At 31.9% G+C, this 62,116-nt stretch overlaps 2 protein-coding genes across 2 annotated transcripts in view; one reads left to right on the top strand and one right to left on the bottom strand.

The window, feature by feature from the left end:
• The first annotated feature begins 1,408 nt into the window (after positions 1 to 1,408).
• LOC140435729 (sin3 histone deacetylase corepressor complex component SDS3-like) lies at positions 1,409 to 34,236 on the top strand. Its single transcript, XM_072524449.1, has 6 exons — positions 1,409 to 1,898; positions 8,326 to 8,675; positions 11,996 to 12,214; positions 12,517 to 12,631; positions 15,346 to 15,518; positions 34,092 to 34,236. The coding sequence occupies exons 1-5, from the start codon at positions 1,742 to 1,744 to the stop codon at positions 15,489 to 15,491; spliced, it is 987 nt and encodes a 328-aa protein (XP_072380550.1). The 5' UTR covers positions 1,409 to 1,741; the 3' UTR covers positions 15,492 to 15,518; positions 34,092 to 34,236.
• Positions 34,237 to 61,001: 26,765 nt separating this feature from the next.
• LOC140435943 (uncharacterized) overlaps positions 61,002 to 62,116 on the bottom strand; it is a 5,921-nt gene continuing 4,806 nt past the window's right edge. Inside the window, exon 2 of the mRNA XM_072524654.1 lies at positions 61,002 to 61,758. Within this exon, the coding sequence (XP_072380755.1) occupies positions 61,002 to 61,758 (757 nt within the window). The remainder of the gene's footprint in view (positions 61,759 to 62,116) is intronic.

Genomic DNA, 62,116 nt, shown 5'->3' with positions numbered 1-62,116 from the left:
TTTGCCAAAAAACCTAAGCCTTAAAAACAACCCTGTCATTCAATCAATCGTTGAATTAGCATTTTGTAATATGGATAATAAATACTGGAGAAATAAGGAAAAACCCATATTGATAGCAACTATTAGAAAAACCCAACCTTATTTACAGAACCTATATTCCAGTAAACTTCTTCCTTGCCATAAATATGAACTGGAGCTACAACTTCAACCATTAGGAATTCTGAATGAAAACATTACAAAAAATGAATTCAATCTTATGAATTTTGTGAACTTAGTTAAAAAATTCCATTCATACAAAAAATTCTGTACAGATGGCTCAACGGACACAATGGGAAATGCGGGATTTGGTGTTTTTTCCCCAGATATAAACTATTCATTTTCATCTAAACTACCCAAATATGTAGGTACAGCAGAGGTAACCGCGATCAATCATGCAGTCCAAATTATACGGGAACAAAATATCACAGAAGCCATTATCTTTTCTGACTCCAAAAGTGCACTACAAAAAATAAAAAAACAGGGTTTTCTAAAGACACAGAATAGAATATATCGTATTTACCAAAAAGAGGAATTATCCTAGCAAGGAACAATAATATCAAAATCTTACTAGCATGGATCCCAGGACACATTGGTATTACTCGAAACTACAAGGCCGACCAACTTGCCAATATAGGTCGTTCCCTGAATATCAAGCTAGAGTTTTCAAATTTTACACCCTACTTGAAAAGACAGATTTGGTCTAACTGGGCAGCTGAATGGTACGAAGGATATGGCACAAAAGATGATCCTTATTGCGAATGTGGGAGGCTTAAACCATATTTTATTAGAATGTCGCTTAAATCAAAACCCACAATTCGACTTGTATACTGAATTAGCTAAAATTAAACTTTCCACCCTATAAATATTTGTACAATCCTCACAAATATTAATGAAAATACAATAAACATCTTATGCAACTTTATTTCTACCTTTAATATTAAATTATAAACTATGATATTCCTTCTTTCAGTCCTGGGTGCTTCTACTTTATCCGTCGGTAGCATTTCTGGTGTGTACAAAGCTTGGAGGCTACCCCCGAACGAGAAATGTTGTGTTATCTTAATCTTACTAATATTTTAGCCTGTGAAGAAAAAAACCAGCACAAGTATACATCACAGTATAGACAAAGAATATAGACGCTTAAGCTTAAGCTTAAGCGTCTATATTCTTTGGTATAGATAACTATACATGTAGAATAACCTAAAACAAACAAAGGTAAGTTCCCCTAATAACCCTGCGCGGTTGATGTGGTTTTGTGTTTAAATAAAAAAAAAGAATATAAGTGTAGGTAGACAGTAGACACTGATTGCTGAAGCAAGATAAAAAGTGTCTACCCTCGAAGTAAACTGGGTAAATTGTCTAGGACTTGTGCAAGTCTTGTCTAAGGTCTAGGACATAGCCCAAAAAAAGAATAATAAGAAGAAGAACATCATAACATAACCTCTGATTCTGATTTAACCAGAGATTTAACAAAATTTGTTTTGGTATGAAGTTGAATATGAATACGAATACGTTTATATATGGAGTTGTGCTGTGGTTTATTTTAAAGTTTTGATGATAATTACATACATTTAATGTTTCCACGGTGTATGTATGATACAAAACAAAGTTCAAATAGTAGTAGACACTCCATCTAAAACAATTTAAAATTTATATTGTGAATACTAAAGTTTTTTTTAGCTTAAAAATAAGAAACAGGATAATGTCTATGAAAGGTTCTTCTCCCTATTCAAATTCATATAATAATCAAGACTACGAATTTGATGATGATAAATATGAACATGAAGATGAAAAAGAACAACAGGAACACCATGATGAGAGTAATGAAGATACAGAAGATGCAAGTGAAACAGATACAGGTAGAATTATGATTACAATAACTAATATCTTTAAATTAAAATATATTTGTGAAACCTCTAAGATTCTTACAAGTTGACTAATACAATGAGTAGGATTTTTGGTCACAATCAGTTTTTTCATGGCTTGTATTTTGCTCTGAATAGCTTAGCCTTAGCCTGTATAATAGGAAATGAAACCATCCTGAATTTTTTTTAGTATGTTTTAATACATGTGGAAGCTATTTGTCTATATAATATTCTGTATTGCTAGTGTACTTTTTTCTGAAATTGTATCTTTTGTTTGATTTAATTTACTTTAGTGCTATTTTGGTCCCCAGTATGAAGTATAATATTTTAAACTAAAGTGACAAAAGTTCACTAATTCTGCTATAACCTTTTTCTGGCTTATCATGTTTAAATTTATTCAGAATATCTAAAGGACACTTTCAACTGAAATATTCATCCTGAATGTTATTTGATATTTGCTTATAAATAGTCTGTATATGGTTAAATCACTACTATCTCTTATAGTTTTTTAGATGTAGGTATCTTGTTAATGTGTTGATAGTCTTCACCTTTAATGGTATTAAAATATTTTTCTACTGAGACTATTGTTAATTTCTTCTAATTGTGTAGCAAATGTTATATACCTACTTCCAATTATTGCTATTAATCAATTGTAGAGATCTGTCACCAATAACTTCAAATGTTTTTTTTTAATATGTAGTAAGTATATGAAGTATTGCACCAACCTAATTTTCTTTTCCTTATAGTCTTGTACTACTTCTTAGATCTGTAAATGAAGATTACAGAAATTCACTCATACTGCCAATTCTCTTTTGCGTTGCCTTTGTCATCTAGTCCAGTTACATATTGTTCATGATCTTTTCAATATTCTAGATGAAATAATCATTGAAATTTTATGAGTATATAACACTAATATCAAATTTAATTTACTTATGTATATTTATCATCCTTTTTCCACTCATCATTGTTTTTAGTTTTCCACATTCCATTTTGCTCTTATAGTTTCCCTATGTTATATTCAGGTATATGAAGTTATATTATACAAGTGGCACATTTAATTTTCTATTTATTTTTTCTATTTTTTATTATTATCAGTAGTTAAGTTTTACAAGTGTTTTATCAAGTGATTGTAATCACTTTTTTCCTTGTACCAATTATATATTAATTAACACTGGGGCACATCCAAGAACAGGATGAATAGGTGAAATTATTCATTAGGAAAATTAATCCACAAAACAGAATAATAAGCATTCATTTAAGAATAAGAAGCTTAATTTTCAACAAAAGTTATTGGTAAATTAACAACTTAGTACTGTGGTTGTTACTTTTCTATGAATTTGAAATAAAATCCTACTTCCCAAAGCTTAAAAAGGTTAGAAACTCACTCATTTAATATATATGTAACCAACTCCATAGTTAACAACAATCCAGTAACAAAGTTATAAAACTTTTTAGATCTGCTAACAATCTGGTGGTGCCAGTGTTAAGTGTAATAATTAATGTTTCATGTAATATATTATATAATAATTTATTTATGTACGAAGTATGAGTTTCAAATCTCTTAATCCATTTTCTTCCCATAAGAATATGAAATAAAAAACAGGACCTACTGATCCAAAATTTAAAAGGTTCTTTCTTATATCAATCTATTTGCCAACATTTGAGATTAAAATGTTCTTGCAAAAAAAAGTCATACAAATATTCGCACATCACACTATGTGGAAACTATGTATTAAATTTCAAGAATTTCAAAGAAAAAGAAAATAAATGGTTTAAAATTATATAGATAATCTTTTAAATATAAGAATTTATTGGATTATTATATTTAGCATTTTGACTTTAATTATATTAAAAGCATAAGAATATCCAAAGAAGAAAATGACCTTTATACTCCAAATTGAATAGAATTTTAATTTACACCAAGAGGAATTTATGTACGAAGTATGAGTTTCAAATCTCTTAATCCATTTTCTTCCCATAAGAATATGAAATAAAAAACAGGACCTACTGATCCCAAATTTAAAAGGTTCTTTCTTATATCAATCTGTTTGCCAACATTTGAGATTAAAATGTTCTTGCAAAAAAAAGTCATACAAATATTCGCACATCACACTATGTGGAAACTATGTATTAAATTTCAAGAATTTCAAAGAAAAAGAAAATGCATAAGAATATTACAAGAAGAAGCAAAGGGCCTGTTGACCTCAAATTCAATAGGATTCTTCCTTACACCAACGAGAACCTATTTACTCAATTTCAAGAAACCAGGACTTTCCTTTCAATAAAAACAGGCAACAACAAAAAGAAGGCACCAGTTTATTAACCCTAGAACCACAAGGTGAAATTGGTGGAACGATTTGCACAATTTGGGGTCAGCAGCGACTTGAAAATAATTTTCAAAATAAAAGACATTTAAATGTTTTTTAATGTTATTTGTCAAAAAATTTACTATACTAAATAATTTGATTTCCAATCAGAAAATGTATTAAAAAATAACAATAAGCAAAACTAATATACAGGGTGAGTCAAAATATAAAAGCACTTAAGTATATTTGACAAATACTTTTTAAGATGTCAAAAGTAAATTAAAAAACAACTTATGAATTGAATAGTTTATTCTTATATTATTTACAATATCCACAAATACTAAATTGGTGTTCTGCACACATATTTTTTTCACAATAAACACAAATATGGCAGTCTTTTCTATTGTTACTTCTTGGACAATAATAACATTGGCGATTTCGTTTCTGAGGTTTTACAGTGGGTATTTTGGTTGGATATCCCAAATAATCACAAATAGATTCCCTTAACTTTTTCGGAAGCTGCATATTGTTCATTCCTTATTGCATATGATCTAGCACTAATGCATCAGCTGAGGACTTCAAGAATTTCGAACGGGAATTTTTTTCGTCAGAATGTTTCATTCTTTACAAAACCATTGTGTTTACTCCACCTCCGTCTAACATTCCATAAAAAATTCCCAGTGGCCATCTTCTTGTTTTCCTGGCAATGGTTTTTGCATGACACAGTTGATTGAAGGTATCGACACCCCCCTTATTGCTGTTGTAGAATAAAATTATTTCTGGTTTTTTGGTAACTACATCAACTTTGTCTAACGAGTGCATAGAACTGATTAATAGAAAGCATTTGTTTCGTTTTGGAATATGTAATACTAGTGTCAACTTTTGCGTAAATGCAAATACTGAAGACAGAATTTCTGATCGCTTCGTTTCCAAATATTGTGTAGGTATTTCTTTTATTTTTTCTAAGCGTTCCAACCATTGTTAAACCCTTTTCTAATAATTTTTCGGCTAATTCCCACGACGAAAACCAGTTATCCATGGTTATATTGCGATTGTTACCCTGAATACTGGGTAGGGATTGAACATTTTCTGCGGATCTCACTGCTCTTTGCCAATATATGGCACAGCAGAACACATATAGCTTATTTTTGCATCGCACATCATTACTGTTTTATTTTATTACATAAGTTTTAAGCCATACTTATCAGGCTTGCTGGGAATGTACATTTTAAAAGAGCACATGCCACTAAAGCGCAACAGTTGCTCGTGTATTGTTAGGTACTCTGACGGAATCATACGGATCATTTATCGTCGAAGCGTAAACACATTAAAAGAAATTCAAAACGGTTCTGGTTCTCTTACTAATTATAGGTTGTGTAAACCAAATATAATTATTTCGACCTAATAATTTGGGGCAGTTGTCTAATTCTAAATCTTGGTCTATGGCGTTTTGATACAAATCAACATCACCCTCGTGTTGTAATTCTGTCAAATCAAATATATCTTTAAAATGGTCGTCCGGTAATACATAATCTTCATCTTCACTTTCACCAAAAGAACATTAAAATTTTTTATTTCAAATCCTTTAATAAAAAGGTATATAATAAAATACCCAAACGGGCTATATCACAAATACATTACAGAACGTTTTCGGAATGTAAATTCCATCTTCAGCGTAACGAAGTATACATGCTATAAGCCACTAAAATATATGGGTGAAACCCTTTTAAATGTTATTAATTTATAGATATGTTACATTATATATTATTATAAATTAGGATGTTTAAGTTACCGTTGGAATTCTTAACATGGCAACGTATGGCTCTACATAGGTTATATGGTCCTGAGACAAAGACTTTGTTTTCACCCATATATTTTAATGGCTCATAGCATGTATACTTCGTTACACTGATGATGGAATTTACATTCCGAAAACGTTCTGTAATGTATTTGTGATATAGCCCGTTTGGGTATTTTATAATATACCTTTTATAAAGGATTTGAAATAAAATTTTTTGTGATACATGGTATACAGCCAGCTACAGGAACTTAGTTTCCTAGTGAATAACAAAAGAACATTCTTTACCACTGCAATCATCCTCATCAAGGGCTTTCCACAATTATTCTTCCGTAAGAGGACATTTATTCGGATCCTGTAATTAAAAAAAAACTTGTAAGACGCTATAAATATTAATACTTGAAAATAACTTACCGATAAAAACTTGTTACGTTAATCACAAGGTGGGGTCAAAAATCGGAAATGCGCTGCAAACAAGACTAAATGTGAATGTACATAAAGACACACATCATCAGTTACAATTATATTACAGTTATATTATTTTGTATGTATGTAAAAACAGTTTGTAAAGGTAATTGTCAATTATTATTAGTAGCATCGAGATTTAAACCCTGATAGAATATGTAATTGTATATACTAATTGTATATACAACCTATTCAGAAAGGCTTGTTTTGACAATTTCATTGTTTCATTGATCTATGCTTAATATTTGGAACACACATTATCTAACTCTTACTAACTAAGTAAGAGTAAGTGGTCAAATGCAGCAGAAATCACGTGCTCATCATGAATTCTAGGAAATTTTGAATTCAATCATTGGCGACGCGTAAGAAAATACGTTTCCTTTCTGGTCACTGGTTGATGGCACTGAACAGAACGAAACGCATATATATATATATATATATATATATATATATATATATATATATATATATATATATATATATGTAATTACGTGGCTAAAGGTTTAAAGCCAAAGCCATTAAAAAAAAAAAAAGAACGAAACGCAATTATCAAGATTCGAAGTTTATTTCTGAGAAGAATTTAATTCTCTTGAGTGTCAAATAACTGAGTTAGTCTATTTAATAGCGGAATTAATCAATATCCTGACATTATGTCAAAATGTATTTACACAGCTAACAGCTGAATTAGCAGATTGCTGCAATGGAGCAAATACTTTCATTTTACAAGCGCCAATAAAAAACTGAAAATTCCCCCAAATGAAGAATTACATTACAGTTCACGCTGTAAACGCTTAACTTGCATGGTATAAAGTAGGAATAATAGCACAGCCCAACAAAATGAAAAACATTTGAGCTTGAGAAATAACGAATTTTAAATATTTTTGATGCTTTGATTTCAAAAATGTCTTATATTTTTCATAGTTTTTTTAATCGATTGTATAATTTTAACTTCGCTCGGAAAGATATACACAAGGGCTCCTGGAAATTACCCAGACGGACTTGCAGTAAAAATTATAGATGATGTTATTGTACACCCTATTCACTAATGGTAGAATATTCGCTTGCAATTAAATTCATCAGAACTGTAATAATATTTTGTGCTTATATTAGTACTTACATTTAATAATTTTCACAGCTTAAAATGTCTATTTAAGGGTGATTAACATTACTCTCACTATCACTGCTGTTGTCGCCTGTTAACGTTATCACTATGGATTTGATTATAGTGTCAACATGAACATCTAACTCCCACATTCGTATTTCTAGCTTCCGTACATGGGAAATAGCATTCGAATCTAATAACCTCATCAATAGTAGTATTGAGAAGATGCTTCACATCTTAAATTATAAAAATTACATTATAAAATGCTTCATAACCCTTTATTTGTGCCCAGACTAACTCCTTTCTTTCGAGATTTTCTCATTAAAATAAAAATAATGAACTGTACATTTTATTTCTGAATTGTTACGTTTATTAAATTCCATTGGATTTCGACCTCGTAGATGTGTCTGTGGGGCGTGAACTTCACCCGAGCGCTGTTTTTGACGAACAATCTTGTAAACAGTGGATGACGATACTCCTGTCATACATTCACAACTACTAATTGACCCCGCCTGAGACAATGTTTGTCTCAAATTCTCATACACATTAGACACAATTTTTTTAGCTTCAAGTTCTAACTGTTTGCGAGAGAACTTTTCACATTTATACTCTTCCTGCTAGTACCAGTTTCTTCCATTTTTATATAATTAAACAATATTTAAATCTGCTTTAAACAAAAACAATAAATCATTGGAATTTTTATTTATTAATTTTAGAAATATCAAAAATTATATTCATATGAAATTTTAGGAAGACAAGAAGAACCACTGGAAATTAAAGAACAAATGTATCAAGATAAATTATCAAATTTAAAGAAAAAGCTTCAACAATTAAAAGATGGTACACACCATGATTATAATAGGAAAGTACGGAAATTAGAATATCAGTATAAAGAACGTCTAAGACTAAATGTTCTCTACAGGGATTATCTGATTGATAGAGTAGAAAAAGAATATCTTCAAGAGAAAAAGGCAGCTGTAAGAGAATTTGAAGAGAAGAAAATTGATTTAAAAGAGAACTTAATATCAGATCTTGAAGATAAGAAAAAAACAATAGATGCTGAAAGATTTTCTCTAGAATTGACTGGAGATTCCATGGAGGTAAGTTGTACTTGCGTAACAGGGAAGATCCTTTATATATATATATATATATATATATATATATATATATATATATATCCTACTATCAATAAAGCGTATGGACATTGTTTTTTTACCATCATAAGAGCGCCCGGGTACATTAGGGCGTCCGTATAATGTAGTATTTAACAAATTTTGTTAACTTACCAAGATGAAGTGAAGGTTTTAAAAAGTACTGGCTTGTCACCTCTGATTTTCGCAGTGTGCTTTAGCCAAGTCGAGAATTTTCTCTTCTTCGCCGAATATTCCACTCACCGTTTCTATCGACGAATAGATGTTCTCGGCGCGCGGTAAACGACGCGAAAGGTTTTCCAGAACATGTAGTTCCCCTTATTTAAGCCCGCTGGGGCGGCCTTTGATTATTAGTATTGGCGAATTGTTTTGTAAGCAATATCAGTGCAAATTGTAAGCGATAATTATGAATGTAATTCGAATTTGTGATATTTGTAATTGAGTTTTTGAATTTAAATAAAGTTCGTTAAACCACGTTGTGCCTCACTTAATCTCTGAAGCTACAGAAAAACAACAGTACAGAAATATATTGGGCTACCTGGATTTTTTTATCGAGATACTAGTTTGAATTAAGAAATGAAGAGTCTTAAAATTATATCGTTTACCTTAAGTAGACATTATATACAAGTATACTTAATTTTGTGTCATAAAATCATTGTTATAATGCAAAGAAACAAAAAATGTGTTCTGTTGAAAATTAACATAAAGTGCTGTAAACATTACAGGTATGTAATTGATATTTACCAAAAGTTACATATACGAGTGAAATGCTTAGACATATTATTTTTAACAAACATTTATAGTTTTCTTTTATTTCAGAATCAACTATAAACTCAGTAATAGTTCAACTTCTGGCAATCGAAATGAAATAACTGTCAAACTACATATAGACGTTGAATTGACAACATATTTACTGACAGGTCGAGTGATACTGAATCAGAACCATTTGTAGTCAAAAGTGATGATAATTACATTGCATGTGAAGATGAAAGTAGCGAGGATAAAATATTAGTAAAAAACGAAGATGGAAATAAGCTAATCTGAAAAATAGAAGAATATTATCAAACAGAACAGATCGTTATGTAACCATAACCATAATGTACCATAGACAAAATGACTTAATTTTATCTTGTGTTCCGTGGACTAAGTCAAGATATCTAAGGGTCAAAGGGAAGAAGAATGAGAAAAGAATTACAAAAGTTTGCATAGTATTCTTTCTCAAAACTCTTTGCTTTAGCCACGGGCCTGTGAATACAGCTTTGAAGGGACCAAAGGGATGGAAATAAGCTAATCTGGAAAAATAGAAGAAGAATATTATCAAACAGAACAGATCGTTATGTAAGCTCTACATAAGTAAAAATTGGCATTAAAACTCCAAAAAAAAAACAAAAGGTCAACAGTCAAAAAGGTAAGTTACAATGTACAACGAGTTTTTGAAAAGAAGAATGTGACAAATTATGCACAAGTTTCTGGAAGTTACAGTACCATAGACAAAATGACTTAATTTTATCTTGTGTTCCGTGGACTAAGTCAAGATATCTAAGGGTCAAAGGGAAGAAGAATGAGAAAAGAATTACAAAAGTTTGCATAGTATTCTTTCTCAAAACTCTGCTTTAGCCACGGACCTGTGAATACAATTTTGAAGGGACCAAGTGAACAGGGATTGTTTGCTACTGCAATAGTCATTATGTTTTGTCAAGCAAAACACCTGGAGACGTGATTGTCATAATAAGAGAACATATTGCCAGCTTTCCTGCAATGGACTCACATTATTGAAGGAAATCTTCAAAGCGAGAATATCTAGATACAAGCTTATCGATTTCCAAGATGTATGACTTATATGTCAATGAATGCAAAGAAACTAATAAACAATATGTTTCCAAAATTATTTGCCATTTGCGCGACGTGATGAAACAAATCAACTCAAGGATAATGACAAGGTTAGAGAAAATGCAGATACCACTTATAAAGTGCATCATTTGATCTATAAAGCGTTTTGAAGATTCCATTGTCTGACGTTTCTCAAATGGATTAGACAAGGAAATTATGTGTCTATAATTTGACTATTTATGAAGCTGCGAAACCCAATAAACCTTATTGCTTTTCTTCTTGCAGAGTTAAATGGTCAAAGGGGAAGTTGTGAAATAGCGAGTGCATATTGGTTTTTTTTTTTATTTCCTTTTTTAAAATCCTTTATAAAAGGTATATAATTAAAAATGGCTATATAATAATTATGGACTAAAACTGTTGTCCGATTTTGCTGATTTTTTAAATTTGATATAGCCTTATTATTTAATAATATCGCTGTAATAATATTGTTGCTAAACAGGTAAATTGTTAATGTATAACGGGTGTACCAATCAGACTGTCTTTTCTTGTCAACTGACTTCTTTTTGATTCATTCGCTTATGTTAAATAATAAAAAAATTAGGTACTTTAACAACTAGTCATGTTTTTCATTAATAAATCCTCATTTTCTGCTTAGTTTAATAAACAAGCTTAAAGTAGGCTATGAGAAATGATAGATGTCAAATTGTTAAAAATCAAAAAGTGTTTGGTTGTAGTTCTTGTTCAGCTGTTGTCTGGTCTTCCTTTCTTTCTTTTCTCCTCTGGTTGGTATTCAATTGTTTGTAGCGCTATGTTGTTTTGACCTTTCCTCAAAGTATGGCCAATACGTTTACATTTTTTTTTCTTGACTGTAGTAGATATGTTAGTTTGTTTTCTTCTTTCCCATAGTTTTGTATTAGTTAGTCTGTTGGTCCAGTATATTTTCAGGATTTTTCTGAAAGATTTGTGTACAAAAGTTTGTAGTTGTTTAGTTTTAGTTTCGTCCTGTTTCCATGTTTCTGCTCCGTAGAGTAGTATACTTTTGATGCAGCTATTAAAGATATTAATTGTTATTGTTTCCGATATTTCTGAAATTTTCGGTTTTTCAAACTTTATTTAAAACGTTGAATTATTGGGAAACACGTTGTATATAACAGCTTTTTTTTCATCTTGCTCACAACACTGTAGAGATCGATTTGAATTATATTACACAGTTCACTGAAGCATATGGTTCTTACGCGTGTTTTTCTCAGTCTGTCATTCTTCACATTTTTCCTTAGTCACCTATAAATTGTGAAGTGATACGGCATTAAACAATGTTTTTAATTTACCTGTATGTACTGAATTTTGTTGATATTCAGTTTGCAATACAAATAGCTTTACTTTACACTCTTATGCATTATTACTTGCATCCTTTTATTAAATTAACTTTGACTTTTTAGGTCAAGCCTGTAATGACAAGAAAATTGAGAAGAAGGCCCAATGATCCACTACCTATGCCAGAAAAAAGGAGAAAACCAGTAACTGCCCAGATAACGTATCTTTTGGAAGAAAAAGATATTGAAAATGATTTAAGAGTAATACATAAGGGAAAAGTGCCAACTCCGGTTAGGAAACCAAGTGAAACATCTTGTTCTTCTTCTAGTCCAGGCCATATCCAGGTACATAACAGTATAGTTTTTCTCTGGTTTTATGCACCTGGTTTTAATTTGAATTAAATCTAGAAATCTTCGAAATGCAGACAAACTCAAGAGTTTGTTATTATGATACAATTGTATGGTCATTTCCTACAAATAACCCGAGAAACTCCCAACATTCGCCTACAATTTTTGTGTCTTTTGTGAGTTTTCTCAATTTTCCAAAATTTGGATGCATAAAATAAAACATAGGCACTAAATCATTTGATAAGTCTTATTTTTGATTGCCTATGTCTTCTTATTAATGTTGCATTATTTTTTTCAAGAATGTTCCTGTGACTCCTACGTCTGAAGCAGCTTTGATAGAAACAAGAATAGAAGATGGAAAGTTATTGTATGAGAAAAGATGGTATCATAGGGGACAGTCGGTATTTGTAGAAGGTTTGTTTAAATTTTTTTATTATACAATTCTAGACAAAAAACGCGTAAATTATCATAATTTTGTTTTACACAGAACATTTCGGGATACTATTTTAGGTGTGAAGACGATGGAAGAGTACCGTGTTCAAATCACTTACACATGAACTTATATGTACATTATTTACCAATAATTATATTATATATATATATATATATATATATATATATATATATATATATATATATATATATATATTGAAAGGAGTACGACCGTCTAAATTTTAATGTATATATTGTAATTTGTATATATATATATATATATATATATATATATATATATATATATATATATATATATATATATATATATGTTATTGACTCCAACCCATCCAAAACATTTATATATATATACAGTAGACTCCCTCTATACCGAGAACTGAAATGACAGACAAATTACCTCGTTATAAGCCGATCTCGTTATATCAGACAATAATAATACTGTGCATACATATGAATCTGTAGTTTTCTAAACCATTAACTTCCTATAGTGAAGCCATTCGGAGCAATATAAGATGCTAATAAATATTGTTTGAATGGCGTTTTTGAAAAAAAGTTATTTACTATTATTGTCAATGAAATTATATTAAAACATAAAAGAGTTGTTTACTTTTATTATCAATGATATATGTTAAAACAAAAAATCTGTACTTATATTTTTTTCCAACTACATAATGTATAAAGCGTATTTTCAAGGATAACATAAACTATTGCTTCTGCAATTTTAAGAACTCTGTCATTTTTAACTGCTTTAAATGGTCCAGTATCATTCTATCATATTTTGTAAAGATGTGAAACAGTTGTATTTATTCATTGTAAAGAAGTTTATTGCGGGCTGCAGTTAAGTTTATTGAGGGGCTGTTTGAAAAGATATTTATTTATAGCCACGACCGGACCAAAAACGTAAAAAACACGTTTTTGGATCTTATTTTCTCTCATTATGACCAAATTTGCCTCGCTATAGACGGTTATAGTTCAATAGAAACTTTACGGGACATCTAATGTATCTCGTTATAAGCGAAACCTCGTAATAACCGTGTTCGTTATAGAGGGAGTATACTGTATATATATATATATATATATATATATATATATATATATATATATATATATAAAGTAGTTAGGTATTATTGACTGACACGTTATGTAAAATAAAGTTTTATTTTGAGGTTGCAGTCATTAATAGGGCAGGAAAGTAAAACTCTTTGTTCTTTAATCAAGCTTTCGCAAAATTTATTTGCTTCTTCAGGATATGCTAAAATATGGTATCAGTAAATATAACGAAATTAGAACTAAATAGCATTGTATAAAACTAGTAAAAAAACTTACAACATGAGGTTAATCCATTAAATTTTCAAATTTGCAAAACATTAAAACTTAACTTATTTTAAAAATTATACAGTTATGTAAGTACAATATTCCAATTTAATTTAATTTTGTATTTTATTTAATTTAATCAATGTCAAAATGAATTTTTACAAAATTAAATTAAATTGGAATATTGTACTTACATAACTGTATAATTTTTAAAATAAGTTAAGTTTTAATGTTTTGCAAATTTGAAAATTTAATGGATTAACCTCATGTTGTAAGTTTTTTTACTAGTTTTATACAATGCTATTTAGTTCTAATTTCGTTATATTTACTGATACCATATTTTAGCATATCCTGAAGAAGCAAATAAATTTTGCGAAAGCTTGATTAAAGAACAAAGAGTTTTACTTTCCTGCCCTATTAATGACTGCAACCTCAAAATAAAACTTTATTTTATATATATATATATATATATATATATATATATATATATATATATATATATATATATATATATATATATTACGGTGTGTCGAAAAAACATATTTAGAAGTTGTAATAGTGAGGAAAGTTGCGAATTATACAGACAAACAAAAAAAAAAAAAATAAATAAAAATCATTAAAATCGGTTAACATCTTCCGTTCGCGCATAGGCCCCAAATTGTGACAAAATATGAAAAAACGTCATTTTTTTTAAATTGTTGAATTATATGTTTTCCTTAAAAACTCACGTGCATTCCTAGGATCACACCGACTCGCGCGCCACTCATAGTAATACTTCCACAGGGCCAATAGGTGAAAAATTAGTTTGCTGCCAAAAACTGGCGGTGGTTAACTTCCAGAGAATTCTTTAGCTGATTGGGACATCGCGAAAGAATTACTTAAGTGACGAACATTCTGTTGGTATGAAGGACGGTGGAATGACAGTTTTGTTTGTCTATATAATTCGCAACTTTTTCGCGCTATTACAACTTCGAAATAAAAACAAGTGTTCTTTCGGCTCACCCTAATATATACAAACCGTGTTTTGGAATGATGTTTTTAAAAAAAATTTGTCTTTATGGCAGTGTTGCATTTTATTTTTAAAATTTCATAAGTCGTATTGACTGCTTTCCTGGAATCAGAAAACTCACAAAACATATTGTCATATCCTTTTCATTTTTTGGAGGCGGAAAACTTTTGTGCCTGTATATTGTGAAACACTCATAACGATTCAGTTTTTGTTTCCGTGTGAGCATCAAACGTGCCAACCCAATTCTTTAGTTAGGATTTTCTCCATACTGGTATTTGTGATATAAACTATATCTTCTGATCATCTAGTACGATACAGCTGCCTTTTAAAACTTATGTTAATTTTGTTATAGGTCGTGATATGCACAAGTTTCCAGCCAACATTTCTGCCATTGGCAACGATGCCATTTGGGTTAAGAAATCAGATGGAGCAAAAGTAAGGATCTATACTTCATACTTAGCCAGGGGTAAAGTTTCCATAAAGAGACGAGCTTCATAGAATTCCGAAGAACGAGACCTACTTAAGGTAACTTTTGTCAGGTGTAATATAGGAAATACTTTGTGTTTCTCCGACAGGCTTATTAAATTCACAAATAAAAATAAATAAATAATATATATATATATATATATATATATATATATATATATATATATATATATATATATATATATATATATTGCTGTTGAGACAATCAAAAGTATCATTTATAATTTTCAAAAATTCGGCATATTAGGAGCCGTTTTGGTTTGTAACTGACCTACAGCTATTGCTGTTGATACTGCTGAGGCAACTGAGTTATTAGAGAAAATTGGTGCTGTTAATTTCACATCGTGCTCTCACATTGGTTTTGTCGATATTGTATGTGTGTTCAATATCTTGACATGCTATCTGGTTAGAATCGGTATAAAACGTCTTTTTGTGAAGAAAATTATTTCTTAGACTTTTTAATATATGAGTTGTATCAAATACAGTGAACATCCTCTGGTTTCCTGTTTCTATTGCAGGCTGGACCTTACATGCGCCTAACAGACCTGTGTTGGCAAGTTTGTTTGTTCTTATGAAAGCATTTAACTCTTGAAACCCTTCTATAATATCATCTAATTTATTGTAATCCAATTGTTTTTTCAAAGAAATTGCATCAAAGATTAACACGAATTTTTTCCCACTCATCCATTGTCTCTGCTTTTTTTCAATTTGTCCATTAAGGAAGTGTTTAAACCAGTTCTTAATTTTATGACTTACTTTGTATTCTTTTTACTGAAGGTAATATAAAGTTAAGAAAACTAATTAATGTATAAAGAATGGTCAGAGCTAAATCATTTTCATCGTGACTCCATTGTGAACGAGTTTTGTGTAAAAATTGCATATTAACAAAAGTGTACACGTTTTCTTTTCTAATAGTGTCTGTAACATGAATTTGGGTACAAAGCTTGTAACGAAATTATTTTGCCTTCCATAGGGTAAGAATATAGGGTAGAAAATTGGGGACAGAAACTATGGGGGCGAAGATAGGGCAAGCAAAATAAACGCTACTATGCGAACGGCACTCAGGGGGTTGCTGGAGAGCTGGGGTCGTGGATAAGTGAATGGCAAGGGGGTTGAGATTGGGGCATCTACACAAAAAAATTAAACAAAGGGGTTACTCAAGTAATTCTCCTAGGCAACTGGATTAAGATAACAAGAAAGGGCTTCTAGCTATTTTAAGGGAAGGACGCCGCTTCGAAGAATCCTAAACTTGCTGGATTTAGGAAAAATATCCTAAAATAAAAAGATACATAAAGGGTTAGGAGATTTTCTGAAATAAATACAACAGAATGGTTGGAGCAATAAATTAAACATTTATTTGTGTCTCTAACAAACAGTTATCAATCATATAAATGGCACAAAAAATATACTATATAAATAGTTGCCAAATACAGAATAAAAAAAAAACTTACCGGTTCACAAATCTTATGATGGTTACTCTGTTTTAAACTGCCATATTGCAAAGAGTATTATCACCGTAACCGGTCTTATAACACAAAGAAATTGAATCGACTCGCGATTCCTAATTACTCAAAACATCTTTTCTGTCTCAGATCTATCGTTTGACTCCTGGATGCCTTACATTTTACAAATTTCAACGCAAAATAAATTCCCCTCGCGCCTCACAGCTAGTTTTTGCCTACAGACTTTAAACAAACAATCTACCCTTTTTTGACCTCGTTCTTAGCAACGAACCGACAAAAAAAACTTCTTGATTGTTTACTTTTAAATTGGTTAACTGGAAATTTTTTACCTCACAATACATACAGAGAATAGGGGAATATTAATGTAAACAAAGACAAAAAAAATATTCTCAGTTAATACGTCTTAGAAAAACCGTATACCTGACTTGCAATATTATATTAGGGGACTCGAATGTAAACAAATCGTTGTTCAGCGACAAAAACAACTTAATACCAAAACTTGATATTTAGAATCTCAACTTAAAATGCCATAATATATTGATCGTTTTAAAATTCATTTGCAAACAGAAAAACGAAAATATTCCACCAGATTTAAAACGCTACAATGCCCCTTCTTAAAAGAAAAAACTCGGATAATCTTATCCAGTTTTTGATAAAGGCAAAACAACAAAAACCAAATCAGAAGATGACCTCTTAACTGAGTCGAAACTTCTTAATATCTTTTAGATGATGGCTAGCATGGGATTAAACAACAAAAACAAAGTTAGTTACAAAGAATGGGCTAGCGTGCCATCGATTGCCAGACTCTTTAAAGTCGAGTAGACTAAAACCTACTTGAACTGTAGGTGACATGAGTTTCTACGCCTTAGGGGAAGCTAACCTTATGCCCTGCAGTGAACCTCGCTGACATTCACAGCAGTAACACAAGTGATTTGTCGGGCAGGCATAGCCATGACACCTCGTTGCCTAAACCAAGTGCTATGCACAAACCCAAAAAAAAATTGCTCTACACTTAATAGGTAGGCGTCTACTATCTCCACTATACGCCTAGCGAGAGAGGGAATTCGGCAACGGTTCCCCAAAAAAATTAGGATATAGCCCCTAAATCTATATACCTACATATGACAAAATGTGATTCTCACATGTGTCTCCAATCAAAATAGGTTACCTGTACTAAAATTATCAAAAGTGAAGCAATGTTCCAAAGGGATGAAATCAAATCAACATACAAACTTGAAAACGAAGACAGGGGAAAGGATGAACTAAGTACTTAAGGATGACATATTGTCCTCATCTGACACAAAAGGCTTTAAATCTTTAATGTGCCACTTACCAAGATCTGAACCATTTAAATCTGACAAACGATAAACCACTGGTGACAATTTTTCCTTGATAGTTGCTTCAATATACTTTGGCGCTAGTTTGGACATAAACTTGTTGACAGCACAAGACAAAACCTTATTTCTTTCCCAAACTCTATCACCCACTTGAAATTGGACTTCTTTTCTACGTAAGTTGTAACTTCTAGCGTTACGTTCATATCCTTTTCGAAGATTAGCCTTAACCTTTTCAAAAACTTTATCTAGACCTTTAACTTCTGAAGCATACATGTTACGGTCACCTGGAATTATCTCAATATCTTGGTTCTGTTGATCCTTGTGATCAACACCATAATAGTTTCCACTTAAAGGAACATGACGGCCATAATTCAAGAAAGCTGGAGTATATCCAGTCACTTCATGCTTTGCAGTGTTAATAGCTTGTCTGATCTTTGCTAAGTTCTTGTCCCAATCTACGTAGTCTTTCACATATGTACGTATTGCTGTACCAATGGTTCTATTGTTCCTCTCCACAAAATTACACTGAGGTGCATACACTGGGCTAAACCATACTTTCTGAACGTTATACCTATTACAGAGCTCAATTAAGAGAGGATTGTTCAGATTTGAGGCATTATCACAAATCACATATTGAGGAACACCAAACATTAGGAAAACATCATTTTCCAAAAACTCAACAATATTCTTAGCCGTGGCCTTTCTTAAAGGTTGGACTAACGTATATTTACTAAACCAATCAGCAACTACTAATAACCACGTATAACCTTTCTTTGAACGAACAAAGGGACCTTTCAGATCTATTGCAACTATCTGCCAAGGGAACTTGGCCTCTCTCTGCTTACCCATTTTACCTAATGGAGCGTAATTTGGTGTCTTCTGAGCACCACAAACTTTACATGACCTGACAAATTTAAGCACATCAACACGCATCTGGGGCCAATAATATCTTTCTTGAATACGGGACAAAGTTTTGGAAAATCCAAAGTGAGCACACGTAGGTGGCTCATGACAAGACTGCATAACTTCAAACCTTTGTGGTTTGGGCACAAGAATTTTCCACTCTACATCATTAGTCTTAAAAGAATTTTTGGTAGGGGCAAACTTATAAACAAAATCATTCTCCACCTTCCACTGTGGAAAATCAAAGGGGGATCGGAGTATCTTTGATCTTAAATTATCGAACCAAGGATCTATTCTATCTACATCAATCTCTAAATAATTAATCTCTTGGGTAGTTTCTATTTTATTTTTTCTTCGGGAAGAATGCCATGTCCTATCCTCAAAGTTTAATAACAATGAGAATTGACGCATAACATCATGTCCCAAAATGAAACTGTAAGGGACAGAAGGTACAACAAAAAATTTTACCATATGACACACACTATCAGCCTCTACTGGAAGATCAATGGTACCAACAACTGATTTATTTGAACCATCTGCTAAGCGGACATGCTTAGTAGATGTGGGATTATATTTAATTTCTTGGGAATTTAGAAATTCAACTCCAGCTGCACCTACAACCGAACCACTGTCTAAAAGAACTACAAAGTTTCTAGAGAAAATGGAAATACTAACATGGGACGACTATCAAAATCTTTCTTTTCAAAAATTGGGTTCAATGATGGCCTGTAACGTCTATTGGTCGTATATCTATTTGAAATACAACACTTAGGACAAGAAGATATGGTCACACCTTTATAACCACAACGATAACAAGATACTGACTTGCTTCTACAGTCACGGGAAATATGACCTGGCCTATTACAATTAAAACAAACAATCTTTTTCGGATTTCTGGGGGCTTGATAAGGAGCAGACTGCATTACTGGAGGTGGAAATGAAAAAGATTGCATCATTGGAGGTGGGGATGAAAAGGACTGATTTCTTACTTCAGCATTTTCTGGTGGACTGGGTCTATCATTTTCATACATTCATTTGGGATTGGGTCTTCTTGAAGAATTATTTTCTCTGTCCTGTCTGTTACCTACTTCACTTCTGTCTTGCTTGTTTTGATTATTCACCACATGAACTTGTTCTTTGGGCTTTTCTGAATCATCAATTGAAATACCAGCAAGACCTTTAGTAGTCTGCAACAAGGGCAGGACATTCTGCTCCAAACGTTTTATAGTTGCTACAAACATTTCTACTGTAGCAAAATCTTGTAGGTCTATTAGTGGAATGTAGTCCACTAAAATATTTTTCCTCATTATTTTCACTTTTTGGGCTTCACTAGGATATGTTTCCAAACGTTTAAAAAGGTTTTCCATCACTGCTGAATAAATGGTTATGGATTCATTCCTTTTTTGCTTTCTACTTTTAATTTCATCTAAGAGATTATCATTATAATCTGGGTGCAAAAAAGCAGATTTGAGTAGGGCTACCAACTCATCCCAACTACTAATTTTATCTCTAACACTTCTATACCAAATAGCAGCATTACCTTCAAATAGTTCAATGGCTGAACGAAACAGGATGTCTTCGGAAATATTCCGAGACCTAGCAGAATCTCTAAATTTCTCTAAAAATGTGGGGAGAGCTTTACTTTCACCATTAAACTTAATATATAAATCAGAAGTAATGACAGGAGTTGAAACCCGTATTATTGGGGCTGGGACTGTACAACTGGGAACTACAAGGACTGAAACTGGGCTACTAGTGGATGGTTTTACTAAATCATCAGACATTTCTAGTTTTTCTAACACATCACCCTGTAACAACAACAAATCATCTTTACACTCATTGACAAACTTTTTTACATCTTCCTTAACATCATCCATAGGGAAATTCTCTAATCTGGTATCTAAATGTGTAGACCTTGTCTCAAATCTAGCAAAATCAGCTTTATTTGATTCTACATTTATTGATTGAGCACTAATACATAAATCTTCCATAATCAACTTAATCTCACACAACTCTTTCTCAGGATCTACTACATTACTAACCAAATCGACTAAACTTGAAGACGAAGTGGCCTCCATGGCCAACAAAGCTCTCAACATCTTTCTCTTATCATCAACTGTCTTATTTGGGACATTTTTACCTCTTATGAAAAGCTCATAAGATAACTCTCCTGATCTCAAATGATTAACCTGAGTAGACTTCATTTTTCAAAATTGGATGAAAAGCAAACACACTAAATAACTAAGATCTAACTCAACAACTAGTAGAAAATATGACAATTTTAAGAAACAATCATTTCCATTTATCACCTGATAGTAAGTCTCACTTGCACACCCGCTTACTGGAATCCAAAACTCATCCAATTCGCTGCAACTTCTGCTCTTGACTTAGTAATCAGTTGCTAAACAAAAATGAGGTCTCTAACCTGTCTCTTAAAAGTTCACACCTCCACTAACAAGGACTAAAAAAATGGTTTCAAACAACATGGGACAACATGGACACTAACAAACAACATAAACCGTACATACAGGGAAAGACAAAATACTAATAATATTGAAAACTTGACCTTTGAGTGAGCTACATTAAATAACACCAAAAAACCAACTCTTGTTCTGAAAACTAAATGAGACTGCTCCTAGTCAAAACTAAAACAACATCTCCTGATCACGAGTATATTACACCTGTGGTCACTCAGACACAAGAAAGGATACACAATAAACAAACAGTCTACTACTAAGACTAACTTGTCGAATCTTCTCTACGACTCACAATGACTACTCCTCGTACAACAACTTTAACTAACCTGTGGCATTTAATACACCGTCAAAGATGGTTAATTAGAAGACAAATTGCATCACATTACTACACAACTACACAGCTCAAACAAAAAAAAACTCACTCACAACAATACAGACATTTACTCAAAATGACTGAACAAACAAAATTACAAAAACCGATTTTTCTGTAAAATCTGTCTAATCAACTAAGAATAAATGCAACCAATAACTGATATTTGTTACTGTTATTAACTTTTAAAAATTCTTTTCAATATTAAAACATCATCCAAAACAATATTTAAATAGTCAACTCAAATATTTGCTTTCATTTACCAAATACACAAAATACATATATAGATATACAGTACATTACATAAAAAACAACAATACATATGTTATACAAAAAATACATATGTTGATATACAATAATACATATGTTAATATATAATACAATAAACAATTAATGTTTGTGAGACACTGGGACACTATTCGAAAAAGGGGGTTTCATATAAGTGGCAGAAACTAGGGAAAAATTGAAAAATATATTGGTTTGGGGGAAAAGAATCTGTCTTACTTTGTTAAGACAACTGGTGTAGGGATATTCAGGAGCCTCACACGTTGGGGGGCGCCAATTTGTATCCTTAGTACAAATGGAGCAAATCTAATATATGCCAGCCACGTTGGGCGCTATTTTGTAACGAAGTACAAATAGCGCAAATCTAAAACATGCCAGCCACGTTGGGCGCTATTTTGTAACGAAATTATTTTGCCTACCATAGGGTAAGAATATAGGGTAGAAAATTGGGGACAGAAACTATGGGGGCGAAGATAGGGCAAGCAAAATAAACGCTACTATGCGAACGGCACTCAGGGGGTTGCTGGAGAGCTGGGGTCGTGGATAAGTGAATGGCAAGGGGGTTGAGATTGGGGCATCTACACAAAAAAATTAAACAAAGGGGTTACTTAAGTAAATCTCCTGGGCAACTGGATTAAGATAACAAGAAAGGGCTTCTAGCTATTTTAAGGGAAGGACGCCCCTTCGAAGAATCCTAAAGTTGCTGGATTTAGGAAAAATATCCTAAAATAAAAAAATACATAAAGGGTTAGGAGATTTTCTGAAATAAATACAACAGAATGGTTGGAGCAATAAATTAAACATTTATTTGTGTCTCTAACAAACAGTTATCAAACATATAAATGGCACAAAAAATATACTATATAAATAGTTGCCAAATACAGAATAAAAAAAAACTTACATGTGTCCGTTTACAAAGGGGTTGGAGATACTACAAAAACTTACAAATGTTACCGCACAGAGATTAACCTTTTTTTAAAACAAACAAAACAAATAAATATCGAAACAAATAAAGCTATCATATGTTAACATTAAATTTAAAAAAAAAACAATTAAAATGACAGCTAAGTTAAACCATAAAATTTACAATTTATTAAATATTACAAATTCTTTTTAAATTTTAACGAAAGCAATTATTAATAATTATCAAAAATAATGTCTGTCTTTACTTTAAAATTAATATGTTAAATGTTACCTTGATTTCACTGTTTAGCACTTAACTTTCAAAAAAACTTGTTAACATCTATGGGACTCTATCTGGACATATTCTCCAACAGGGACAAAGCAAACCATTTCCATGCTCAGGGACGAACAATCAATAGATGTAAAATTAGGTTCTGTGGAGGAAGCAAGCTGACGACGGGGAGGACGGCTATATAAACATTTTACAAAATTTCTTCAGTGCCGGTTCACAAATCTTATGATGATTACTCTGTTTTAAACTGCCATATTGCAAAGAGTATTATCACCTTAACCGGTCTTATAACACAAAGAAATTGAATCGACTCGCAATTCCTAATTACTCAAAACATCTTTTCTGTCTCAGATCTATCGTTTGACTCCTGGATGCCTTACATTTTACAAATTTAAACGCAAAATAAATTCCCCTCGCGCCTCAAAGCTAGTTTTTGCCTACAAACAATCTACCCTTTTTTGACCTCGTTCTTAGCAACAAACCGACAAAAAAAACTTCTTGATTGTTTACTTTTAAATTGGTTAACTGGAAATTTTTTACCTTACAATACATACAGAGAATAGGGGAATATTAATACAAAGACAAAAAAAAATATTCTCAGTTAATACGTCTTAGAAAAACCGTATACCTGACTTGCAATATTATATTAGGGGACTCGAATGTAAACAAATCGTTGTTCAGCGACAAAAACAACTTAATACCAAAACTTGATATTTAGAATCTCAACTTAAAATGCCATAATATATTGATCGTTTTAAAATTCATTTGCAAACAGAAAAACGAAAATATTCCACCAAATTTAAAACGCTACAAGCTGACAGTTTTTCTGGCGGCACTTTTTCTTTAAAACATTTACTTAATACTCAAATTTTTTTACTTTCTCCGTCAATTCAGTTTCAAGTTTTGTTTCAAATTACTCACACAACTGGAAATATCACTGACAGTACTACTTGATCTCTTAGTCGATGGAGTTTACCTAACTGTGCATTCGCCACTTTTTTAGATCTTTTACGTTTCGTACCGCAGTAAATGTTTGTAGAGTCTACCGGAGTGGTATCACCTAAAATAGGTAATTGAAATTTATGTACAATTTTAATTAAAAAGAAACAAGCATCTCCATTATTTCTGGAGAGATACTACCAACGGATTCACATTAAAAAAAAATCTCTCTTGATTTATACTCAAGTCACGAAAATGCTACGGAACCTCTAAAAATCATACGAACAAGCTAAATTTTGCTGAAAATATTAATTTTGGGACCCTAAAAAAGTTGCAAAAATGTTTACTACTTTTACTCCCGGACTTCCCCCTAAAACCCCTTCGTAGGGGGGTAAAAACGCAAAAAACTCGATCTACCAAGAATCTGTACGCCATAAAAAAATGTTTTAAATAAAAAATGAAGCAGAGAAAATTTTAAATAAAGATGTTTATTAGCACTTTTTGTGTAGAATGAACCGTTCTCTCACAAACAACGCTTGAAGCGGCCGTCGATTTTGAATATTAGTTACACGCCCGACATCAATGTTCAATAAAATTTGTATCCGAGTATAAAATTCACAATGGAAGTAGAAAATAATCGGTCCCTTCCCTTTCTCGATGTGTTAGTCACCTCCAAGCCCAATGGCCGATTGGGTCACTCTGTTTATAGAAAAAAGACTCACACGAATCGTTACCTACATGCTTCATCACACCACCATCCTGCCCAAAAGAATTCTGTGATCAACTCTCTCATCCATCGGGCCATTTCGATTTCTGAACCTGACAACCTTAGAGAAGAACTTGGCCATCTGCAAAAAACCCTTGTCGCCAACGGTTACTCCAAGTCCACAATTCAAAATATTACACACCGACATCTACATCCCCCTTTACACCCTAGGACGACAAATTCAGAATCTTCGGGTAATACTCCTGTGGCTTTTCTTCCGTATATTCGAAGTGTCACTGATAGGATTGGCAAAATTCTTCGCAAAGAAGGTATCAGGACTACTTTTCGACCACTCAAGAAAATCTCACAATATCTACCCTCTCCTAAGGATCCATTACCGCCCCTATCTTCCTGTGGTGTCTATTCTATTCCTTGTTCATGTGGACAAGTGTATATTGGCGAAACTGGTCGCTCCGTCAAAACTCGGATTCAAGAGCATCAAAGATGCATTCGATCAGGTCTTTTCTCCCATTCTGCAGTTGCAGAACACTGCCAAGAAACCGGTCATTCCATATTGTTCGAAAAAACCCATATTATTTCTAAGAGCCCCTTCTTTTATTCTAGGAAATTCCGCGAATCTCTAGAGATCCGAAAAAATCCACATATCAATCGAGAGGAAGGATACTACTTGTCTCCCATCTGGAATCTCAGTCTAGAGCCGCCGTCCGGTCCCGCTACCACGATGCAGCCACATGATTGGCCAGCGCGCGCTTCTTGACGTTCGCGCCACGGAGTGTGCCGATACGTCCCGACACGACAGGTCACCGCGACTATAAATAGAGCGGTAGCGGAGTAATCGTCGGATTCACTCCCTGCCTCTCGACGCGTTAGTGTTCTGAGCTGTTGGACGTGAATCCCTGTCCTGGCATTTGGTTTTCACCTCTGGCTGCGTTGAGTAGTTGAGTTACTGTGACCAAATGCCCATCTTGGTAGTTAGTATTCGCCTCTGGTTGCGTTGAGTAACTGAGTTACCGTTGCTAACTACCCATCTTCCTGTCTTTTGTTTCTTTTTCTTTTTTTGTTCTCCTGAAGAAGCTACATACAATTGTAGCGAAACGTCGAGATGAACCCACTTTTGGGTCACACAAATGACACGGTCCAAACCCGGAGACGAATAAACTATAATTCTGACTCTGGCCGTGGAAGCCTATGATTTCATTTGGCCACTATGAAGTTTTGATAACTAAAACCTACCCTTTAAAACCATAGCATGAAATTTTAGTTTTGAGTTTTGGCAACAAATGTGAGGCATTTGAAATATGCTTTAAAAACGCTGGATTTCAACTTTCACATAACACAGGATCTAAAACATTTAAAACTTTTTTTTTCAATTACACAAGTACGTTTTTCAAAAGAACCAAACTTCTGCTATAAACTACACCCAAAACCGTCTTCTTGGTTATTGGATGTATTTCACGTGACGTGCGATCGTTTGTAATGTAAAACGAGCCGTCGTATTTTTACCGACGTATTTTTACCGCCGAGCTGATACAAAGTTTAATGAACATTGATTTTGCGCGCGTTACTGACATTCAAAATCGACGGTCGCTTCAAGCGTTGTTTCTAAGAGAACGGTTCATGCTAAACAAAAAGTGCTAATAAACATTTTTGTTTAGAATTATCTCAGCTACATTTTTTGTTTAAAACATTTTTTTCTACGGCCTACAGATCGATTTTTTTACGTTTTTACACCCCTTCGATGAGGGTTTTAGGGGAAGCCTGGGGATAAAAGTGGTAAACTTTTTTTTAACTTTTTTGGTGTCCCAAAATTAGTATTATTAGCAAAATTCAGCTTGTTCGTATGATTTTTAGGGGTCAACTCTCTGACGACTGATCTATTAATTATATAAAAAAATATATAAATCACTCAATATTAACTGATTTTATATAAAATATATATTAATATAAGTATTATTAACTGTAAATTTTAGAGGGACAGCATTTTTTCTTAATAATTTTTTTTTTCTACGTTGTAAATATGTTCCATTACAAAATGATGCTCACAAATTACCTTCTATTTCAGGTCACTGACATCCATCCATCAATACAATATCAATGTTCAGGCAGTTTTTTTGCCAAATTTTTGTTCGCTCTATGTCTTTCAGGGGAAATTTAAAGAAAAATATATTTGTTCTGTCGTTTCTTTCAAAACATCCCGCTAAAACACACTTATGCCACAGAATAAATAACAATCAGAATGCCCACTCTCAGATGCCGCCTTTGAAGTTTGTCAGCACGCGATCGCCATATTTTAAACGGAAACATAGACTCGAATTGATAAATTTGCGACAAGCTACGATAAAACTGTAATTTAAATTTTTAGAGATTAATAATTTAGTACATTTGAAATAATTTAATCTATTCTTCAACTAAAACTACGAATAAAATAGTGCATATTATGTCTGTAATTGCCGTAAATAAATTAAACCGGGCTAATTTGTCTATGCTCACCAGATAAAATGTCACTGAACAGCACTGGTTCCGACTAAAACATGGCTGATTCAGTCTGCGCGAACGAGATGCGCGTACTTATTTTTTCAAACAGAGTGGGCATTCTGATTGTTTATTATTCTGTGCTTATGCCTTACAGAGGCTATTTATCTAAAATGTGAGTCTTTTTTTTTATGAAATTCTGCTCACAACAGCATAATACGCAGCTTTTAGTAGATAATTCACCTATAGGGTAAGTTCGGCTATGACACTACTCGCAAATCAGACATAGACTGAGAAATCTCGATATGTTTTTCGGGTAGTGCCATCTAATTGTCGATGCGTCTTTTGGTTACCATGAGGTGACTTATCTATGTGTAGTTTTTAATCAATGGTATAATGTAACTTTTTGTATGGGAAAATGAAACTGTTGCTTCTACTATTTTGCTTACAATTTCATCATATTTCTCACGTTTTAAACCTTCCTTGAACTTCTATAAATATTTCAAAATCAAAATTAGCCAACTCAATACATTCGTTATGGAGTTGTTATAAAAAAGTTATAAAAAAAATAAAATGACGTTTCTGACAGGTTATTTGTTTATATATAGATTAAATGAATTACAAATGTAGAGATGGAGTCGTATAAGACATTTTGAATTTACAATAAAAAAAAATATATATAATAATAAAATAAGGTCATACATCGAGATAAAAAAGATCCTATCACCTAAGTTGGACCAAAAAATACACTTTCACAAAATTCTGAGATTAGGGTAAACAAAGACGATGATGCGAGATTTTTATACAGATTCGGCAAATTTTCAACTACCGTATACGTTATTCAGTATGTGGAACAAAGATAACACTTAATTGTTTGAATAGAAGTGAGAGGCAGTCATCATCTCGACGGAGTAGGTATGACTTTTAAACAGTGTTGCTATTATTTCTGTTACATCTTTCCTTCTAAATTTTAGTCCGATGCATGAGTCTAAAATATTTAAATCCACTACAGTTCATTGTAAAATAAAAATTAATATTGTCCCAAAAAAATTCAAATTAAGTAGCCACGTAATTGTTATTTTCTAATCGATTTTATCAATTACTTTATTAGTTAAAAAAGAACAGTGATTTAAGTAATTTATGTGTGGCAACAAAGCATTATTCCCCTGAAGAGTTAGAAATTTTAAGCAACGCCTTCTTTTACAGTGCGAAGCGGCATAAAAATACACCGATGACCGACAGTAATTATCGGACGTTGATGGGGTGTAGTTCTTTGCATAAAATTATTTCGTCGCCAACTTTCCGTCAGTAAATCTTTAAGAAAAACTCAAACACTTATAGGAATTCGAGTTTTAAATGTAATTTTTGTAGATTTTTAGCTCTGGTAGCTAGGACATAAAACAATAATTAACTTAACAAACATTAACTAAATATAAATATTATTTTTATAAGAAAAAAACCAATCAAAAAAATTATTCTAAATAATTAAAATTAATGGCATTTTAAAAACAAACCACCATTTTAAGCTAAACAAAATCCGAATCTATCAATTAAAGCAAGTCTCATTGCATTTAGCTGATTTGGTTGTACTCGACTACAAAGTTGAACAATTTTTTCTTACAATTCTGCTAAATTGGTGGCTCGTTCGAAATCATGCCGATATAATTTTGATTTTAGCATTCCTAAGAAATAAAATACCAAAGGTGCTAAATCTGGTGATCTAGGGGGCCATTTTATTGTTCGTCGTGTAGAAATTATTCGTCCAGGAAATGTTTGTTCCAAATAATTTGTAACTTCGATTGCATTATGTGCTGGGCAACCATCTTGTTGAAACCAAACATCATCGAAGTTGACCGCAAGGTTTCGAACAGCTGGAATAATCTGATTGCGTAATAAATCTAGATACTTTCGTCCATTCAGATTTCCCGTAATAAAAAATGGACCAATTATATTATCGTTGTAAATGCCAGTCCACACATTTAATTTCTTTGGGAATTGTGTTTTCACAGCAATACTCAAATGTTTCTTTTCCCTAGACCAATAGCGGACGACAGATGGATTATGACGTTTATGGATTGTGAATGAAGATTCATCGGAAAACATTTTTTAAAAAGTTATTGTTTTTAAAAAGCAGCAATAAATAACTGTATTATTTCTACAATAGAATGGTTCCCATAATACCATTTCACCATTTGAATCTTTTCTTTTTGAAAATACAGTAGAACCTCGATAGGTCAAACCTCAATAAATTAAAAACCTCTATAACTTCAAAAAATTATATGTTCCCTTCCCATCGGAGCCCAAAACCTCTACAACTTAAAATACACAATCTCGATAACTTAAATAAATAATATCAATATTGGCCCTCAGTAACTTAAAGAAATGTTTTCACAATCCCTATAAAATAAAATTGTTTACCAATGACAGCTGAACAGCTTACTGTATCATAAGTTTTGATCACTGTTCTAGAAACATCGATTTAGGTACTGTGTGATACATTGCTTAAAATGAGTTCAAAAAGAAAATTAACAACGCTAACATATGCTGATCAATTAAAAGCTATAGAAGCAGTGAAAAATGGATTCAAAAGAAAAGAAGTTGCGGCTCTGTTTGGAATACACGAGAGTACATTATCAATCATCATAAAAAAAGAAACCGAACTATTGAAAAAAGAAGAATCAGGAGACAAAAATTGCCGAATTCCCTAATTTGGAACAGTGTTTGTTTACGTGGTTAAAACAATATCGAAACAAAAACATCAGTATCAGTGGACCCATACTGAAAGAAAAGGCTATAGAGTTCGCTAATTTACTAAAAATCGATAATTTTAAAGCCAGCAATGGCTGGTTAGAGAATTTCAATAAACGAATGATTTAGCCTTAAAAAAATGTGCGGCGAAAGTACGAGCGTAAGCAAATCAGTCTGCCAAGAATGGAAATCTGACTTGCATAATTTAGTGAACAATTATGATCCCAATGATGTTTTTAATGCTGATGAAACTGGTCTATTTTTTAAATGTCTTCCCGAAAAAACATTAACATTCAAAAATAAAAAACGTCATGGAGAAAAACACAGCAAGGAACGACTTACGATTCTGCTTTGTGCAAATTCTACGGGCACAGAAAAACTCAAACCTTTAATTATATAGGTAAGTCAAAAAAACCTCGGTGTTTTGCAGGTTTAAAATCACTACCCATGGATTATGAAGCCAATAAAAAAGCATGGATGACAGCAGAACTTTTTAAAAAATGGCTGAATAATATAGATTAGCAAAGGGCAACTTGAAATAGAAAAATTGTTCTGTTCATCGACAACTGAACAGCACACGGATACATACCACCATTAAAGGCAATCAAAGTACAATTTCTTCCACCAAACACAACATCACAACTTCAACCTTTGGATCAGAGTATCATTAAAAATTTTAAAACATTATATAGAAAAGAAGTTGTTAGAAGAATGATAGCTGATATGGCGCAAAATACGATTTCTTCTATCAATGTTCTTCAAGTAATGAGGATAATGAACAAAACATGGCAAAACGTAACACTCCTCACAGTGAAAAACTGCTTTAGAACCTGTGGTTTTTCTTCAGAACCTCAAGAAATCATTTTGAAGAGGAAGATAATAATGATCCTGAATAATGGAATAACAACATGTACTGTATTTAAAGTTATAAAGACGATGAATTTAATGACGACCCACAAACTTTATCTAAGAGCATATCAATCAACGAAGCAAGAGTGCTATAACGACTGTACGATCATTTATAGAGCAGTGTAGAAACATAAAAGATAACGTATTTCTTCTATCAATGTTCTTCAAGTAATGAGGATAATGAACAAAACATGGCAAAACGTAACACTCCTCACAGTGAAAAACTGCTTTAGAACCTGTGGTTTTTCTTCAGAACCTCAAGAAATCATTTTGAAGAGGAAGATAATAATGATCCTGAATAATGGAATAACAACATGTACTGTATTTAAAGTTATAAAGACGATGAATTTAATGACGACCCACAAACTTTATCTAAGAGCATATCAATCAACGAAGCAAGAGTGCTATAACGACTGTACGATCATTTATAGAGCAGTGTAGAAACATAAAAGATAACGTATTTTCTTTTCTATGTTATTTAAAATCAAATCGATTTAGAATCTATGAATTGTTTAAATCAAAAGAAAATCACTATTGCTTTAACTTTTTGTAACGAATATAATAAATTAATGTAGTGTATGTAGTGTATAATAAATGCCTATATTTTAATGAACTTCTGACCTATATTAATCCATCACAACATAGACCCTTGATAAATTAAAACCTGTATAACTTAAAATATTTGGTTTTTCCCTTGGAATTTAATTTATCGAGGTTCTACTGTATACGCTTGGCATGTTAATTATTTGTTTTCAACCTTTTACCACGACAGCTAAAAATCAAAGAAATAGACCTTACCTTATTGACCTTAAACCTGCTGTACAGATAAGGACCGCCTATTCTTTTGAGGGGAAGTCGTAGAGGGGGCAAATGGTTTATACTATTTGTCTGTCTACTGAAGTGCGATATTTATTTAGCTCACGCTGTTGTCGCATCTCAATTTCTCAATTCAGTATTCTTTGTTAATTAATTAAGTAATGATATAATCGTTTAAAAAATAATACTTACATGATTACTTCATGTAAGGTTTGTTGGGGCAATATTAATTTTCATTCTACAATGAACTGTAGTGGATTTAAACATTATGTTACACTCATGTATCCGACTAATGTTTTAGAAGGAGTTATGTTACAGAAATTTCGCAACACTGTTTAAAAATTAGACTCGCTACTCCAAGTGCGTGGATTGTGTCTCACTCGTATTCAAACAATTAAGTGTTATCTTTGTTCCACATACTGAATAACGTATACGGTAGTTGAAAATTTGCCGAATCGGTATACAAAGATATACACAATTAAATCTGTACCTTGTGGAAAACTTTTTTCTTTTTAGTTTTATGAAAAAGTTATTCCTTATAAAAAGGTCTGAATCATCTCAAATTTAGAATAAAATCATCAGAGATTAAATTTTTTTCAGCTATATACGTGGTTTGTCAAAAAATATGAATTGTGGATATTGTTAACTCTTACATAAAATTCATATTTTTTGACAAACCGCGTATATGACTTAAAAAAATTGATATATGATGATTGTATTTTAGGTTTTAGATCGTTGAGAACTTTTTTCATAAAGCTAATAAACAAATTGTTTCATATGGTAAACTTAATTGGACAATTATGCCAGGTTCCACAACGTCGCACCCAGAACATAACTCTGCAGGACCTTAGCCTTTACATCAACCCTCACATCATTCTCCACCACAATCTTCCTTTCGGAAAGATAATCAGCGACCGCCTTCCTCAGGTCCCCCGGACAGTTCCTTGCTTCCAAAGAGCTCATTAAGTGATCCCACTGCAATGTATTGAAAGCATTTCGGACGTCGAAGAGGATCAGGATGACCCATCGGTGATCAGCCCCAATTCCCCGTACCGCTCGAATCCACTTTACTTTCCCTATGGTAGAAACCATACTAGGAAATAAGTCTCCAGACTTCATAATCGACACGTCCATGCAGCATTCTCTCATACGAATTTTCGATGCAAGAAAAAAGGCAAATAGGACTATATTTTCTCGTCTTGAATTTAGGCAGGAGCTCGAGCCTCAAGATTTTCAAAGGATCCGGAAACGACTGCATGGCAAGAAGAGTATTCATGCGTTCTCCAGCAACCACGACTAGTGTTAACGACTACTTACGCAGCCGGGACCGACTTTTTTGCCCTCCGAAGCGCAATGGCGGCTCATTTAAATCGAACCCGTGTCATGACGTTTGGTAAGATGATACGACGTAGAACAAATATCAATAATAGAAACACAAAGAGTATAAAAAACCAAGAACAAATTATACAAGTCCCAACAGCAGAAGAGGTAAAAGAAGTAATAAATAAATTAAAAATAAAATAAAACACTCAAAAAAGGAGGATTGTTGGAAAAAATATTGAAAGAAGTAATACTAGAGGAAAGAGGAAACAATACTAGAGGACAAACAGTTATACATTAAATTTATTTTTTCAGAATGTAATTACCATACTTAAAATGCGAAATATTGTAGTCGTTTAAAAAAAGATATAACTACAAATACATGTTTGCAGAAAATAACTCCGGGGTCGTGAACTCGAATCCGGCCGGAGGTAGAAATTTCATTGCAATAAAAATATAAACCAATAGTTTAATCTTATCTGCTCACTTAAAATGACAATTCAGACATATATTTTACAGTAGACGAATTTATTTTTGTAATTAAAATTGTAGTTTAATCTCATAAAATATATTAGTACATTTTTATGTTTGTAAATATTAATAATAATTATATGTACAATAATTTGTTAAAATTTTATTGTTCTGTTTTAGATCTTTTCAAGAATACCTGGATTCGTCCATATTAAAGTTTTTTGAACTTTATATTAATATTTATTCCTTCTTGAAGATACCTGAAATGATTCTGTATAAAGCTTACAAATGTAAATTTTACTTTTAATAAAGAATTTTTATTATATTTTCATCATAATTTTATGGCCTAAATCAATGACACAAATAAAACTCATAAATTATTATGCAAATTTAAGCATCAGAGCAAAAGAATGGATATATAAATTAAAGAAACAAATGATGGTAAGTTGATATTTTAATACAAAAACTCTTCTTATTTTTATATAGACATGACTCTGTCTGTTTTTCAATGTGTCTCCAGTAAGTTGTGGTTCCATCGTTTTCGTGGTCTTCCTATGATAAACTTTCTATAGGGGTACCGTCCCTTGCCGTCTTTACTACTGTATTTGTTGTCATTCGGCTTATATGATCGTTCCACTCTACTCTTCTATTTCCTACCCAGTACTTGATGTTCTATTTTTCTTCCACCGATTTTCAACATTTCGACTGTAATTTTATCCTCTCCCGGACATTTATTCGTTTTTAGTTGATTTAGGGCCATTCTTATTTCATAGTCGGTTATGTCCGGTATTTCTTCTGAGCCGGTGTTAATTATTGTTCGTTCAGTACGTCGTTGTTGTATCATAAAATCATAACCAACTGCCTAACACATAAGCTCGATTTCTATCAACCTATCGAGCAGGCTGGATTCAGAAAACATTTTAGTAGTATAGACCACTTGCACACCGTAAGAACACTGATAGAAAAATGCACCGAGTATAATGTTTCAATTCATATGGCGTTCGTCGATTTCCATAAAGCATTCGATTCCATCGAATTATGGGCAGTGCTTGAATCTCTAGAAAATGCACTTATAGATTCAAGATACACTAACATAATTAAAAACATATATGAAAATGCCACCATGCAGATAAAGCTGGACGAAAGCACAAAAACTAATCCCATAAGACTACAACGGGGAGTAAGACAAGGAGACACCATCTCTCCCAAACTATTTACCCTTGCTCTAGAAGACATTTTTAAGAAACTAGAATGGAACAATAAGGGTATCAACGTCGACGGATCATACTTAAACCACTTGCGATTCGCAGATGACATAGTTTTAATAGCCGATAATATCCAAGAACTAAATGATATATTACAACAATTAAATGCAGTTTCAGGAGCGGTAGGCTTAAAAATGAACTACAGCAAAACAAAAATACTGAGCCGAGACCAGACAAATATAACAATACAAAATCATACCATAGAAAATGTTGAACATTATGTATATCTAGGTCATGTTATCAAACTAGGAAAACCAAATCAAGATGCTGAAATTAAAAGAAGAACACAGCTGGCATGGGGCGCTTTCGGCAAATTAGCATATATCTTGAAAAACACCTCCATTCCTGTAAACTTAAAGAAAAAGGTATATAACACATGCATACTACCAGTTTGTACTTACGGCTTGGAGACAGTAGCCCTTACCAAAAAATCTGCTAAAAAATTAGAAACAACGCAAAGAGCAATGGAACGAATCATGCTTGGAATATCATAAAGAGACAAGATTAGAAACACCGAGATAAGACGTAGAACGAAGATTAGGGATATTGTGGAAGAAATTGCAAAAATGAAATGGCGCTGGGCAGATCACGTAGCCCGATATAATGACAACAGGTGGACACGGAGAATTCTAGAATGGAGACCAAGGACAACCAAGGACTTCCCAAGAAGCATGCGAAGACCTCAAAAAAGATGGGTAGATGACATAAGAACAGTGGCAGGCAAACAGTGGATTAGATTGGCGCAAGATAGAGAAAGATGGAAGCAATTGGGAGAGACCTACATTCAGGAGTGGATGGAAAATGGTTGACAAAGAAGAAGAGACTTGATGTTCTCCACCTTGCATTTACGTCGTATATCTATACTTCTAGCTCTGTCCCATAGTGTTTTACCATTCTAAGTATTTTCATCTCTGCTGTTTCTAACATCCTTTTTGCCCTGTCTGTGTCAAGTCGTGTTTCTGCCGGTCGTGTATCTCATTATTGGTCTGATGACTGTTTTGTAGATTCTGCCTTTCATTTCTATCCCGATATTTTTATTTCTCCATATTATTTCATTCAGGCTATCTGCGGCTTTGCTCTATTCACTTGATCTTCCACTTTTGTTTCGAGCTTTCCGTAGATGCCTAGATATTTAAACTCCATCACTTCTTCTGTTATTTGACCTTCCGCTCCAATTTACATCTTAGTAAATTAGCTGCTATTTGGCGGTTATATTAAATTGGTGCAGCACACGTTATAAAATCATCTTCACTTTGAGAGAGTAGTATTGCGTCGTTTTGTTTTCAGACATTTTCATTGTAACAGGGAATCGTCCTGTCTTATCCCATTGCCAGCTTCTATAGGGTCAGTTAGTTCTTCTAATTTTACTTTTATTGTGTTGTTTTGGTAGATATTTTCGACCGTTTTGATTATTCCTAAAGGTATCTCTCTTGCGTACAATAAGTGGATAAAGTCCTTTAATTTGTCCCGGTCAAATGCCTTCTTTCTTTCAAAAACTCGAAACTCAAGAATCTCCTGGAAAGGTGGATTAGGTTTCAGCTATACTCTGTTCACTGAACAGTGATTTTGGTGTGTTGGTCAAAATTTGACTTCGACGGAAGTTACTATACAACCAAGCATACGTGCTCATATTTATAAAATAATCATTATAAAACGTCTACAAGATCGTTTAGCTAAAATTAGAGAAAATAGAAAAATAAACATCAACTATCATTTTCATGCCAGTGACGGGTGAATCGGGATCCCAATCAAGGTGTTTATCTTCCATTCTGTTTATTGTTAACGCTTGTTTAGTCGTTGTACTTTTGCGAAAATTAAAATAAGTAAGGTAAAATCTATATTCAAATATTTATTATTCTGAACCGCCATACATTTTAATAAAATTCTTGAGAATAAAAAGTCTTGAGAAATGTTCTTATAGCCTTAGTTGATATACATTTCTGAGCTTATTGTTAGTTGTGTGTTATGTTATTATTTATTATAAATAATTTGTGTGTGTGACTTGCTACTATCTCATTAGTGTTTTTATATCCTTATTGGTAACTTCTCCTTTCAGTATCGGTAAACAGATATGTTTGCATTCTATTGATGAGTTTGCTATGCAGTTTGCTTCATTTAGTAAATCTTGATTTTCCTCTTTATTATCTGTTTCTTTCAAAACTATTGATGCATCTGTTCATTGGACTCTGTACATTGTTCTCTGTTTTTAAAGCAAGATTCATACTGGTTTATCCTAACACTTGTTGGTCTTGAAGTTTCACCTAGAGAAAAATTCTCATATTCACAAGGTATTTTATAAATGCAGGTATTTGATCTTTCTTGTTTGTTCATTGTTAGGCTTGGTTTTGAAAAACATAAATCTCAGTGAGTTGATTATTTTAAATGTTTTGCATTATTTTATTAATTTTCTCTCCTTTTTAAGTTTTCTGATATGTCTTTAATTATAGTACTCTTGTTCTATTCGAATTCCTTCTGGTAAGTGTTTCAAGATCTTTTTAATGTTGTCTTGTTTCAATCCTTTTATCTTATGAAATTTCTTATTTATAAGTGACAACGGATAATCATTTTTTATTAGAATATATATTAACAAGTTTTTTCTTCCAAAAAGACATTTTCGCTGGAGGTATTTTGATCTGTCATATAATTATTTGATGATCCCATTTTTAATTTAAATATGTTTTTATGGGATTAAGCCACAATTATTGGTTGTGATTATGATGGTATAATAATCATATTTTTAAATAACTAATGTTTGGCTAGGATGATTCTTCTGCTAAGCTCAGCGTCTCCAATGTTGTCCTTTGTGATATTGACTACTAAGTAGATAGATAGATAGACTACTTTTTTTAAATTGCCAACGGTCAGGTAGAGTTGTGTTGCTCTCTCCGATCGGCTTTATACTAAGATATTTTTTTTTGTGTTTATTGACAGACTTATTTGTTTCGCATGTGATTTAAGTTCCATATACGTATTCTCGCCTGTTGTTTTGGTTCTGCTCATAATATTTATGTCATCTGCATATACTGCCATTTGGACTGATTTATTGACAAGTGTGCTTGTTTCTGTTATTTCTACTTCCAAATAAATGAATTAATTAATTCACAGTACTCGTCCTCCTTGTACATCCCAGGCATGTATAAGTACTATATCAATGACAATTGTTTAATACGCGCAAAAGGAAATATATGTTTGAACAATTCTGGATAAATATGTCATGGGACATCAAAAGAGTGTATATTATTTTGTAGACAAGGTACCAGCAAAAAAACGTACCAGCGTAACTTCAGAAGAAATAATAACCTGATATACAATTTAAAATAAGGGTCTTAAAAGTTACGTGTCGGTAAGAAAATGTTTATGCCTTCTCTGGATCATATGAATGAAAAGAAAAAATAGATTTGTTGTTTTGTGTGTTGTATGTGAGATGTTATGTTTTGGTCAATTTACGTTACACAACCACAACTAGGATACAATTTCTTAACACAAATATATAACACAAAACACACACACACACACCTATATTAATAAAAATTAATCGCCGAAATGTTTGTACGCGTAAAACTTCTGAACGACGGCCCTAAAATTAGACAATTCTTTTTTTGTTGTGTTTGTTATTATCAGGATAAGGTTTGAGTAAAAATTAATTTTCAAAAAGTTGACCGAAAAGACCTAAAAAACAGTATTTTGTTTCCCGTAATTTTAAATCGCAATATAACTAATAAATGGCCCCATACTATGATTAACAAAGGATGCTATGATTAGCAAAATAAATGTCAGTATTGATAGACTGACTTAACGGCATGGTCTATATTGCGGCTCCAAATAATAACGACGAAGTTTCAACATATCAGATGGGGAGATTTCTCTATGAGGCGGTTTGCCTCATGGACAATATAAAATAAAATAGAATGAACTGGAATACAATGAAATAAAATGGAATAAAACAAAATACAATAAAATAGAATAAAATAAAATTAAATCATAAATTTGACGAATGTTAATAAACCCACAGTATGATAATTCAATTGTTTGGTCTTATTTTATTTGAGTTTTTTATCAAAACATAGTTTTTTTTATCTAGCTTAATATATCTTTCAAAAAAAATTTATGACACCAATAATATTTGACAGTAAATAAATGTTATTTATTTCCTCTGTGATTTTATGAAAGAAAACAACAGTTGCAAAGGGAATAACAGTGCGACACTGAAGAATTTGGCGAAATAGTTCTTGCAAATTTTCTACAATTGAATCAACAACAAAGGATTGCGTGCGATACTTTGATAGAAACTGTGAACATTGGATCTGGTGGAATTTACTTCCTTGATGCTTCGGGATGGACAGAAAAAACATTACTAATTTTCTTATTATTGGCAAGGATCATATCGCAGTATCCCTAGCGTTGGCTTTATCTGGAATATCTACAAAGAAAGCGGACGAACGCACATTTTGCCTTGAAATTACCATTAAACATACAAATCAATCAAACATAAGATTGCAACATCGCTAAAAACAGCTCAATGGCCAAGATTTTACAGATATGAAATTAATCGTTTGGGACGAATGTACATTGGCTACAAGTGGTCCTTATAGGCACTGGACAGAACTTTGAAAGATATTCGTTACAATCAAAACTATTTTTGGTGTAGCCATTATTCTATTGTCAGACTGTTCCTTATTTAATAATTATTCCCCAATTTAGTGTTGAGCACGAACCAAACGCATGCCTAACATCATCCTTTTTGTAGCGACACGTAAAGACGCCCCAATTGACAAATAACATGCCAGTGTTTTGCAACAAAATCTAAGTGCAATTGTGTTTTCGAAGCAGTTGTTGGATATTGGAAATGGTAAAGTCGCTATTGATACCTCGACTGGATTCATTTCATTACCCAGAGATTTCTGTTACTTAACAGACTCGAAAGAGGAGTTTAATGAACTTTGGCACATTATTTAATTCTAAGGCGGTACGAAGTTCGCCGGTTCAGCTAGTATATAATATATATAAAGAACCACCTTTATTTCAGTATGTTCGCCTACAGTGTCTTCAATGTATTTAGGATGGAAGAAAACAGGCTTCCAAAACAACCGTTGAATGCAAGAATGTAGGGGAAGAGATCTATTGGGAGATCGAGAAAGTGATGGGAGGATGATGTGGACGAGGACGCAAGAAATCTCCTTTGTAACAAATGGAGAGGTTTACTGAGGAAGGTCAGGGCTCCAATTAGGCTATGTAGAACCATAGGATGAAATAGATTGTATAATTGTGAACGCAAAATTTTGTTTTATACTAGATGACATTAGCATACGTGGAAACGTTGCTCCTTGTGTATCCACTAAGTACTAACTTATTTCCTTAATTTTCTAAGCATAACCTTTAATCTTCTTTAGATGATCGTGCCATCTCTTTTCGCCGTTGGAGAAAATTATATGTTGTTAACACTCCCAATTTTGTAACCAATGTATATATCATACTGGTCTTTTCTAGGTCTTTGCAGCGTTATGTTCTTTTGTTTTAATTAATTAATTAGTATTTTTCGGAAAATGGTTCCTGGTTACATTGTTAACAGTATCTTCTATATTCTCGATAAATATCCTATTTTTGAATCACTGGTTCTAGGTAAAGAGTTGATGTGGATTACCGACAATAATGGGAAGGTAGTTTTGTTATATCATCTAAAATCTTAGCAGTATGTCTTTTCGTAAAATATCTTTGCCAATCTTCTATGCTATTGTCTTTGTCAGGTAAATGCATTCCAAAGTACTGCTTGTACTCTCTGTTCATTCGTAAAACCCAGGAAAGCTAGCAACATTTTCTTACAAACACATAACTTTTTAGTCCCTCCTTTAAACAAAAAATTAAAATTTACTAAAAACTGCAAATACGAGATTTCGCAATCTGATACGCTGCGCGATGACTACTCTAGATTTATTCTATTATTAAATTGCATATATAAATGTATTTTTTTACTTGAGCTTTAGCCATGCAGTCATACAAATGGATTATAAGTCTATAATCTAACCATTGCGTAAATGTTTCTAAGTTATACGTTCACTTCATCTCTATTTACAATATTTTTTATTGTTAACCGAATGACTTGCAGACCAGATATCTCTGTGAGTTAAAATAGGGGTTGTGGATTAAATGTGTAGGTAGCAGTATTTTCCAACTAAATATTTTACTAATAAATACTAAAAGACAAAAAGCTTTACATATATATGCTATATAGTTAGACCATATTATTGTCTTCATTTTTAGATGTATAATTAATTTATATAACAACATTAATTTATATTGATGTTATGTTGATATATTCATTAGCGATGTAAATTATATACTTGAATTTTTTTCAATTAAACTGATTCTTAGGTCAGCTTTGTATCATGCATATAATATCATGTAGACAACACATAAAATGCTCTTAACGCAGTGAATGAACTTTTTATCTATCACTCCCTCTACAAATGCAACATGAACTGATAAGTTCTTGAGATAATTCAGTCTAGGATGAACAGACAGCGTCTGTTTTGGTTACATAAATTACATAAATTTTTCCGCTCTTGATTTTTGTCAACGACAGAAAATACTTACTTTGTAGTTATGTAGTAAATTAACTTAAATTATGTAGTAAATTATGTAGTAATGTTTAATTTAATGTTAGCTTAATTTACATCTGATAGGTCGATTATATTTCTTATACAGGAACCTAGATAATTTAAATTGGAGACTAATAGCAATATTGAGGAATTGAATTCTGATTTCTTAATAATGCTTTCCTACAATTATTTTCTAATAGAACTTGCAAACGCACACGACTTTTTATTTTATTCCAGAAATTTATACTGACTTTGTGTTCAAAAATACAATATTAATCATGATAGATTACCAATGGTGGTTTAGGAGTTACTGAAAGTTGCAGTTTGTATTGTACAACACACGATTTCACCGGGTCAATTACGTCTTGCAACGTTCATGACCAAAACCTCAAAATAATGACAAATTTCTAGTGGCACTAAAGTCTCAACATTCAAATTGGTGGAATAGAACGAAAATAGTAGAGATACGGCGAAGAGTAAGTTAGGGGTGTATTTCATCGCCTCTATTTAACATTAACTACTCCGAATTTATCTTCAAAGATGCCTTGGATATAATAATAAGGAGTCATTAAAATCCAACGAGGAAAAGTTGCAATTACTCATAAGCAGTTCAGTGGTTATGTCTCAGACAACGCAGTGGTATCCCCCAAAAAGTTTATGTACAGCGATGAGGAAAGTAAAGTGAAACCAACTCATTACATTATCCTAGTCATGCCTGAAGACAATAACTATCAATAATTAATTTATTAACCATTGTTCTCGGAGACCAAGATTCGACAGAGAGGGAAGAACAGTCAGGTCGTAAATAAGCTAAATTCTTACCTATTAAATATACAAAAAAACCTCAAAATTGCGACATGGAATGTAAGAAGAATGTATAAGCTCGGAAAATGAAGAAATATCGAACAGGAGATAAGCGACACAAGATTATTAACCCTAGAGAATGCAATATAAGGAAAGGAAGAATATACTATTCAGAACACGCAACATAGATACAAAATCACCAATATACTTGGTGAAAACATAACAAGATCAGTAACAGGCTCCATCCTGATATCCTAAAAAATTATATTGATGCAATTGATGATAACCGTATAGAGTTTTCGGAGTGAGAGAATCTTAGACAAGGAAAGAGAGAGGACAGATAACGATGTTTTGGTGCCTGTACGTTTCCCATTACTACCTCTCGCAGAGTTACCAGGTCTACTGGTTTTTCAGTAGATCTACTGATTTCAACTTCAACTTACTGATTTACTGAAACACTATATTGATCTACTAAAAAATATGTAATGATAAAATCATGTTCAAAAAGTTATCATTATGTCGGTGTTCAATTAAGTATAAATTTTGAAAAAAATCTATTTATTGATATATATCCATTATTCTCAATTTGCTGAAGAAATAAAATATGGCCTGGCAATCTTTCTGGTGCCGATTTGGCTTCAGTCAATTCCATACGATTACGCATCCCTTCTCTTTCCTTGTCTAAGGAGAGGTTGCTAACTGTGTGAAAGAGACAGAAGAACGACTTTTTTCTCATCCCTGCTCCTAATAATCCTAATTGTGATGTGTACTGGGGGAAAAATGACACTGGTGAACGCCCTGCGGGGATAACTGATCTAGTGATAATTGATTAGTTATCGACCAAGGTTAAAATGATTAAATTACTAATATGGCTATTAAAACATAAGGGTTAGTAATAGAAAGAGAAAAATTAAGAGTTGTATTGTTTAATGCTACATTATAAATAACGTAAAAATTAAAAAATTTGTCCAACTAATAAAAAGAACGTATGGGCTAGATCACCTTTAACACTTAGGAATACGAAAAATAGATTAAGATCGATTTTCAGACCTACCGAATATACAAGTAAAATTTCGTCAAAATCGGTCAAGCCGTTTCGGAGATGTATGGCTACTAACACTGTGATACTAATTTCGCTAATAAAAAAATAGGGGTTGGTGATAGAAGAGTGAAAATTAAGAGTTATATGTATTTTTATTGCATTAAAAATACATACAATATATACATATAATTATATAATATAATACAATGTATACATATATACATACAATACATACATTAAAAAAAATAAAAAAAAATGTTTGGGGTGAACCACCCTTATCACTTTTAGGTAAGAAAAATAGATTTCCGCGAGAATTATATATATATATATATATATATATATATACACAAATAGATATATTTTAACTTGAGATAATCTTCAATAAAAAATAATGTCAAGCTTAACGATATTTCTAAAAAACCGGAGTTTGGTTGATTAAACCGTTAAAAAGGTCAAGCTAGGAAGAACTTAGTGAGCAAGGAAGCTAATGCAATTAACTAAATCATTACATCACTTGTTATATTGTTTATATTTTAGTGCTTTTAAAAATTTATTTAAAAATAGATTAGATCAAATAACGTCTAAATTTTTACAGAAACATTTTAATGAGAGAACTGAAATATTAATAAAATACAAATTAACAAAATTCTCCAAGAAATATTTAGTGAAACTGTAATATAGCCATATTGTAACAAAAATAAATTAATTATATACCTAATAAAGCATAAATTACCAAAAAAATATTTTAACCGCTTTCAGACAACCAACATTTTAAAATTATCGTCAACATGATACAATACCAATTTAATAAAAATGTTACAGTAATAAAACTTGAAAAGAGAAGAGATGAAAAACATTAAACTTTAAAATTATAAAATAAATATGGAATATGCCATTCAGCCAGTACAACTTCCTAAAGGTGCAGTCTTATGCGATTCTCGCATGTGTTTACGCAAACAGCAGTCACAAGCAACGCGCTGTGGATGCGGCAAATGGTAATTATTATAAGTGGTCTGTCTTATGCGTCCGACGCAAGGTTTGGCCATTTAAAACTTTTTAACAAAATTGTAAGGACTTAAATGGCTGTAATTGCGACTTTCTACAATTTCTTTTTTGCAAATTTTTTCGCACGGTCGATATTTTCCGAGTTATGGAGAAAAATACTGGAAGTGGAAGGGAAGCATAAATATTAAATTATCTCGTTTATGATTAACTTTACGACTTAAATGTACATAAACAAAAATGGAGAGAATTATATTTTATGCAATTTTTAATTTATATTTAAATGGGAATAAGCCACAATTAAAGGTTAAAATACGTTTATTGACGTTTCAATTTCCACTTCGGAAATCGTTCTCAAAATACAAACATTTTTTATTTGTATTTTAATGTTTGTATTTTGAGAACGATTTCCGAAGTGGAAATTGAAACGTCAATAAACGTATTTTAAACTTTAATTGTGGCTTATTCCCATTTAAATATGAATTAATTTAAAATGCCACAAGAAAATAGCTTCAGAACAATATTATGCAATTTTTATCTCTCTCTTTTTGCTGAAATCAATATTTGAGGTCATACGTAGGTATGCGTTATGCGGCAAAGGCGCGAGCGTAAGACCTTACAGGGTTTGGTTTTATAGGAATTGTTTATATTCAATATCTCAGCCATTTTCAACTTTTCGACGAAATCCATATGAAATTTTTTCATGCGGTTAATATTTTCCGAGTTTAGGGGGAAAATAGTGACCAAGTATAATTATTGAATTAGCTCGTTTAATATTAACTTTACGCATAAATGTACAGTAACAAAAATGGCGAGAATTATGTTGTATACAATTTTGATTTCTTTGATTTCTTGTGCTACAATCAACATTTGAGAACTTAGGACAAGGTCCTTAGCCTAACGAATCCTAGGTGGTGACGTCATCAATAGCAAGTCATAAACAGGAACGAATTTAGGACCTTAAATATTGATTTTAACAAAAAATGGAAGACATCAAAATTATATAAAATATAATTCTCTTCATTTTTTCTTATGTACATTCATGGCGTTAAGTTAAGAATAAACGAGATAATCCAATAATAATTATTCCTCCCTTTTTTCCACTATTTTGCCACTTAACTAGCAAAATATCAATCTCACCTCAGAAAATTCAAACAAAAGTAATTAGCAAAGAACCAACCAGATGTAAAATAGAAATTGATGGCATCAGTATTGAACAAGTAATGGGAATAAAATACCTTGAAATTACACTGTCTAGCTATGGAGACCTGGACAAAGAAGTGAGAGATCAAGTACAAAAGACAAATAGACTGGCAGGATGCCTTAATAACATTATATGGCGAAACAGACACATTAACACTAAGACGAAGTGAAGATGAAGAACTTATAAAGCCAGTGTAAGACTAGATAATAATGACATATATCTCAGAAACAAGGCTATTTAAAAATAGCCTTTTACCTATTTAAAAATAGGTAAAAGTACTGAGAAAAATTACAGGAAACACACTGAGAGATCGAAAGAAAAGTGAAGACATTAGAAGAAAATGTAACGTACAGTTTATAAACGAATGGACACTAAATAGAAAACAAGAATGAATAACCACATAAGCAAAATGAAGAAAACCCGTGTGGTCAAAACAGCAAGAGATAAATCACTCATCGGTAGAACAAGTATTGGACGACTGCTCAAAATATGGAGTGACAACCTTCCATAGACGTTTTAATCCGCCAATGAACAAGCAGAATTGCTTATAAAGAGAAGGAAGAAAAAGAAAAACATTGAAAATGTCGACGGCACGAAAAAATGTGTATAACAGAATTTGTAGGAAATGACGTTTGCACCAACGCGACAACGGAATTCAGTGGCGATTTTATATTTACACTACTTTTCGCCCCTTCCCCCTAAAGGAAACTTGGGTTAACACCGGACGTACATTTGTGAAAGTTTGGTAAAATAAAACAATAACAAATCTTCGGTAGCCTTTGTTAAAAGTTTATTGACAGGATTGCGAGCATCGTCGGGTAGGGACTAGCGTCTAATTGTAGCCCATATTCGCAGCATTACTGCTTTTCTACAAAATGATTCCCTTGTTTTTATATCGAAGAAAATAAGTCAGGCCTACTGTAGCATTTACAAATTCTTTGATATATAAATTACTTGATATATATATATTGGAATCCCCTCGTATATGTATTAAATTGAAATCCCCTCATATATGCATTATAATAACGAAGAATTTTTGTCATGTTTCTTAGTTCGTATCTTTTAAGTTAAAATACCCAAAATATATTTCAATTCCTTCTTAGGTCGGCTCGAGTTAATATAAACCATCTTAGAGTTGTTTATTTATTTCGCAGCTGCGTATGTTCCTCGACATTTCTTTGTTCAAACCGCCCGATACTGCGTTTTCAGATTAATAATTTGCGTCTTAATTCCCGTTTGTGTTTTGTTTATACCCAGCGTTTTGTTTATACCAAGTAATGTGAATTAATTTTAAAGATAATTTTTCGACTGTTCTAACAACCATTCAAATTTTGTCATTTTGTGTCATGTGGAACAATTTCACCCAATCATGTCAACATTAGACTGATAATTGCATTCAGTGCAATTTTCAATCCCTATGACAACATGATCGAGTTTGACAACTTAATTAGCAAAAAGTGGTGTAGAAGAACAACAATTGCTAAAAATTACTGGTCATCGCAATCAGAATTCTATAAAACCATACTTGAATCTCGATCAAGAACACCACAACAAGATTATAAATATTATGCGTGGTAATAGATCTTCTACAGTAGAGAACAGCAACGAATCTAATGTTAACTTAAATTTTAATAATTGTACTTTCACTAACTGTACTTTTAATAAATAAATGTTTCGTTATGCTAAGTTATGATTTTTTTTTCGAAAAATTATCCGAATATCCCTCGGACATTGATGAATGCCTCATAATTTCATGACAAATTTCTCAAGCTCGTTGCTTGGTAGGAACGAGCTTTCGATTGTCATGAAATTATCTCATCTGTTATCAATGCCCTAGGGATATTACTACTGATAATTTCATCATTCTCGTTGGAGCTGCGGTCAAGAGTGATAGGCTTCAGCGTTATGTCCAAATTCACGTCGAATTTGTAAAGTTTTCTGTTTTTGCCCTTTTTCATGGAAATCTTCGTCGTACGTTATGGAAAACAATTTTAGTAGCAGTTAATAGTAGCAAATTAATGTGTATGCAGTATAATTCTACCTGTTCCTGTTTTTTAAGAGGCAGAGTCATAAGTTTTGTGTTCAGTGCCGACTTCAACCACGAATAGTCAGTCCTATCGCAGTGTGAGATGTAGTTTTTTGTTCCCGTAATAGTTCCAGTAATAGTTCCAGAAAATTCAAAGTGTTTTTGTGAAATCCAGGTAACTTTTTTTTGTGTCAAATTTTAAAGTAAAGACAGACATTTTTTTCTTAAAATAATAATTGCTTTCATAATTTTATACTATAAAAAAGGATTTGTAATAATTAATAAATTGTAAAATTTTAGGGTTTGACTTTAGCTGTCAATTTATTTGTTCAGTTTTTTTTTTAAATTTAATGTTGACTTATGACAGCTCGTTTTATTATTTTTGATGTTCATTTGTTTTGTTGTTAAAAAAGGTTAACCTCCATGCAGTAACAATTTTAAAAGTTTTTGTAGCAATTCCCATTGTAAACAGATATAACACATGTAAGTTTTTTTTGTATTTTTGTACTTCGTAACTATTCATATAGTATTTTTGTATTGTCTTATTTTTTTAACTGTTGGTGGTAAGACACAATAAATGTTAAAATTTTTTCTTAACATTTTGTTTATTTTTTTAACTAACCTTTTTTGAATTTCATTTGAAAAAGATATGTTTTGCATTTCTAATAATTATTTCCTTAGTTACAACTAGTTGTTGTAATAGTTATAATTAGGCACCTCGAAGTGGCGTACTTTTTAAATTACTAGAGGTGTTTCCTGTTTCTTTTTGTTTTGTTTGTCCCAAGAGATTCATGACCTTTTGTTTCATTTTTCTGTAGTTCCCAATCCAACCCCCTTTTCATTTACTTATCCACGACCCCAGCTCTCCAAACCCTGAGTGCCGTTCGCACAAGTAGCGTTTATTTTGCTTGCCCTATCTCCACCCCCATAGTTTCTGTCTCTAATTTTCCACCCTTTATAATAATACCCCATGTGGTAGGTAAAATATTTTCGTTACAATACTACGAGAAAAATGCTTTCCATTTATAGAGGATATTGTCAAAACAGAACTAATGACCGTAATCAAGGAGTATCGTGGTAGATATCGTCAATATGCTATTGATTTAGTGTTTAGACTTCATGGTATTCCTGTTTTGATGATCTTATAATTACGAGTTGAATGCAATTAAATTAATTTGGGCCTAAATAAGGGGATATGAGGCTCGGAGATCTAGGCATTCCACAAATTGTGAGAAAGCTATTGTTCATATATTGAAAATAGAAGAGAATATGTGGAAGTTGGATGGGATAATGAAAAATTTTGTTGATTCTATAATAGTAAAAAGATTCTATAATAGTAAAGACTCGATTGATTCACAGAATTCTGATGATTTATAAAGAGACAAAGTAATTATGATTGTTGGATTATTTGTTGAATTATTTGTTGATTTAAAAAAACGTTGTTATATACCTATTTTATTTTTTAAAATAAACTCAAACAAATTCAATTTTGACTGAAGACATCGAGTTAGAATCTATGGAGAAGCTATGAGCATATTAACGTGTATATTAAAAACGGCGTAGGTAGGCGTGGCTAACGATGATACCAATATGGCGGTGGGATCATGGCCGACTCAATAATATTAAAACTACTATAAAAATATGACTAGTTATTCAGAAGATTTAATCATAATCTAAGAAAGTGCAATACATTTTTAATAAACTATGATTTATTTATCCCGCGGTAAACACTAAAAACACGATATATTATACATAAAGATAAATTAATACAGTCAAATACTATTAATTTATTCTCCGAAGTACGGGCAATTACTTTGTTTACATATTTGTATACTAACCTGTAGAACGTTATTCCTGAGATTTTTTATTAACATTGCTTCTGCTACTGCAACTACGTTGAGAACAAGAAACCATTATTATACACTATCACAATATATTATTACAGTTTCTATAAAAGTATTATAAAACTAAAAATCAAATATAAAACTAAAATGTCAAAAGTGTCAAAACAATCTTAACAATATGGCCGAAGTGAGGTCGTTTTTAGTCACGTGGTGCCCTCTCCATAGATTCTAACTCGATGACTGAAGACAATACTTTTCAGATGCCTTTATGAAACGCCACTGATAGAGTGTAAAGAATTAAGGATTGGAATAATTTGATAATTCGCTAACAAAATTTTAATTTGCTAAATCATCGTAAATACGTCTGTTTTTACAGCTGGCTTACTATAAAAGACCGCATATTACTTATTGAAATGTAAGGGGATGCAATGTTGTGGAACCATATTATTTGGATTTTCTGAATAGTAAACGATTTATATCATTTGCACCTCGTACAGCTAATAGATTATGTTACATTTATGATTCACCTTCCTCAATTTCTTGTACTATTATCACTTGTACTATAGTATCTAATAATCAGCATTATACTAAACGTTCTTCTTCTTCTTCTTTTTATGTAGACATGACTGTCTGCTTTTCAAGTGCCTCCAGTTAGTTATTCATCGTTTTCGTGGTCTTCCTACTGATCGTTCTCCTCTTGGGGAACCGTCTCTTACCGTCCTTACTACACTATTTGTTGTCATTTGGCTTATATGATTGTTCCATTCTACTCTTCGATTTCTTACCCAGTGCTTGATGTTCTCCATCTTATATTTACGTCGTATATCTGTACTTCTAGCTTAGTCCCATAGTGTCTTGCCATCAATTTTTCTAAGTGTTTTTATCTACTATTATACTTATACTATTTTCGTTTCTACTTACTACGTTTCGACTACTACCTCGTCATGTTAATGCTGTCATCCTGAATTTTACTTCCTGTCATCTCAGTCAGTTGGTCTGTGTCGTTTAAACTGACAAGAACCACCTGTCCCAGTCGAGCAAGGAACCATGTTGCTCTTTAACTACTAACATTTGCAACCAATGTCATTGACCTAGGGTCGCATTGTATTTTAAATTTTTAATATGTAAACCATATATTGATGTCTGCACCGCAATTTTACTGTTAGATACAATTACTAACAGAATGCACTGAGGATGATCTGATTCAGATTGAAAACGTTATGCATCTCTAATTTTTTGACGACACTTTTAACAAGTTTTAATAAGTTTTAATAATAAGTTTTTAAAAAGGGAGAAGACAGTTAAGATTTGATTTCACGTACAGGACGCCTGTGCATCCGCTTATACGTATTTCGGCCCAATAGGACTCTTCAGAACGGCTTTCACAGTCGCTCTGAACGTGAAAATAAATCTCTTCTGTCTTAGGAAGCAACTCTAACATGGATTCGTATAGACGCAAATAGCGACATCTGATATTAAAATCTGTAAACTAATTTTCGAAACCAAATTCAGAACTTTGCTTTAATCTGTGCCTTCTAAGAATTGCAAGGCAAAACAGACGTTTTTATACCAATATACAAATTTGAACTTCTGTATTAGTTTTTTAACTATGGTATACAGCCAATTACTGGAATTTTCCCAATAATTTTAGATTATTTATTTATTCCTGTGTTGTTCATTGAAGCAATATTGTTTAAACAAAAATGAAAATTGCATATATATATATATATATATATATATATATATATATATATATATATATATATATATATATATATGATTATAAATACATTTGTTATTTTCTATTTAAAATTGTAATTATTTTTATTCTTCACATGGCAAAGAAATATTTTAAACATATGCAGTTGCTAACATAAGGTTAATTTTTTTAGTTTTTTGGCCTTATTTTTTGGTGGAACATATCGAAACCACAATGGTGGAACTTCCTGAGCCTCGTTAAAGAGCATGCAATAACAACTGCAGCTGTTATTTAGAACTCAATGGCCACCTGAAGATACAAACATGAAAGTATCTAGATTCAGCTACATCAGCAACTAACCACTACATTCTGCAATCCTTTCCATTTACTTGAAGGTAACATCAGAAGCCATAAGTATCATTTAAAAATCTTTTTATGTAAAGCTATAGGCAAGATTTGTTTTGTTTGATTTTTATTTAATAAGAAAATTTCAGTTTTATATTTATGTATAATTAATATGAATAGTTAATATCTTGATTTATTTACCCCAACCAAACCCATTTTTCAGATTGACTTCTAAGATAAAACGTTTTCACACCTGAGATACTGAGCTAAACGAGGCCTAACAATTGGGTCCCAAAGAATGTTGTGAGTTTTATTGTTCTTCATTGGCTCCCACCGTTTTTAATGTGTCCTTCAATTTGACCTAACTGTGTACCTGGCGTGTGTTGGATTCAGGGTAGATGCAGTACATCCGAATGCATTTCCTCTTGTGGGGGTCTTGCCCCCGATGCATCCATGGTACCCTGCGACCTAACTGTGTACCTGGCGTGTGTTGGATTCAGGGTAGATGCAGTACATCCGAATGCATTTCCTCTTGTGGGGGTCTTGCCCCCGATGCATCCATGGTACCCTGCCTCCCAACTAAAATCACTCTCGGCTTACACGCGTGGCATGTATTTCCAGACCGTTCAATCGCGCGCGATGCCTCCCATATTACTTTTTTGTTTATCTGTATTTTTATATTTCATTTATATTTGTGCATGAAGGAGATATAATCCCTGTCTCTTGGACCTTTAATACAGTATTTGCCGAGTTCATGATCAACCAATTATTATTGTGCATAAGTACAAATACTACCAAGTCATCTGCGTATGCAACAAAATTCTTCAACCTTCTCCCAGATCTTGTTCTAAAATGTCTAATATGTTCAACAGCAGCGGTACGGGAACCGAGCCCTGTGGCATACTCGCGGATGTCTCCATTAGGTTGCCCTTTGCTATGCTTATTTGTCTTTTTGTGAATTTTCCTTTACTCGATTTTGAAGGTATCGAGATACTTCTAAATTTCTTAATATATTTATTATTGTTTTCCAGCTTGCACAATTACAGGCATTCTTGATGTCTAGAAAGAAGACCACCAACCACCTACTTCTACGTAGGTCGCCACTATAACGAACATTCCAAGGTCCAAAACCACATATTTTTCTTTCTTTTCCGCGGACAAATCTAATTTTTAAAATCTTTTGCTTTCTTTGTTCCATTTTTGGTTGTTATATGTACATTTTGCACTTTTTGTTCTCAAGATCACTATACAGATTTATATAAGCTTTTGTTCCCTAGACATATTCTGTAGAACTTGTTTTACAATAATTGTTCTTCTTCTTCTTTCAGTGCCTATTCGTTCCGAATATTGGCAATCATTCTGGCTATAATTATTTTACAATAATACAATAAATAAATACTGTACAATATGATACAATAATAAATCTGGCTACAATAATTGTTAGTTTATAATAAAATATTGGCAAACAAATTGACGAATTTGTTTTTTTTACCTAAAAATTGTACCTATTAATTTATAATAAACAAAATAAAATTGTGTATAAACATTATATATAATAAAAAATAACTCCAAAACCAGAATGATTATATTTCAGATTTATTTTTAATTTATTTTAATACCTGTTTCCAAAAACAAACATCTTGTTCAGGTATATGTGTACCTATATGTTTGCCTTAAATGGTTTGTTTATTTACTTATCTATTTGTTAACGACAGGCTGCATTAGATAACCAAAAGTTGAAGGACCTTATTCGTATTTCGAATTAGAAAATGGAAGAAATTCCAGCGATCTAAATTCTACCGTGCCCGTTTAAAATCTAGAACATTTTTTCTGACTGAACCGTAAATGAATACATTTTTATTTTTGGACAATTGAACTAGGTAAACAATGTACCTATTTATGACATTTCAGTGATGGAATTAATGAATATTTTATAGATTTAATTAATTCTAATAAAAATTATATTTTTTGTTTTTTTTTGATTTCCAATCCGAAAATCTTACTTATTTGTGAAAATCCGTCTGATATCGTGGTTTTTATTTTGAAAAATGAACGTTTTTAAATGAAAAAGGAACAAATATCCTGGCTGAAAAACATTCGCGACTGGATCGGGTTGAACACACAGACGCTTTTAAGAAAGGCAGCAGATAGAGATGAATTTGTAATGGTTATAGCCAACCTTCATTAGTGGAGTCGGCACTAGAAGAAGAATTTAAGGCTTAAAACAATTTAAAATATTTTTGTATATAAACACTATTTCTTTCTATTTTGTATTTTTAACGCAATTATATTACAAACTAAACTAATTATAAACGACCCTTATTTTACTATGTTGTTTGTCTAATTTGCTGTATTTGACTAAGAAACTTAACCTCTAACATTTCTTTACTTGTTTTTTTCTCGCCCTTTCTTTTCTTTCATTGTATCTGCCTAAAATAAAACAAACATATTGCAAATAACGCTGTAAGTCTCATCATGGTATGCAATTTTTCTGGTTTCTTTTATTTATTTCAATTTTCATTGGCGTAAGTTTATCAACAAGTACGAAATAACGGTTTTTTCCTCAGTTTATAATAGCATTTTTATTTTCCTATTATTATGTAACTAATTAAATTTTATATTATTTCGCAACCTTGTCCTTAGTAACATGGTTTCATCTTTCTTAACTAATTAAATATAAACACAACTAGTAAGTTTTCTTTAAATATAGACCAAGAGCCAAATACCATACAAGTCTCGTCTTTGTATGGTATTTGATTCTCCATGCTCTCTAATCAAATTTCTCACAAATTCTGTATAGGTAATCCGTATGAGTTAATGGTGTATCTACCTATCTATATATCTATCTATATACCTATTTATATATGTATCTACCTATCTTTATATATATATATATATATATATATATATATATATATATATATATATATATATATATATATACCAACTTATTGCCCCCCAAAAAAATTTGACATAATTTCTTCCATTTGTCTCTGTTTCTTGCTATATTCATCCACAATTTTGTGGTCTTTTCTTATCGTCTCCTGTTTACCCAAGGTCTCTGCTGTAAGAATGAATTATTCTACCTTTCATTTGTGTATTATATTGGGTGCTGTAAATTGCCATTTTTGTTTTTGGTATTCCTTTTCCACATATCCCTTATATAATTTCTTCTTTAGTTTTATGTCTAATCCATGTTTTTCTTTTTATTCTTTAGTTGCATATTTAGAATTTGCCTTTGCCCGGCTCTTTGTTTTCTTTATCGTATTAACATTTGACTTTGTAAAAGTCCATACTCATGATCCATAAGTAAGCATCGAACGTACACATTGGTTAGAAACTTTTTTTTTTAATACTGTGAATATTTTTTGTTCTTAAAGAGTTTGTCCTTTATATTAGTATAGAGGTACATTATCCTAATCAACAAGTAGTTTTTTTGCAGGCTATATAAGGATATATCCAGTATATATTTTCTTATATATACTAGTATTATACAGGTATATCGTGATGAAAAAACAGTTTGTTTTCAGTATTTACGTAGTTGTCATAAATTGATATAAAAGTTCACTAAGATAATCATACGAGTATTCCAAAACACTCTTCATTTAACTCCTAGTAAAGCATAGGAATAAAGTGAGAAAAAAGAATACTGGTTAAACTAGACCATGTATTTGCTTCCAATCACTTTAACCCTTCATTCTAATATATATAAAGAAAACTTCAATTAGTATAAATTATGAAACAGTTAATGAAAATAAAGGAATTCCATAATTTCTTTAAGTAGGTACGTAAAGATACTGTGATAATAACTAGTCTAAACCAATTCAGATGAGATGACCATTTAACTTTAGGTTTACGGAATAATTATGAGAACAGAGAAAACTATAGATTACTACGTATGAAATATAAAACTATTGATATATTTTAGCATGCATAGTCGATCCTAGGTCATAATTGAAAGCAAATTAAAACCACACATAATGGCGTATAAAACTTAAAAAGTGGCCAGAAGATCAAATCGGTTCCTGCTTGCTAACTCCAAAACTGTCTAAACCCTGCACCGCTACATGCTACATACCATGGTAGTAATTCATATTCTGGCAAAGGCGAAGGCCAAAATGTCTATACACTATGAGGTGTGAAAATCCTACCTTATCATCAGTCACAGGCTACCGGTAAGGCTGAGTAACAATCTCGAACTTCTCGCCTCTAATCTCGTTACTGGTACCTCAGCCAGTGATGATATAATGTAAACAGAAAAAATCTTTGAAAAAAAAATGAATATTAATTAAGACTCACTTTATTTTATAAACATTAATCGGTAGTGTTGATAGTTTTTGACTTTGGTTTACTAGAAGTAATGTCTGTTTCTCACCGGGACTATATTGAATTTGAAAAACAGCGGGCTCTTGTTCTAATAACATTAAAAAAGAAAAAAAAATTAAAAACTTATATTGGATATAAAAGTTTGATGCAATTTTCAAGGTGACTTTTGCAATTATAGTAAGATAATAATAATAACTTTCCCTGACCTTCCTAAATATTTTCCAATTAAACCCCTTCATATTATCAGTAATTTCTAAAACAGACCAACATTTTAAAAGAGCTTTGAACATAATCTACATTTCAACTAATATTTTTTTATCATCATCATTATTAGCTTATCAACTCTTTGTGGGCCTTAGCTTGTTCTATGATTTTCCGCATTTCTGATCTGTTCCTGGCTTTGTTTTTCCAGTTGGTAATTAGAGTTTTCAATTCTAGTTCCAATTGTCCCATATATCTAAGTTTGGGTCTTCATTTATATATTTTCTCTATTGCAGTCTGCCTTAATATTTTCTTTGGTATTTCATTCTCAATCTTTATAAATGTTATGATGTCAGGTTCTGTGTATGCTGTGTATAATTCAAAATTGTATATTCTAGGCTTTAAATTATTTTCTTCCACTCCTCTATAAACATATATGCCTCAGGATCTATTATAAATATTTCTGCATTATTACACAAAAACCTAAAATAATTTTGTCAATAACCGCAAAACTATATCCATTCCATGTTTAGCAGACTCTTACCTACTTACTAAACAAAATGTCATTAGAGATGAAATAAAACGTTTCAAACGGACATGGTGGATAATACTGAAACAAAAAAGGACAAGGGAAGTGAACAGATGTATGAATATATACATTTATATATAGAAGTAAATACAATAGAGGTAGAGGTTTATGCGGTCATTTATGGCAAAAAAAAGAGAAGTCAGCTACTTCATTGGTTTATTAAATACGTTTCGCTTTTTTTAATTATCAAAAGCTTTCTCAGTTCACTACAAATATAATGAAGAAGTTTATAAGTAAACGACTCCAATGACGGATTTCTATACTTATAAAACAATTTGTAATTTTTCAGATGTTATAGAAACTGTAAAGTTACAACATATAGAGCAAATATCTTAACAAAAAACACAACACTACAAAGCAATAAAGTCTATTAGTTTAAAAACATTAGAAATCCTAGGATTTCCTACTTGGCGAAACTCAATTCAAATTTTTACCACTGCGCTTTCTACATCTTGCAAAGCAGACGGATTGATAAATTAGTCGACAAGGGAATCTGTAATATGCATTCCACATGCTGTTCATCACGGTTAAAATTTTTAGTGAATTTAGTTTCTAGTACTCGAAACCGAGTAAAGAACTAAAACAGAAAGACGATCTTCGATTTAATTCCAATGCAGGGCAATACTAGTAGGAAATCTTGGGATTTCTAATGTTGTTATTAGATTGCTTTGTAACGTCTGTAAATAATTATTTTTATAATTATTGTACTATGACGGGAGATATTTAATTTCGATTTAGAGCCTCTGCTTAATGTCGCTCTGATGATACCTAATGAGGTTAAAATACGTATAAGCGGATGGCAGATGCCTTGCATTGAAATTAAATCTAAGACCGTCTTTCTGTTTTCCATTAGTGTAATTGTCCGGTGAATTTTAAATTTTACCGACGGCTTCATTTGGTTTTCTTGTGGTGACAACCAAAAGACCAAAAGACTTATTACCACAAAAAAACCAAATAAAGCCATCCGTAAAATTTAAATGCCTCGGTCAATTAAATTAATGGACTTTTGTTCTTTGGAGTTAGTTGTGTTTTTTGTTAAGATATTTGCTCTACATGTTGAGTAAACTAGTGTAGTTGCTTGAATACAGTTTCTAAAACATCTGCAAAAATAAAAATTGTTTTGTAATTATAGAAATGCATCATTATAGTCGTTTACTTATAAACATCTTCATTGTATTTGTAGTCAGCTGAGGCAGCTTTTAAAAATTAAAAAAAAGCGAAACGTTTTATTTTTCAATAAACCAATTAAGCTGATTTCTCTATTTTTTAATTTTTAACATAACCGAATAAACCTCTGCATTCACTTGTTGAATACTATGAAATATATATATATATATATATATATATATATATATATACATATATATATATATATATATATATATATATATATATATATATATATATATATATATATATATATTATGAATTGCAAATTATGACTCTTATGTATCTATATATATATATATATATATATATATATATATATATATATATATATATATATATATATATATATATAGGTATATATATTATGAATTGCAAATTATGACTCTTATGGTGTTTTTTAAACTTTAATTTGCCTTAGGCTTAATTTTGCAAAACAAATAAATTTCTCTGAATTAATTTTTATTCTCAGAACTATTTTTTATGGATAATTTTTCTACGTAGCTTCAAAATAATATCTATACTATTGCTTCCGAGGAAGAAATGGACAATGGAAAAGAAATAAAAATAAATAAATTTGTGATTTTTAAAAATTACTTTCAATTTATTAAATCAAATAAATTGTTAATTAAACCAAACATATAACCTATACTTTAATACATATAATTAAACTTAAAAATTCTCTAATGTTCATACACAAATTATTAATACTTATTATGACTTGTACTCAAAAAAAATCTCTTAATTAAATTTTATATTTATTATGAAAGCGAATAGCTGAACAAAATGTTCAAATAAACAAATAATCAAATTAGTTATGATATCATTACGAGTGTGGTTGAAAGTCCTTTTTTATTGTATATCAGACTGACCTTTTATTTACACAATTTTTCTGTTGACTCCTGTTCTCTTCCGACTGTGCTCTGACCATCTACTGCTCGAATTATTGGATGCTTCACACACCCCTCTTCTCCTCAGCTGGTGAAAGTCTCTCACACACACTAACGCCACTTCAGTTTCTTCAAAACACCTCCTGGATAAACACCTATCCCACAGAAACAAACTTTCTTACTAATGGACAGGATTTTCACTTCACCGATTAGCAGTACATATATGCTACACCTGTTTTCCTTACTACAGGATGTAAATTCCGCTTTGAACTGCTACTACTCCTTTGGCTTGTTCCACAGATACATCAAACACTATACACAATTTTTATTTACAAGCAACTCTGCTCACTTTTACTGTAGGCTATGGAGCAACAAAACAACCAGCTTCTTCAAAACTTCAGAACACAGTAAAATCTCATCCGTCATCGCAAAATCGGCTTGGCTCGTTTTCCTCCTATAAAGATATACCTTAAATTCCAACCAATCACATTCCATATTTCCTCAGTAAACAAACTCGCTGTTGTCCTTATATCATTTGGTATTTCCAATTTCATAAATAGTTCATTTCTTTTTGTTAACAAGTCTCGATATAACAATATAACTAAATATCAAGATTATTATCTACCCTCATCTTTTACTAAACGCTTTCTCCTTACTTTGAAAATTCTGTGTACGAAAGATTTCTATTTTGTATTTAAAGAATTCCTATACCTGTGCCTTTGACATATTTGTTTATTAAAAACCGACTATTGCTATAATATCGATATCTATCTGCTTTATCATAGCTTAGAAAAACCATTACTTATTCTTATCTATTTGGTTTTTACAGAAGTAATTTTCGTATTTATTTGTTAAATAGAGTTTATTGGTCGATGAAATTAAATATATATTATGATTTTCTTTAAATATTTTAGACCAATTCAAACCAAAACAATAGGTTTATATATATATATATATATATATATATATATATATATACATATATACATATATATATATATATATATATATATATATATATATATATATATATATATATATATATATATATATATATATATATATATATAGATAAATAAAGGCAGAGAAGAAGAAGAAGAAAATGTATTAATTGTATACATAAAATTTAAAAATATTTGTTTCTTGCAAGAAATGTAAAATACCAATCAGACAGTGGCGAAGGAAAGTATTCAACAGGGCAGAATGGAAGAACATTGTTAAGCAGGCCAAGACTCACAAAGGGTTGTAGCGCCATTAGAAGAAGAAGAAGACCTATTTGTCTGTCTATTGTTAACATAGGTAATGATTTTACCCAGTATTAAGTTTTCTTTGTTAACATATTTGTAATCTAATCGATACTATTCATGGAATTGTTTATTGGTGAATGATTGTTAAGTTCTATAAGAGAAGCACTCACTCATAATTGTTTATTTAGGTGCTGGCTTATTTAATATGAAAATAAGTTATATGTAAATTTATCAATTAATATAAATACTATGTGTGTATGCAATCAAATTACGGTACCTGTGATGTTGATGTATACTTCTTCTTCTTCCTCAGTGCACTGGGCTTGTTCGGGAACAGAAATCTTCTCAAAAAGGTCGCGTGGTCAAGGTTACACAAAATACTGGAGTGTTTAGCGCGCCGATTTATACAGGACTATGTCTAAACTCAGATTGAAATGCGTGTCGTCAAGTAGCTTGCTCCCTTAAGACTAGAGGGGGGGGACTGTACAGGTCCGTATTAATTTACGATGACAAGACATACACACACGTTAAGTAAAGAATTAAATATAAAAAATAAAATAATAAAAATTATTAATAAAAACTGAGAATATATGTGGAGGGACGTAACATTCCCACCCACCAAAATGCATATTTGCATTTTTAGTCAATATAAGGCAAAGGGCATAGCTTAACCAAAGGTCGCCGAAGTTCACCTTTCGCGGTTTGTACGAGAGCTACGCGAGCAATATCATCTTGACCAAAAATTAAAGTTTTAATTCGACCCATTTGCCATTGTAAGGGAGGCTTGGTCTCATTACGTATTAATACGAGTGTACCTATATTAGGGTTACCCTCATTTTTATGCTACTTCGAGCGTTGATGAAGAGTATGTAAATATTCTCTACTCCATCTTTGCCAAAAGTCTGCATGTAATCGTTGCAGCAATTGCCAACGACTTAGTCTATTTAAATGAACATCACTGTAATCCCGATCGGGAATTATCTTTAAAGGCTCTAGTGTAAGAAAATGACCAGGTGTTAACACTGAAAAATCATTTGGATCATTACTGACAGGACATACGGGACGACTATTTAAGATAGTCTCTATTTGTATGAGTAATGTATTGAATTCTTCATAGGTTAAAACCTGTTCGCCTATGACTCTAGACACATGTGTTTTCACGCTTTTTATACCCGCTTCAAACAATCCACCAAAATGGGAAGCTGCCGGAGGATTTAAATGCCATGTAATGACGTCGTTTTTATCAAAATGTGACTTAATGTCTTCTAAATAGGATTTTGCTCCTACAAAATTTGTTCCGCAATCAGAATAGACAACAGAGCAACGTGCTCGGCGTGCTATAAAACGTCTGAATGAGGCTAAAAATGCCTCGGTACTAAGTTCAGATACCAATTCTAAGTGCAAAGCCTTAGTGGCAAAGCATACAAATAGGCAAATATAGGCTTTCGTTCGTTTAGCATTTTTAAGCTTATTGGCTCGTATCAGAAAAGGACCGCCAAAGTCGACGCCAACGCAAGAAAATGGTTTGGCCTTGGATATCCGTAGGTCGGGAAGAGCCCGAGGTTTTAGTCTCCAACAGGAAAGACATTTTGAAAGAACACTACGAATAACACGTTTGGATGAAATTATCCAAAAGTTTTGTGACAAGGCGAAGTGCGTACCTTGAATGCCTGCATGTAGATGTACAATATGAATTTCCGAAATAAGTAATTTGATAAAATTACCTTTAGAAGGTAAAAGAAGAGGAAAGCGCTTGTCATACGCTAATTCTGACTGGCTAAGTCTTCCGCCCACTCTTAGGAGTTCATGTGAATCAAAGAAGGGATTTAATTTTTTCAAATATTTGAATTTTATAGAATTACCTTTAACCTGTTCTATTTCCTCCTTCAAATATCTTTGTTGCACTAATCTAATTAGTTGATTAGTGGCGTTACTTTGTTCCTGAATAGAAAGCTTTC

Source organism: Diabrotica undecimpunctata, chromosome 3 (assembly GCF_040954645.1).
Source record: "Diabrotica undecimpunctata isolate CICGRU chromosome 3, icDiaUnde3, whole genome shotgun sequence".
Classification (NCBI taxonomy): Eukaryota; Metazoa; Arthropoda; class Insecta; order Coleoptera; family Chrysomelidae; genus Diabrotica; species Diabrotica undecimpunctata.
The sequence above is the reverse complement of the archived record's forward strand: the minus strand, read 5'-3'. Positions and strand labels throughout refer to the sequence as shown.

What these genes read in the sequence shown, in the direction of transcription:
- LOC140435729 (XM_072524449.1), top strand. Translation starts at nt 1,742, where the DNA reads ATGTCTATGAAAGGTTCTTCTCCCTATTCAAATTCATATAATAATCAA. An exon ending in CTAGTCCAGGCCATATCCAG is followed by an intron (nt 12,215 to 12,516) that starts GTACATAACAGT and finishes ATTTTTTTCAAG; the next exon opens with AATGTTCCTGTGACTCCTAC. An exon ending in ACAGTCGGTATTTGTAGAAG is followed by an intron (nt 12,632 to 15,345) that starts GTTTGTTTAAAT and finishes ATTTTGTTATAG; the next exon opens with GTCGTGATATGCACAAGTTT.